The 72,089-nt window shown below is 43.2% G+C and overlaps 4 long non-coding RNA genes across 5 annotated transcripts; 1 reads left to right on the forward strand and 3 right to left on the reverse strand.

Moving 5' to 3' along the window:
* Positions 1-12,750: 12,750 nt before the first annotated feature.
* LOC128767779 (uncharacterized) lies at positions 12,751-14,262 on the forward strand. The gene is made up of 3 exons (XR_008416153.1): positions 12,751-13,058; positions 13,246-13,316; positions 13,413-14,262. It is a non-coding gene; the product is annotated as an uncharacterized LOC128767779 (long non-coding RNA).
* Positions 14,263-22,802: 8,540 nt separating this feature from the next.
* LOC128767515 (uncharacterized) lies at positions 22,803-23,283 on the reverse strand. The gene is made up of 3 exons (XR_008416125.1): positions 23,258-23,283; positions 23,012-23,173; positions 22,803-22,937 (listed from the first exon to the last, which is right to left on the reverse strand). It is a non-coding gene; the product is annotated as an uncharacterized LOC128767515 (long non-coding RNA).
* Positions 23,284-23,458: 175 nt separating this feature from the next.
* LOC128767514 (uncharacterized) lies at positions 23,459-23,905 on the reverse strand. The gene is made up of 3 exons (XR_008416124.1): positions 23,811-23,905; positions 23,625-23,716; positions 23,459-23,546 (listed from the first exon to the last, which is right to left on the reverse strand). It is a non-coding gene; the product is annotated as an uncharacterized LOC128767514 (long non-coding RNA).
* Positions 23,906-24,665: 760 nt separating this feature from the next.
* On the reverse strand, positions 24,666-27,805 carry LOC128767512 (uncharacterized). 2 transcript variants are annotated; one of them, XR_008416123.1, is made up of 6 exons: positions 27,742-27,805; positions 26,893-27,031; positions 25,336-25,871; positions 25,099-25,194; positions 24,835-25,029; positions 24,666-24,768 (listed from the first exon to the last, which is right to left on the reverse strand). It is a non-coding gene; the product is annotated as an uncharacterized LOC128767512 (long non-coding RNA). The 2 variants fall into 2 exon arrangements; XR_008416122.1 differs by having other exon boundaries at positions 24,673-25,029.
* Between the last annotated feature and the right edge of the window lie 44,284 nt (positions 27,806-72,089).

Raw genomic sequence — 72,089 nt, forward strand, 5'->3', positions numbered from 1 at the left:
TCTCAATGGCTTTGTGAATGGCCTCTGGTCACGTGACTGATAGAACACAAAAACATGGCGGACACCTGTTCTAGTTTTGCTTTAAATTGTGAGATTTTAAAACAATTAAAAGCTATTGTTGCGTTTTGATCACATTTCTAGCGACAAATGTATGCCTTACTTTCATTTTTTCCGCTCGTTTCATGTATATGACGCTTCGTTTTTTTCGTTTTGACCCAGATTATCTCGTAGGTCTCAATTCAATGTATTATTGTACAGCTGGCCAGTAATTCCGCAGCCAATTGCGGGGTTTTGTTGAGTTGTAATCACATGTAATGTACCTTTAATTTTTAAATATTATGTCATGAAAATGATATAATATTTATTATCCGACTGGGGAAGGAAGTGGATGGCAGGAACTGACGTCACGGACCAAATACGTTTATTATTTATCATTGGTATCGAATACATTTCTACGCCAAATAGTATTATCGGATATTTAAAATCGTATCAACTGCATATAAAGTCTTTTGACAAGAAAGGAAGTTCCATGATTTATTCGTTTTGCTGAATCACGATTCGTTCTCCGTCACTGACGTCAGCGGAAGCGCAAGCGGACCATTTCAAACCTCCCAAGCCGTAGTTTCTATTTTTATTCTGTTTAAATATGTACACGTGATGTGGACGCCGACGTCTCTTTGGAGATGTGAATTTATGCTTTGGATGAATAATTCAATTATACGAACACGTTGGACTTTGACGTCATCAGTGGTCGACCAGAACAAAAACATGGCGGAAAGTCATTCGGCTTGACTTCGGTAAAAACTCCTCTTCTTTTTTGTTTATCATCCCTTCGTCTATTTAGAGTCTGTCAGAGATTTTGTAGAATTGCAATACTGCGTTCGCTGTTGGTACTGTAGAAGCTTATTTTGTTCTCCGGGAGTTGCCATAGTTGGCAGGGGGGTGTTATGTTGGACTGCGCGGGTTTTTGGGTCGTGTCTAACGGAGACTGAAGGCACGAATAATGTTGTTATCTTGCTGCACCAACGAACTTGGACCTTATTGACAGCTGTCCCCGCGGATTTACCAAATATAACCCTCGGCTACAATACTGCGGACACCAAAGACACGGAGCTGAATGATTTTGACGTGAGTTATGTATTTATTCTATTTCTTAATATTTGAATTTATTTAGTTTGTTTTTTGATAACCTTTCTCCGTGTCGATGGTTGTTAATATGGGGGTAACTTATCCGGTTTCCATTTCTTTTCTTTTCTTCTTGCTGATTTGCATAGTCACGCCCACTGTGTTTAAAATCAAGTGGCCACTGATAAATTGGTATTCAGGCTGTACTCACTCAACTGAGGAGCATCATGGATGACGATGATGCCTTATTTCTTGCTGATTTGCTGTTGGAGGAATGCAAGGTCGGCATTTAATGCTCTCATGATCTGTCCTGAGACTTTCTAACAATATGTAATATTGTGTATTAGGTGACGCTAACATTTTCCATTATCTTTATTTTAAGAATACTCAACCTAAAGAATCCTCAGAAGTGTCTGGACCGGACAAATTTACTTTTTTTTGGGTTGAGGAGGACGAGGAAGGGAGTCCTATCCCAAAGAGGAGGAGAACAGGGAAGAAGCGGGCAAAGAGTTCATCCTCAGGTGATTTTTGTTCACTAACTTTATGGTCTCTATTGCCTGTCTTTGGCTGACTACATTGGTTATGTATTATTATAGAACTAATGTCAGTCAACTGCTTCAGTATTTGATTGATTTGTCATGGTTGTGGGGCTAACTATTTGACACGACACTGTCCTAGTGAGGACATTTCGCTGAATATAGGACATAATGTTTACATGGTGGAGTAGTTAGTATAAGTGGTTTACTGTAATGCGGTTAACTGGTTTATTTAATTTCAGAGTCCTGCTTAATGTTAGTAATTTGTTTTGGATGTTTGTTGTTGTTGTTGTTGTTTAAGGTGAGAGACAATGGTCAATTGTCAATTGGGTCAATGAGTCCTCACAAAGTCCTCACAAAACACAATTATGTGTGTGAGTTACAAAACTCTACTGAAAACAATGGTGTCAAAATATTGGCTAAAGGGAGACGTGTCTTGAAATAGTTAAAGAAGCCACTTTGACCAGAGGGGAAATCCTTCTTTCAACATGAGGTCTTGACTTGGACCCTATCTTTCAGCTTCATACAATGATGTCCTGAACACCCCCCTCAGGTACATCAACATGTGAATAGAGCCTTTGTCTTTCATAACTAGCTGATGTTGATGGGCCATTATGATTAACAACAATTGCTCCCTTGGACAGGGACTTATGGCATTCAAGTACACACACATTACCATATTGCACCCACCCAGTGAATACATCCTACTGGGTGGATCCTCTACTACACTTGGACGGGTGACTATTACAAATGAATACATCAGCAGTAACCATCAAGCAATCCATTGTTAGAAATGTGCATGTAACCCAGGAGTACCGGTTCTTGACAGTTGGAATGTTTGATTTGACTAGTACCTGCTCTGACTTTCTTCTTAGCCTCAGTAGTTTAATGTCGAACTGTCAACAGATCTATGGATTTATTTTCAACATACTACTATTTTCCTGCTTTTTATTGTGACGTTTCTAGTCCATTTGTCCATTTAAACAAATCTCCCTACTCTCAACAGTGACTTCTGGGAGCATGCACTCATTGCCATGTGCTCCATCTACAAGTGGACATCAGCACGTGACTGAGACCGTTCAAGATATATATTTTAGCAGCAGTTTATTTACCCTCTTCTTTCCATGTTTGTCTTATTGCTGCTACATTTGGTTACCTTACCCTGTTTTCTAGGATCCCTCATTCAAGAGGTGCAGGACCTTTTGGGACCTGCCATAGACCCAGCACCTTCACACTGGAAAGACAGGAAAGCTTCAACTCTGGAAAAGTGGACTGTGTTAAGGCCGTATATGGTTAATCAGATGTTACAGTCTGAGAAGCCTATAGAGGGAACTTGTCACCACTGCAGATCTAAGACTGCTGTTGTGAAATGTCAGGATTGTTTGCCTAGACCACTTCACTGTGCAGCCTGTGATGTTTCCATCCACAATTCCATGGTTTTCCATAATAGATCATCCATGATAGAGGGATTCTACAGGCCACTGCCACCAACCACTCACATCAGGGAAGAGAAGGGAGGAAAATTCTCCTTCCATGAAAGAGGTCTGTACTGAGATAATATATGCCACCAATATTGTGTATATATATATATATATATATATATATATATATATATATATATATATATATATATATATATATATATATATATATATACATATATATATATATATATATATATATATATATATATATATATATATATATATATATATATACACACAACCTCTTTTAAATTATGTTCGTTTCCTATCTTCCCAGAGTGCATTTTGCCAGTAATGCATCCATGCTATGACTGCTGCTCTGGGCAAACAACCTTTTCTGCAGGAAAGCAAGTAATTCTGATTGGAATGAATGGTCAGTTCCTTGTGTATGAATTATATTTTCTATTTTCTGTTCGAAAATTTTGTTATGTACATATTTTAGGTCGATACAATGTGTCCCTCCCAACTGTCAGCTGCTCCTGTGGGAAAGCTTTGGATGTCGGTATTAGTGAGCTGATTGAAAGTGGCTACTGGCCAGCTACAGTCCATTTTGAGACGCTGTACACAGTGGATTTGTTCGCTACATACGAAGAGCTCAAGATTACTGCACCAGGAATGTAACGACAAGCTTTCGTTGGTATGCTTGAGCAGCGCACAAAACTCTTTGGTCGGGTTAGTACATCATTGGACTAATTGCCTGCAGAATTGAAAGAGTTTATGTGGCGACACCATACAAAAATCATTCCTGGAATGGTCGTACGCAAAATTTGAAGTTGAGAGGCTGTCTGAAGTCGATCAGTTTCGGTGCCCAGCCTGCACACCCTCAATGTTAGCTGTCTCAGTGGATGGGAACCGCAAGCTTTATCGCTTTAAGAGCCATTCAGGGTATGTATAAGTTGTTTCTACGGCATGCAATACATGGAACCTTGATAAAGGTCACCCCTGCTTTATGTCTTTTAGACCAAATGGCTTTTTCGAAGGTGTCTTCTTGGCCAACGACACCGAGGTGACCTCCTTCGTCAACCACATCAGGGCATCAACAGGACATGTAAAGTTTATTTAAATTTCACTGCACGCTTTGCTCTGTCTACATCTGTTTTTCTTCATCTTGAACAGAATCCTGGGAAAGGCAGGTGTGGTGGAAGCGAATGGGTGGCTGCACGAGAGTCCTCCAACAAGTCTGCGAGTAAAGTAGATGAGGAACGGGTCGAGGTTGCAGTGTGTCGTCATGGCATTTTGCTGAAGGGACTGAACATGTTCTGTGGGGAGATATTTGCCTATCCTTTATATCTCCAGAAACAGCTTGTTTCACACAATGTTCAGTTTTTTTGCTCTGATGTGGTATGCAAATATTGGCCATATTTGCAGAGGGTTGTTGGCCACTGTCCTGAGTTACAGGTCCTGTTGAACATGCAGCCCTTTCTCTCCATCATGCACGCTAAAGCACATTCATGGATGTGTGAGGTAATGATTGTCAGGGGCTTTAATTTCACATTATTTCTCTCCGTCCTCGTCCAAATGGTAACATGCATATTTCTTTCACTTGGAATGGGGTGGACGGAACCAAGAGGGAGCAGGAACAACAATAGGGGAGGAAGTTGAACAGGTGAACAGTTTCCTTTCTTGAGCAGCCCTATGTTCCAAGTACATGTCAAAAGCTGGTAAGTACATTTTTTTTTTTTTGTGTGAAAAAAAAGTTACAGCTAAAGTTGTACAAATCAACTAGTAACATAAACGTGTGTCCATTGTGCATTCAGCCCGCACAGACATCCTTACCATCCAGGCCATTGGCTGGAACAAGCGGAAGACAGAAAATCTTGACCGGACTTTGGCCAAACGACACATCAAGGTAAAGACCACACTTGTGTGTTTCATGGTGCATTAGACTAGTTGCAATTGTTTGTTAATCCAACACGGGTTTTCACAGACTGTGCAGAGGATTGCTGAAGCGTCTGAGGAGCTCAAGAAATTGGCTGGAGAGTTGTCTATTCAGGAAGACACTGTTCAGCAATGGGTGTCTGATGTTCAACAGTGGACTGCAGGTGAATACCTCAGTGTTTTATGTACAATTCTGACGTAAAATAAATATAAATTATTTTTTCTATATTCAATCAGAAGGACCATGCAGTCAAAATGAACTTGAAAAAACCATTGAAGGACTGTATCTCAGCATTAAGCAGCGGAAATATCAGCTGTATCGTCAGGCTGGTAAGAACAGAACGAAAGAAAACAACTTTTTGATAATAATGTGTGACTGAGCACATATTCAGTATTTTCTGTTTAATATTCTAGATGGCAACAAGAGAAGACATCTGCTTAGAAAAAAGATTTCAGTGGAAAAGAGATCCTTAGAAGATGCCATCACAAAATACAATGCTGTTGTGCCAGAAACTGGCAAACTCCCTTCTCCCAACAAGCTCCTGGCTGAGGAAAACTATTCCTGGCCTTGGGAATGTAAGTACATCTAGGATGTGTTCAGTTGTCTTCATATCTATAGGCTATTTTTAATTACATTGTAAAGGCTTTAGATGAAGCAATTACAGGTTTGACCGAGGTTGCTGTGATTGGATCAGACAAGCTCCAGAGACAACTTCCTTTTTACTTTTGAAAACTGAAAGAGACACTCTTCTATATAATTCTGTCCCATGGGAGAAATTGCCTGGTGTCATTAGGAGGAGATGAGTATGCAGTGTAATAGAACCCACCTCTGAAAGTACACAGACACTGTGGGAAGTAGTTCACCACTATAAAAAATGTATATGATGATTTGCAGGTCATGGTGATATGTTTAAGAAAAAAAAGGTCTTCGACAAGGTAATGCTGCTGAACCGCCTGAAGGAAGAGGAGGCCATTGTTGTCCGTGAAGTCAAGCAGCACTGGGAGTACATGAGGAATATGGCTGGAAATATTGAAGAGATTTCCTCCCAGCTTTCAGAAGGGATCACTCAGCAAAGTACAGTTCTATTTGCTACTTGTACTGATATACTAGGTGAGTAGTCTAACTTATTGTAATGTCACTGTCAGGCGGCACAGATGCATTGACTGGGAGAGGACGTGAGGGGCTACTCTTGTCTGCTGAAGAGAAGACTGTCAGCAATTCAAGCTCAGCAGGGTGCAGCTCGCTCAACGTACCAACGTGTTTTTGGATCGCAAGCCTTGTCTCTCGATGATTCGTCCACTGGTGATGAAGAACCCCATGATAGCAGCTCCTCCACCGAAGATGAAGAACACTACGATTGTAGCTCCTCTTCTGAACTTTGACCTCCCTCATTAAAAAATTAGGAAAACTGTTGTAATTACCTGGCCTGCAGTATGAATGTGAAATGTTAAAATAAACTGTCCTGCAATTGACTCTTTTTCTGAGTTATGTACTATTACTATTTTGAAGTAGATGCTGATGCTTTTTATGTAAATTATGAATTATTAATTTGAGATTTGTTGGTAGGGCAGTGAAATACGGCTTTTCATGCAGCCTCAATAAAGTCAATTAACAGGCTATGTTCACTCACTTCACTGACTTTCTTTTGCCACTAAAATTGTCTGTACAATGCTTATGTATGTTATTCAATCATGTGCAAGTACACATAGGAACACACAGACTTGGTAAACCAAAGCAGTACGATGAATGAGACTGCTGTTTTGTTGCAGGAATAATGAGTCAAATGGTATGAGCAGGTGTTGCAATGCATTACCTTACTTATTTCTGAATGTTATTAGGGTTAGAATTAGGGGTTTCCATGGCCCCTGGCCACCTAAATGGGTAAGGTCATCAGTAAATGCTTCTCATCGAAGTTAGCTTAGAACAGGTAGAAATATCATAACCTGGATTACATCCTGAATACTGCTGACAAAGGCACTAAGAGTGCACAAGTCACAGATCCTACTTTTGAGTTAAAGGAAGAGTTCAATAATTTTAACCCGAGAAGACATCTTATTATTTATCATCTGGATGTGCCACCGTATCTTTCTGACTACTTCTGGATAGGAAGGGAAGTCATCTCATTTATCTCTGAGTTCATGTCTGAATGAAAAGGGCCAACAGGCTTCATGTATTTGTTAGGCCTCACTATGTTTGTTGAGCTTGTTGGCGCCCTTTTGATGGGAGGATCTGACAATTGCTGAGATGGGAATTCTCTTCTACTCTCCCCGACTTGGGAAGGCAACTGGGCATGGAGGGAAGGGGCAAAAAAAACAATTAAACAATGAAAGACACAGTAGCAAGTTTGGTGACAAATTGACATGAAACAATGGTCTATCAGTGTTACCAATGTTGGCTGGTTTGGAAACGGTGGCACAGAGGAAAAGACAGGAGGCAGAGCTGGAGGTAGCAGAGATGAAGATGCTGAGCTTCTCTCTGGGAGTGAGCAGGATGGATAGGATCAGAGGGACAGCACATGTGCTCAGGTGTTTAGGAGACCAAGTCAGAGAGGCTAGATGGAGATGGTTTGGACATGTACAGAGGAGAGAGAGAGCCAGTACATTGGTAGGAAGATGTTGAGGTTGGAACTGCCAGGCAGAAGGTGGAGAGAAAGGCCACAGAGGAGATTGATGAAGGTGGTGAAGGAGGAGGTTTGTAGGTTTGAGAGAAGAGGAAGCAGAGGACAGGGGGAGATGGAGGAAGATGATCCACCAGTGAAGGGAGAAAACCAAAGAGAAAGAAGAAGAAGACGTAATCGCATATTGTATCTCTCTAATTTGGTTATATTTGTTAAGCTTTAAAACAACAGAAAGCCACACCAAAGAAGATAGCTGGAATATCTCCTTTGCATAGCACATACACAATTGACACACAAATTCCTTTCTCACCTATCTTTGAAATATGGTCCTTGATAACACTGGCACCTTCTCACTAAATGTAATTTTCACAAGTCTGACAATTTATCTATTGATCTTCCAGTCTTGAGGTTTTCAACCAATATAGAAGACAACATTTGCATCTTTCATAGGATGTGCCAAGGGTCAGGGCATTGGCTGTATCAGCCCATCAGACTCATTTGAAGATGATTATTGTATGAATGAATATTAAGACATTCATGTTTCAAGCTTAGTGTCAAATTATACTCATAATATTTAATATATTTGAAAAGACATAATACTTCATTTGCTCATGTGCAAAAAAACGCATGAGAACGAGCTATTGATGACAGAGAACCTATACAACGAGATTTAAAGCAAACATTCATTTGAGTGTGATTCCCTCGTTTAAGGTGTTGACACTATGCATTTTGAAAATGTAAAGGTATGTTACGTTTTAAGTTGATATGTTTTTTTTTTTTTTTTTTTTTAATTTTACATTTCGAACAGTAGAAATGAAGGAATTGTGGGTAAAAGCCCATCGTGTGCGCGCGTAGACTGCTGGGAGGAAGAAGTTTCAAGCGACGAACTTGCTCTAAATATTGAAAGGTAAGAAATTATCACGCAAGGGGTCATATATGGCGAAATATATGAAGTGTTTGCCATCATTTCGGGCAACCATCGCTTCCATGTTTGTAACTGTCAAATTCGCGGTTTACAGTGGATGCTGTAACCGCAATACTCCGCGGTAACATAAAGAAGAATAAACGTTATCATTGCAGTACTCTGCAAGTGATTGCTTACAGTACATTATGGCTAAAAAACTTCATTTTCACCTGAAAGGGATTAGGTCTAATATATGTACGTGTGTGTGGCGAAAATGATATGTGGATCATACATGGTACAAATGTTTTGTTTTTTTCCAGTTCGAGATGCCACGGTGATCCACTAATAAGCACTGCAATAACTGCAATGTAGTTATTGCAGTAGCTTGCAAGACCTGCAAAATTTGCCAAGCAGAGCAACCCAGGCGACAGAGGCTGGCAAAACGATTTAAAACTTAAAAAAAAAAAAAAAGAGGTATGGTTGAAAAACCAAAAAAAAAACCAACACCGCCTCACGTGTGATGGACGAGTCACAAATGCTGGTATGTCAGACATCAGTAATTGCATTTTTCAAATTTATGGCATAACATGGCGATTTCATTTTTTTTCTGCTGGAAAAACTGCACACTTTGGGCCACAGAGCTGTGGTGTTTCTAGCTCGGCCAGGCAAGAAACCTGGCACTTGGTCCAGTCAGGTGGTCCGCTCCAAGTGGCATCTGACTGACCATGCCAGCAAGTGCCTGGACCGGATGAAGGACCTATGTCTGGCGGTTATTAGAGGTAAGCTTGTTAATGTATTTGTATCTTCAGGCACATGTAATAATGGGCCGGATTCAGATCAGGCCATCATTCATTATTAGCCCTTTTTTTGACTTCATTAGTCACCAGCAACCTCTTTCCCTCATATAACTGCATATAAATGTTTTTATATATAGTGGAACAATACACCACATTAGCATCTGCTCCACAGTCTAACCACAGTTCTGTGGTGGGAGGATTGTTGGTCCCTGCAAAGCTTTCTGACCATTTTACATTGTTGTCTCACTGTTATTTCCCTGCTCAGCCACATCTTTTCCACAGTGCCAGTAGCTGTAGAATGTTCCTCAGGGTAGACAAAAACAGCTGAAAGCAGCAAGATCATTTCTTATAACCTTCTCCAAAGTTGTGCTTTAGAATTATACACAATTTTAATTTATCTGAGAGCTTTTTTGATGTTGAACTCCGGAAAATAATTTTAACGTTTATGTGGTGTAAATCAGTCTTTTAAGGCTGAGTATCTCTGGAAGATTAGAAATTTCTGTGTACGTCCACAACTTCTGCTAGCCAGCCGTCAACCTCCTCCAAAAGAGCCTCCACAGGCCCTCTGAGTATGTAGTAATTAGATCTTTGAGACATGTCTGCAATCCAATTACCAGAATATCTGTTTTGGTTCATAAATTATTTGTAGACATTATAATATTTAGGTGAAAGATTTTTTATAGTTCAGGTTGCTATGACAAAGTCTGACATGTCAGAGATTAGCATGTTATGACATGGTTTATTTGCATGAGATGCGTCATTGGTTTTTGATCGTTAGTCTATTGGATTGTGGGAATTATTCTGTACAAACAGTTATATTTATCCTCAACAGGCTTACCTCCAAGAAAAAGCACCAGAAGGAAGACAGAAGATGGATCGAAAGGTTCTTCCATATTATACATCATACATTGCCTGGCAAAGATGTAAAAAGTGATGTTATAAAACCATAAGACTTGAAATACAAATATGAAATTAGACACAAAACAAAGAAATTAGAATTATGACCACACAAACTAAAAATTATTTTAATATCCCTACATCAAAGTGTTGCCATTCTTAAAGCCAATGCACACAGTCCACTGTTGCTGACATAAGTCTAGTGACTGCCTCTAAACATCAGAATCGGAATCAGAATCTAATTTATTGCCATGGTCAGTGGGGAGCCCACTGACTAGGAAAGTGCCTTGGAATAAAGTGCAACAAAGAACAAATAAAATAAAATAAATAGAATAACATTACAACAAGGCTGTTCATGAATTTAACAGTCTGACGGCCGAGGGAAAGAAGCTGTTCCTGTGACGGGAGGTTCTGGTCTGGATGGACCGTAGCCTCCTGCCAGAGTGAAGAGGAACAAACAGACTATGTCCAGGGTGAGAAGGGTCGGCTCTGATCCGACCTGCACGTCTCTGGGTCTTGGATACATACAGGTCATGAAGAGGTGGCAGGCTGCAACCGATCACCTTCTCAGCAGAACGTACGATGCGCTGCAGTCTGCTCTTGTCCCTGGAGGTGGCACTGTTGTACGAGACGGCGATAGAGGAGGTGAGGATGGACTGGATGATGGCCGTGTAGAACTCCACCAGCAACTTCGTCGGCAGTCGTAGTTTTCGTAGCTGCCTCAGAAAGAACATTCTCTGCTGGGCCTTCCTGATGAGGGACCTGATGGTTGGCTCCCATTTGAGGTCCTCAGTGATGGTGGTTCCCAGGAAGCAGAAGGAGTCCACAATAGGAATAGGTAAACCAGCCAACATGGGAGGGGACAGAGGAGCTGTTACTCTCCTGAAGTCTATGACCATCTCCACTGTCTTCTGAGCGTTGAGCTCCAGGTTGTTGTGGCTGCACCAGGACACCAGCCGCTCCACCTCCCTCCTGTAAGCCGACTCATCTCCATCTGAGATGAGCCCGATGATGGTGGTGTCGTCCGCAAACTTGATCAGCTTCACGGACTGGTGACTGGAGGTGCAGCAGTTAGTGTACAGGGAGAAGAGCCATGGAGAGAGAACACAGCCCTGAGGAGACCCAATGTTGTGGGTCCGAGTGTCAGAGACAGTCGTCCCCAGCCGCACACGCTGACTTCGACTGGTCAGGAAGTCTGTAATCCATCTGCAGAGGGAGTCAGGCACGTCCAGCTGGCGAAGCTTGTCTTCAAGCAGAGCTGGAAGAATTGTATTAAAGGCAGAGCTGAAGTCCACAAACAGGATCCTGGCATAGGTTCCTGGGCAGTCCAGATGCTCCAGAACAAAATGAAGGGCCTGGTTCACTGCATCGTCCACAGATCTGTTGGCTCTGTAGGCAAACTGCAATGAGTCCAGGTGAGAAGCAGTGATGGACTTCAGATGAGAGAGAACCAGGCGCTCAAAGGACTTCATGACCACAGACGTCAGTGCCACCGGTCTGTAGTCATTCAGTCCTGTGATCCTGGCCTTCTTGGGAACAGGGATGATAGTGGAGGACTTAAAGCAGGCAGGTACATGACAGGACACCAAGGAAGCATTGAAGATGTCAGTGAACACTGGAGCCAGCTCAGCAGCACAATGATTCAGGATGGCAGGGGAAACTCTGTCCGGACCTGCCGCCTTCCGAAGGTTCAGCCTCCTGAACTGAGTGCGCACGTCTTGCTCCATGATGTCAAGAGGAAGAGGGGGGAGGTGAGGGGGTGGCTCATCAAAAGTGGCTGTGATCTTTGCTGTCTCAGTGACATCATTGGTCTTAGTTGTGTCACTAAGAGACAGCATAGTCCTTTGTTGTAAAGTGTAGCATGGGGCTGGAGAGACCACAGAGGTGTTGGTGCAAAATGGCTGCTCAAAGCGACAATAGAAGTTGTTCAGATCCTGTGCAAGAGCGAGGTTGTCCAGACTGTGGGGGGCACGTGGCTTGTAGTTAGTGACCACCTTGAGCCCTCTCCACACCGCAGCCGAGTCATTGGCTGAGAACTGCTGCGTGAGTTTGTCAGAGTATGCGGCCTTAGCTTTCTTCAGCTCCCTCTGAAACCGATACTTCATCTCTTTGTAGCAGCTCCTGTCCCCACTCTTGCGAGCTGCCTCCTTCTCCCGTCTAATCCGGCTGAGTTTAGTTGTGAACCAAGGTTTGTCATTTGCATAACTCACCTTGGTGCGTGTTGGAACTATGCACTCTTCACAGTAGCTGATCCATGAAGTCACAGTGTCTGTATACTCATCCAGATTATTGGTCGCAGCCCTGAACACCTCCCAGTCTGTGGTCTCCATGCAAGACTGCAGCTCCTCTTTAGCTTCACTTGTCCAGATCTTCATGCTCCTCACAACAGGCTTTGCCAGCTTCAGCTTCTGCTTGTATGTAGGAACAAGATGAACCATCAAGTGGTCAGAGAGTCCCAGTGCAGCTCGAGGGAGGGTTGTATAAGAGTTGCGGAGCGATGAGTAACAGTGATCCAGCACGCTCTGCTCTCTGGTGGGACATTTTACAACCTGCCTGTACCTGGGAAGCTCCTCACTCAGATTTGCCTTGTTGAAGTCTCCAAGCACAATCACAGGAGATTGTGATCTCATAAAGATCACAAAGATCATAAAGATCTCATAAAGGCAATACAATGCAAGATTGTTCAGTGCCTTAAAACTATTACATACAGAAATATCACATGCAGCTGTAAATGATTTTATTTGTACTTTCTTAATATTTTAGTGAATGTTCATTGCAGTATGTATTTTTGCCTGAAGACGTAGTGGGCACATCTGATGGTAATTTTTCACCCCAAACACCACACCTTGCTCACTTGTGCAGAACCTATGTATAATCTGGAAAAGCAAGAAGAAACCATATATAGTATCTATTTTGAATGATGAATTTGTCAGTGCACTGTATATGCCTTGATGTTTTTTCACTCAACGCTTAAACAATTTAAACGTACACTTTTTGCTCTTTCAGAATGCAGCCATATGGTTGGCGATGACGGGTATTACCCAGTGAAACGGCTAGTAAAAACAAAAAAACAAAAGGTTCTGTTTTGTCATTACTTGATGTAGATATGTAATGTAAATATACACATTAACTGTGGATGTGTTGTTAATTTCAATGGCATTTTTTTGTTTCAGGGGAAAATAATGGAACTAATCGAGTGGGAGCCCTGCTCCATGTGGTATGGACATTTTCGCTCTTCTTTGTGATGAAATTTGAGGTTTGACTCAGGCAGCCAGAGAAGGTATGAGTCACATTCCAACATAGAACATTCCAACTTCTGTCGAGAAGTTGAGATAGTCTGGGGTGCATGCACCTTTCGAACAGTGAATAGTGCTGGATGGTTACTGCAGATGTATTCATTTGTAATAGTCACCCATCCAAGTGTAGTAGAGGATCAACCCAATAGGATGCATTCACTGGGTGGGTGCAATATGGTAATGTGTGTGTACTTGAAGTCCCTGTCCAAGGGAGAAAGGTATTGATGGGCCATTATGTTAATGTATGAGTTAAAGAGATGACAGTGGGTGCTACAATTCAGGCTTATGACCACATCAGCTAGTTATGAAAGACAAAGGCTCTATTCACATGTTGATGTACCTGAGGGGGGTGTTCAGGACATCATTGTATGAAGCTGAAAGATAGGGTCCAAATCAAGACCTCATGTTGAAAGAAGGATTTCCCCTCTGGTCAAAGTGGCTTCTTTAACTCCTGTTTCAAAACATGTCTGCATTCTCCCTTTACATGCTGTTTTAGTGTTAACATTCTGGGCCTGATACTGCAAAGGTCTGAGATCAAGTTTGTGTTCCAATGGCAATGCCTCAGTCAAACATTCCTATAGACGAAAGATATACAAATGTACATGTTCATGTATGTGTTACAAACTGAAGACCACCAAGGATCATTGTTCTTTACCCTGCTGTGATTAAATCTTTTTTTTCTTTTTCTTGCAGTGGAAAGATATTCCAACTTGAGCGGGTACGGATGGAAGAAACCAAAAAAAAAACAATTTGTAAATAATAATAAATACATCTGCAAAAGTGTGATCTTGATGTTGTTGTTGCAATTCATGCATGCGTACAAGGAGATGAATATAATGAATAAATAATTTGACCCTGAAGTAGAATAAAATTGTCATAACAGAACTGAAATCCTTTATTTCAATTTCCTCTGACCCATTAAAATATTAAAAAAGAGATGTACATGCTGGATGTGACGCCATCATCCCGCGGCAGGCAGGACATCCCGCTATGTTTTCGTGCTGGTCGACCACTGATGATGACGTCAAAGTCCGACGTGTTTGTACAATTTAATTATTCATCCAAAGCTTAAATTCACGTCTCCGAAGAAACGTCGGCGTCCACAACACGTGTACATATTTAAACAGAATGAAAAATAGAAACTACGGCTTGGGAGGTTTGGAATGGTCCGCCTGCGTTTCAGCTGACGTCAGTGACGGAGAACGAAGCGTGATTCAGCAAAACGAATAAATCACGGAACTTCCTTTCTTGCCAAAAGACTTTATATGCAGTTGACACGATTTTAAATATCCGATAATACTATTATGCGTAGAAATGAATTCGATACAAATGATAAATAAATAACGTATTCGGTCCGTGACGCCACTCCCTTCCCCAGTCGGATAATAAATATTATATCATTTCATGACATAATATTTAAAAATTAAAGAGTACATTGCATGTGATTACAACTCTGCTTACAAAAGCTTTTAATTATTTTAAAATCCCGCAATTAGCTGTGGAATTACTGGCCAGCTGTACATTAATACATTGAATTGAGACCTACGAGAGAATCTGGGTCAAAACGAAAAAACGAAGCGTCAAATGCATGAAACGAGCGGAAAAAATGAAAGTAAGGCGTACATTTGTCGCTAGAAATGTGATCAAAACGCAACAATTGTTTTAAAATCTCAGAATTTAAAGCAAAACTAGAACGGGTGTCCGCCATGCTTTGTGTTCTATCAGTCACGTGACCAGAGGCCATTCACAAAGCCATTGAGAAATGACGCGTACGAGAGAAAGGATTTTTGAGGCAAAGTCGTCAAATATTACGGTATGCCAAGTGGACAAACGTAGTTATTGCACGTTTTTCAGTGCGCGCAGATAAAGTATCACAAAAAAACGTCCAATAACAACGTTTGTCTACTTCATGAAAACGTAATGTTTTGACGAATTTGCCTTAAAAAACGTATCCCAGGTACATTTAATTTCTCAATGGCATAGTGAAAGGCGTTCCTCTGGTCACGTGACTGACAGCGTTCTCTCCCGTCTGAACATAAAACATGGCGGACATCCGTTCTATTTTTGCTCTAAATTGCGAGATTTTAAAACAATTAAATGCTTTTGTTGAGTTTTGATCACATTTCTAGCTACAAATGTACACTTTATTTTCATATTTTCCGCTCGATGTATGTTTATGGCCCTTCGTTTTATCGTTTTGACCCAGGTTCTTTAGTGGTGCTCACTGAAATCGTAGTATTGTGACGTTTGCCCTGCTGGCCATAAATACGCTCCAAAATGCGGGGTTTTAAATGACTTAATTGGCTTTTGATCGCATTTCTAGACACAAATATATCCTACATTATAATATTATGTGCTCCTTTTATGTAAATAACGCTTATTTTCTTTCGTTTGGACCGAGATAGTTTTGTGATTCCCTGTTAAATCGTAGTATTGTAACGTTTACCCTGCTGGCCATAAATACGCTCCAAATTGCGGAGTTTTTAAATAACTTTATTGGCTTTTGATCGCATTTCTAGCAACAAATATATTCTATCTTGTAATATTATGTGCTCGTTTTATGTAAATGATGCTTAGTTTCTTTCGTTTGGACTGAGATTGTTTTGTGATTCCCCATTAAAATGAATTATTATGGTGGTTATCTGCTCGCACTGAAAAACGTGCAATAACGACGTTTGTCCACTTGGCATACCGTAATGATTTTACGAATTTGCCTCAAAAATTGTTTCACTCTTACGTTTCATTTGTCAATGGCTTTATGAATGGCGTGCCTCCGGTCACGTGACTGACAGACTGCTCTCCTGTCTGACCACAAAACATGGTGGACAACCGTTCTATTTCGCTCTAAATTGTGAGATTTTAAAACAAAAGCTTTTGTTGACTTTTGATCGCATTCCTAGCGACAAATATATTCTATATTGGGGTGGTTATCTGCTCGCACTAAAAAACGTGCAATAACTACGTTTGTCCACTTGGCATACCGTTACAATTTGACGACTTTGCCTCAAAAATCGTTCGTCTCGTACGACTCATTTCTCAATGGCTTTGTGAATGGCGTGCCTCTGGTCACGTGACTGATAGAACACAAAGCATGGTGGACATCCGTTCTAGTTTTGCTTTAAATTCTGAGATTTTAAAACAATTAAAAGCTTTTGTTGCGTTTTGATCACATTTCTAGCGACAAATGTACGACTTACTTTCATTTTTTCCGCTCGTTTCATGCATATGACGCTTCGTTTTTTTCGTTTTGACCCAGATTCTCTCGTAGGTCTCAATTCAATGTATTATTGTACAGCTGGCCAGCAATTCCACAGCTAATTGCGGGATTTTAAAATAATTAAAAGCTTTTGTTGAGTTGTAATCACATGCAATGTACTCTTTAATTTTTAAATATTATGTCATGAAATGATATAATCTTTATTATCCAACTGGGGAAGGGAGTGGCTTCACGGACCGAATACGTTATTTATTTATCATTTGTATTGAATACATTTTTACGCATAATAGTATTATCGGATATTTAAAATCGTGTCAACTGCATATAAAGTCTTTTGGCAAGAAAGGAAGTTCCGTGATTTATTCGTTTTGCTGACTCACGCTTCGTTCTCCGTCACTGACGTCAGCTCCTCCCAAGCCATAGTTTCTATTTTTCATTCTGTTTAAATATGTACACGTGTTGTGGACGCCAACGTTTCTTCGGAGACGTGAATTTAAGCTTTGGATGAATAATTAAATTGTACAAACACGTCGGACTTTGACGTCATCATCAGTGGTCGACCAGAACGAAAACATAGCGGGGATGCCTGGCGCGGGATGATGGCGTCACATCCGGCATGTACATCTCTTTTTTAATATTTTAATGGGTCAGAGGAAATTGAAATAAAGGATTTCAGTTGTGTTATGACAATTTTATTCTACTTCAGGGTCAAATTATTTATTCATTATATTCATCTCCTTGTACGCATGTACGAATTGCATGACAACATCGAGATCACACTTTTGCAGATGTATATAGTATTATGAACAAATTGTTATTTTTTGGTTTCTTCCATCCGTACCCACTCAAGTTGGAATATCTTTCCACTGCAAGAGAAAGAAAAAAAAGATTTAATCACAGCAGGGTAAAGAACAATGATCCTTGGTGGTCTTCAGTTTGTAACACATACATGAACATGTACATTTGTATTTGTTTTATTACATATAACATCCACTAGACTAATGATCAAAAATCAATGGCTCATCTGGTGCAAATAAACCATGTCATAACATGCAAATCTCTGACATGTCAGACTTTGTCATCGCAACCTGAACTATAAAAGGTCTTTCACCTAAATATTATAATGTCAACAAATAATTTATGAACCAAAACAGATATTCTGGTAATTGGATTGCAGACACATCTCAAAGATGTAGCTACTACATACTCAGAGGGCCTGTGGAGGCTCTTTTGGAGGTTGTGGACGGATGGATGGTGGAGGAGGTTGACGGCTGGCTGGCGGAGGTTGTGGACGGATGGATGGTGGAGGAGGTTGATGGCTGGCTGGCAGAGGTTGTGGACGGATGGATGGTGGAGGAGGTTGACGGCTGGCTGGCAGAGGTTGTGGACGGATGGATGGTGGAGGAAGTTGGCGGCTGGCTGGCAGAGGTTGTGGACGGATGGATGGTGGAGGAGGTTGATGGCTGGCTGGCAGAGGTTGTGGACGGATGGATGGTGGAGGAGGTTGATGGCTGGCTGGCAGAGGTTGTGGACGGATGGATGGTGGAGGAGGTTGGTGGTGGGTTGGCAGAGGTTGTGGACGGATGGATGGTGGAGGGGGTTGACGGCTGGCTGGCGGAGGTTGTGGACGGATGGATGGTGGAGGAGGTTGATGGCTGGCTGGCAGAGGTTGTGGACGGATGGATGGTGGAGGAGGTTGATGGCTGGCTGGCAGAGGTTGTGGACGGATGGATGGTGGAGGAGTTTTACGGCTGGCTGGCAGAGGTTGTGGACGGATGGATTGTGGAGGAGGTTGATGGCTGGCTGGCAGAGGTTGTGGACGGATGGATGGTGGAGGAGGTTGATGGCTGTATACCTGTCCAACCTTCGTGGAACACATAGACAATATGACAATAGAGTGAGATTTTTGTATATACACACACAGAACTTTCTAATCTTCCAGTGATACTCAGCCTTAAAAGACTGATTTACACCACATAAACTTTAAAATTACTTTCCTGAACTTTTCAGAGCAAATTCACAAACAACAACAGACTTAGAAGTTAAATTTGAGCAAGTGATGATCTATAATATGGATGGCAACATCAAAAAAGCTCTCAGAATAATTTAAATTGTGTATAATTCTAAAGCACAACTTTGGAGAAGGTTATAAGAAATGATCTTGCTGCTTTCAGCTGTTTTTGTCTACACTGAGGAACATTCTACAGCTACTGGCACTGTGGAAAAGATGTGTCAGAGCAGGGAAATAACAGTGAGACAACAATGTAAAATGGTCAGAAAGCTTTGCAGGGACCAACAATCCTCCACCACAGAACTGTGGTTAGACTTTGGAGCAGATGCTAATGTGGTGTATTGTTCCACTATTTATAAAAACATTTATATGCAGTTATATGAGGGAAAGAGGTTGCTGGTGACTAATGAAGTCAAAAAAAGGGCTAATAATGAATGATGGCCTGATCTGAATCCCATTATTACATGTGCCTGAAGATATAAATACAATAACAGGCTTACCTCAAACAACCGCCAGACATAGGTCCTTCATCCGGTCCAGGCACTTGCTGGCATGGTCAGTCAGATGCCACTTGGAGTGGACCACCTGACTGGACCAAGTGCCAGGTTTCTTGCCTGGCCAAGCTAGAAACACCACCCAAAGTGTGCAGTTTCTCCAGCTGAAAAAAAAAATGAAATCGCCATATGTTATGCCATAAATTTGAAAAATGCAATTACTGATGTCAAACATACCAGCATTTGTGCCTCGTCCATCACACGTGAGGCGGTGTTGTTTTTTCTTTGGTTTTTCAACCATTCCTCTTTTTTTTTCTCAAAATTTTTCAGTCGTTTTGCCAGCCTCTGTCGCCTGGGTTGCTCTGCTTGGCAAATTTTGCAGCTCTTGCAAGCTACTGCAATAACTGCAATGCAGTTATTGCAGTGCTTATTAGTGGATCCGTGTGGCATCTTGAACTGGAAAAAAAACAAAACATTTGTACCATGTATGATCCACATATCATTTTGCCACACACACACGTACATATATTAGACCTAATCCCTTTCAGGTGACATAATCAATTCATTTAATAATTTAAAATGAAGTTGTTTAGCCATAATGTAATGTAAGCAATCACTTGTAGAGTACTGCAATGACGACGTTTGTTCTTCTTTATGTTACCGCGGAGTATTGCGGTTACAGCATCCACTGTAAACCGCGAATTTGACAGTTACAAACATGGAAGCGATGGTTGCCCAAAATGATGGCAAACACTTCATATATTTCGCCATATATGACCCCTTGCGTGATAATTTCTTACCTTTCAATATTTAGAGCAAGTTCGTCGCTTGAAACTTCTTCCTCCCAGCAGTCTACGCGCGCACACGATGGGCTTTTACCCACAATTCCTTCATTTCTACTGTTCGAAATGTAAAATAAAAAAAAATAAAAAAAAAAGACATATCACCTTAAAACGTAACATACCTTTACATTTTCAAAATGCATAGTGTCAACACCTTAAACGAGGGAATCACACTCAAATGAATGTTTGCTTTAAATCTTGTTGTATAGGTTCTCTGTCATCAATAGCTCGTTCTCATGCGTTTTTTTGCACATGAGCAAATGAAGTATTATGTCTTTTCAAATATATTAAATATTATGAGTATAATTTGACACTAAGCTTGAAACATGAATGTCTTAATATTCATTCATACAATAATCATCTTCAAATGAGTCTGATGGGCTGATACAGCCAATGCCCTGACCCTTGGCACATCCTATGAAAGATGCAAATGTTGTCTTCTATATTGGTTGAAAACCTCAAGACTGGAAGATCAATGGATAAATTGTCAGACTTGTGAAAATTACATTTAGTGAGAAGGTGCCAGTGTTATCAAGGACCATATTTCAAAGATAGGTGAGAAAGGAATTTGTGTGTCAATTGTGTATGTGCTATGCAAAGGAGATATTCCAGCTATCTTCTTTGGTGTGGCTTTCTGTTGTTTTAAAGCTTAACAAATATAACCAAATTAGTGAGATACAATATGCGATTACGTCTTCTTCTTCTTTCTCTTTGGTTTTCTCCCTTCACTGGTGGATCATCTTCCTCCATCTCCCCCTGTCCTCTGCTTCCTCTTCTCTCAAACCTACAAACCTCCTCCTTCACCACCTTCATCAATCTCCTCTGTGGCCTTTCTCTCCACCTTCTGCCTGGCAGTTCCAACCTCAACATCTTCCTACCAATGTACTGGCTCTCTCTCTCCTCTGTACATGTCCAAACCATCTCCATCTAGCCTCTCTGACTTGGTCTCCTAAACACCTGAGCACATGTGCTGTCCCTCTGATCCTATCCATCCTGCTCACTCCCAGAGAGAAGCTCAGCATCTTCATCTCTGCTACCTCCAGCTCTGCCTCCTGTCTTTTCCTCTGTGCCACCGTTTCCAAACCAGCCAACATTGGTAACACTGATAGACCATTGTTTCATGTCAATTTGTCACCAAACTTGCTACTGTGTTTGTCTTTCATTGTTTAATTGTTTTTTTTGCCCCTTCCCTCCATGCCCAGTTGCCTTCCCAAGTCGGGGAGAGTAGAAGAGAATTCCCATCTCAGCAATTGTCAGATCCTCCCATCAAAAGGGCGCCAACAAGCTCAACAAACATAGTGAGGCCTAACAAATACATGAAGCCTGTTGGCCCTTTTCATTCAGACATGAACTCAGAGATAAATGAGATGACTTCCCTTCCTATCCAGAAGTAGTCAGAAAGATACGGTGGCACATCCAGATGATAAATAATAAGATGTCTTCTCGGGTTAAAATTATTGAACTCTTCCTTTAACTCAAAAGTAGGATCTGTGACTTGTGCACTCTTAGTGCCTTTGTCAGCAGTATTCAGGATGTAATCCAGGTTATGATATTTCTACCTGTTCTAAGCTAACTTCGATGAGAAGCATTTACTGATGACCTTACCCATTTAGGTGGCCAGGGGCCATGGAAACCCCTAATTCTAACCCTAATAACATTCAGAAATAAGTAAGGTAATGCATTGCAACACCTGCTCATACCATTTGACTCATTATTCCTGCAACAAAACAGCAGTCTCATTCATCGTACTGCTTTGGTTTACCAAGTCTGTGTGTTCCTATGTGTACTTGCACATGATTGAATAACATACATAAGCATTGTACAGACAATTTTAGTGGCAAAAGAAAGTCAGTGAAGTGAGTGAACATAGCCTGTTAATTGACTTTATTGAGGCTGCATGAAAAGCCGTATTTCACTGCCCTACCAACAAATCTCAAATTAATAATTCATAATTTACATAAAAAGCATCAGCATCTACTTCAAAATAGTAATAGTACATAACTCAGAAAAAGAGTCAATTGCAGGACAGTTTATTTTAACATTTCACATTCATACTGCAGGCCAGGTAATTACAACAGTTTTCCTAATTTTTTTAATGAGGGAGGTCAAAGTTCAGAAGAGGAGCTACAATCGTAGTGTTCTTCATCTTCGGTGGAGGAGCTGCTATCATGGGGTTCTTCATCACCAGTGGACGAATCATCGAGAGACAAGGCTTGCGATCCAAAAACACGTTGGTACGTTGAGCGAGCTGCACCCTGCTGAGCTTGAATTGCTGACAGTCTTCTCTTCAGCAGACAAGAGTAGCCCCTCACGTCCTCTCCCAGTCAATGCATCTGTGCCGCCTGACAGTGACATTACAATAAGTTAGACTACTAACCTAGTATATCAGTACAAGTAGCAAATAGAACTGTACTTTGCTGAGTGATCCCTTCTGAAAGCTGGGAGGAAATCTCTTCAATATTTCCAGCCATATTCCTCATGTACTCCCAGTGCTGCTTGACTTCACGGACAACAATGACCTCCTCTTCCTTCAGGCGGTTCAGCAGCATTACCTTGTCGAAGACTTTTTTTTTCTTAAACATATCACCATGACCTGCAAATCATCATATACATTTTTTATAGTGGTGAACTACTTCCCACAGTGTCTGTGTACTTTCAGAGGTGGGTTCTATTACACTGCATACTCATCTCCTCCTAATGACACCAGGCAATTTCTCCCATGGGACAGAATTATATAGAAGAGTGTCTCTTTCAGTTTTCAAAAGTAAAAAGGAAGTTGTCTCTGGAGCTTGTCTGATCCAATCACAGCAACCTCGGTCAAACCTGTAATTGCTTCATCTAAAGCCTTTACAATGTAATTAAAAATAGCCTATAGATATGAAGACAACTGAACACATCCTAGATGTACTTACATTCCCAAGGCCAGGAATAGTTTTCCTCAGCCAGGAGCTTGTTGGGAGAAGGGAGTTTGCCAGTTTCTGGCACAACAGCATTGTATTTTGTGATGGCATCTTCTAAGGATCTCTTTTCCACTGAAATCTTTTTTCTAAGCAGATGTCTTCTCTTGTTGCCATCTAGAATATTAAACAGAAAATACTGAATATGTGCTCAGTCACACATTACTATCAAAAACTTGTTTTCTTTCGTTCTGTTCTTACCAGCCTGACGATACAGCTGATATTTCCGCTTCTTAATGCTGAGATACAGTCCTTCAATGGTTTTTTCAAGTTCATTTTGACTGCATGGTCCTTCTGATTGAATATAGAAAAAATAATTTATATTTATTTTACGTCTGTAAATTGTAATTGTACATAAAACACTGAGGTATTCACCTGCAGTCCACTGTTGAACATCAGACACCCATTGCTGAACAGTGTCTTCCTGAATAGACAACTCTCCAGCCAATTTCTTGAGCTCCTCAGACGCTTCAGCAATCCTCTGCACAGTCTGTGAAAACCCGTGTTGGATTAACAAACAATTGCAACTAGTCTAATGCACCATGAAACACACAAGTGTGGTCTTTACCTTGATGTGTCGTTTGGCCAAAGTCCGGTCAAGATTTTCTGTCTTCCGCTTGTTCCAGCCAATGGCCTGGATGGTAAGGATGTCTGTGCGGGCTGAATGCACAATGGACACACGTTTATGTTACTAGTTGATTTGTACAACTTTAGCTGTAACTTTTTTTTCACACAAAAAAAAAAATGTACTTACCAGCTTTTGACATGTACTTGGAACATAGGGCTGCTCAAGAAAGGAAACTGTTCACCTGTTCAACTTCCTCCCCTATTGTTGTTCCTGCTCCCTCTTGGTTCCGTCCACCCCATTCCAAGTGAAAGAAATATGCATGTTACCATTTGGACGAGGACGGAGAGAAATAATGTGAAATTAAAGCCCCTGACAATCATTACCTCACACATCCATGAATGTGCTTTAGCGTGCATGATGGAGAGAAAGGGCTGCATGTTCAACAGGACCTGTAACTCAGGACAGTGGCCAACAACCCTCTGCAAATATGGCCAATATTTGCATACCACATCAGAGCAAAAAAACTGAACATTGTGTGAAACAAGCTGTTTCTGGAGATATAAAGGATAGGCAAATATCTCCCCACGGAACATGTTCAGTCCCTTCAGCAAAATGCCATGACGACACACTGCAACCTCGACCCGTTCCTCATCTACTTTACTCGCAGACTTGTTGGAGGACTCTCGTGCAGCCACCCATTCGCTTCCACCACACCTGCCTTTCCCAGGATTCTGTTCAAGATGAAGAAAAACAGATGTAGACAGAGCAAAGCGTGCAGTGAAATTTAAATAAACTTTACATGTCCTGTTGATGCCCTGATGTGGTTGACGAAGGAGGTCACCTCGGTGTCGTTGGCCAAGAAGACACCTTCGAAAAAGCCATTTGGTCTAAAAGACATAAAGCAGGGGTGACCTTTATCAGGGTTCCATGTATTGCATGCCGTAGAAACAACTTATACATACCCTGAATGGCTCTTAAAGCGATAAAGCTTGCGGTTCCCATCCACTGAGACAGCTAACATTGAGGGTGTGCAGGCTGGGCACCGAAACTGATCGACTTCAGACAGCCTCTCAACTTCAAATTTTGCGTACGACCATTCCAGGAATGATTTTTGTATGGTGTCGCCACATAAACTCTTTCAATTCTGCAGGCAATTAGTCCAATGATGTACTAACCCGACCAAAGAGTTTTGTGCGCTGCTCAAGCATACCAACGAAAGCTTGTCGTTACATTCCTGGTGCAGTAATCTTGAGCTCTTCGTATGTAGCGAACAAATCCACTGTGTACAGCGTCTCAAAATGGACTGTAGCTGGCCAGTAGCCACTTTCAATCAGCTCACTAATACCGACATCCAAAGCTTTCCCACAGGAGCAGCTGACAGTTGGGAGGGACACATTGTATCGACCTAAAATATGTACATAACAAAATTTTCGAACAGAAAATAGAAAATATAATTCATACACAAGGAACTGACCATTCATTCCAATCAGAATTACTTGCTTTCCTGCAGAAAAGGTTGTTTGCCCAGAGCAGCAGTCATAGCATGGATGCATTACTGGCAAAATGCACTCTGGGAAGATAGGAAACAAACATAATTTAAAAGAGGTTGTGTGTATATATATATATATATATATATATATATATATATATATATATATATATATATATATACACACACAATATTGGTGGCATATATTATCTCAGTACAGACCTCTTTCATGGAAGGAGAATTTTCCTCCCTTCTCTTCCCTGATGTGAGTGGTTGGTGGCAGTGGCCTGTAGAATCCCTCTATCATGGATGATCTATTATGGAAAACCATGGAATTGTGGATGGAAACATCACAGGCTGCACAGTGAAGTGGTCTAGGCAAACAATCCTGACATTTCACAACAGCAGTCTTAGATCTGCAGTGGTGACAAGTTCCCTCTATAGGCTTCTCAGACTGTAACATCTGATTAACCATATACGGCCTTAACACAGTCCACTTTTCCAGAGTTGAAGCTTTCCTGTCTTTCCAGTGTGAAGGTGCTGGGTCTATGGCAGGTCCCAAAAGGTCCTGCACCTCTTGAATGAGGGATCCTAGAAAACAGGGTAAGGTAACCAAATGTAGCAGCAATAAGACAAACATGGAAAGAAGAGGGTAAATAAACTGCTGCTAAAATATATATCTTGAACGGTCTCAGTCACGTGCTGATGTCCACTTGTAGATGGAGCACATGGCAATGAGTGCATGCTCCCAGAAGTCACTGTTGAGAGTAGGGAGATTTGTTTAAATGGACAAATGGACTAGAAACGTCACAATAAAAAGCAGGAAAATAGTAGTATGTTGAAAATAAATCCATAGATCTGTTGACAGTTCGACATTAAACTACTGAGGCTAAGAAGAAAGTCAGAGCAGGTACTAGTCAAATCAAACATTCCAACTGTCAAGAACCGGTACTCCTGGGTTACATGCACATTTCTAACAATGGATTGCTTGATGGTTACTGCTGATGTATTCATTTGTAATAGTCACCCGTCCAAGTGTAGTAGAGGATCCACCCAGTAGGATGTATTCACTGGGTGGGTGCAATATGGTAATGTGTGTGTACTTGAATGCCATAAGTCCCTGTCCAAGGGAGCAATTGTTGTTAATCATAATGGCCCATCAACATCAGCTAGTTATGAAAGACAAAGGCTCTATTCACATGTTGATGTACCTGAGGGGGGTGTTCAGGACATCATTGTATGAAGCTGAAAGATAGGGTCCAAGTCAAGACCTCATGTTGAAAGAAGGATTTCCCCTCTGGTCAAAGTGGCTTCTTTAACTATTTCAAGACACGTCTCCCTTTAGCCAATATTTTGACACCATTGTTTTCAGTAGAGTTTTGTAACTCACACACATAATTGTGTTTTGTGAGGACTTTGTGAGGACTCATTGACCCAATTGACAATTGACCAATTTCTCTCACCTTAAACAACAACAACAACAACAAACATCCAAAACAAATTACTAACATTAAGCAGGACTCTGAAATTAAATAAACCAGTTAACCGCATTACAGTAAACCACTTATACTAACTACTCCACCATGTAAACATTATGTCCTATATTCAGCGAAATGTCCTCACTAGGACAGTGTCGTGTCAAATAGTTAGCCCCACAACCATGACAAATCAATCAAATACTGAAGCAGTTGACTGACATTAGTTCTATAATAATACATAACCAATGTAGTCAGCCAAAGACAGGCAATAGAGACCATAAAGTTAGTGAACAAAAATCACCTGAGGATGAACTCTTTGCCCGCTTCTTCCCTGTTCTCCTCCTCTTTGGGATAGGACTCCCTTCCTCGTCCTCCTCAACCCAAAAAAAAGTAAATTTGTCCGGTCCAGACACTTCTGAGGATTCTTTAGGTTGAGTATTCTTAAAATAAAGATCATGGAAAATGTTAGCGTCACCTAATACACAATATTACATATTGTTAGAAAGTCTCAGGACAGATCATGAGAGCATTAAATGCCGACCTTGCATTCCTCCAACAGCAAATCAGCAAGAAATAAGGCATCATCGTCATCCATGATGCTCCTCAGTTGAGTGAGTACAGCCTGAATACCAATTTATCAGTGGCCACTTGATTTTAAACACAGTGGGCGTGACTATGCAAATCAGCAAGAAGAAAAGAAAAGAAATGGAAACCGGATAAGTTACCCCCATATTAACAACCATCGACACGGAGAAAGGTTATCAAAAAACAAACTAAATAAATTCAAATATTAAGAAATAGAATAAATACATAACTCACGTCCAAATCATTCAGCTCCGTGTCTTTGGTGTCGGCAGTATTGTAGCCGAGGGTTATATTTGGTAAATCCGCGGGGACAGCTGTCAATAAGGTCCAAGTTCGTTGGTGCAGCAAGATAACAACATTATTCGTGCCTTCAGTCTCCGTTAGACACGACCCAAAAACCCGCGCAGTCCAACATAACACCCCCCTGCCAACTATGGCAACTCCCGGAGAACAAAATAAGCTTCTACAGTACCAACAGCGAACGCAGTATTGCAATTCTACAAAATCTCTGACAGACTCTAAATAGATGAAGGGATGATAAACAAAAAAGAAGAGGAGTTTTTACCGAAGTCAAGCCGAATGACTTTCCGCCATGTTTTTGTTCTGGTCGACCACTGATGACGTCAAAGTCCAACATGTTTGTATAATTGAATTATTCATCCAAAGCATAAATTCACATCTCCAAAGAGACGTCGGCGTCCACATCACGTGTACATATTTAAACAGAATAAAAATAGAAACTACGGCTTGGGAGGTTTGAAATGGTCCGCTTGCGCTTCCGCTGACGTCAGTGACGGAGAACGAATCGTGATTCAGCAAAACGAATAAATCATGGAACTTCCTTTCTTGTCAAAAGACTTTATATGCAGTTGATACGATTTTAAATATCCGATAATACTATTTGGCGTAGAAATGTATTCGATACCAATGATAAATAATAAACGTATTTGGTCCGTGACGTCAGTTCCTGCCATCCACTTCCTTCCCCAGTCGGATAATAAATATTATATCATTTTCATGACATAATATTTAAAAATTAAAGGTACATTACATGTGATTACAACTCAACAAAACCCCGCAATTGGCTGCGGAATTACTGACCAGCTGTACAATAATACATTGAATTGAGACCTACGAGATAATCTGGGTCAAAACGAAAAAAACGAAGCGTCATATACATGAAACGAGCGGAAAAAATGAAAGTAAGGCATACATTTGTCGCTAGAAATGTGATCAAAACGCAACAATAGCTTTTAATTGTTTTAAAATCTCACAATTTAAAGCAAAACTAGAACGGGTGTCCGCCATGTTTTTGTGTTCTATCAGTCACGTGACCAGAGGCCATTCACAAAGCCATTGAGAAATGACGCGTACGAGAGAAAGGATTTTTGAGGCAAAGTATTCAAAGGATTACGGTATGCCAAGTGAACAAACGTAGTTATTGCACGTTTTTCAGTGCGCGCAGATAACCGACCCAAAATAGAATATATTTGTCGTAAACGGTAACGTCACAATACTACGATTTAACAGGGAATCACAAAACTATCTCGGTCCAAACGAAAGAAAATAAGCGTTATTTACATAAAACAAGCACATAATATTACAATGTGGGATATATTTGTCGCTAGAAATGTGATCAAAAGCCAATAAAGTCATTTAAAAAAACCCACAATTTGGAGTGGATTTATGGGCGGCAGGGCAAAATCTGCCGGAATGCTAATGTGATATTTCTCGAAAAAGAACTCGCCTCTACAGATAAACAGGCCTTTGTTTGTATCAGAGTCACTATTCACAGCTTGGTGATCCATTTCGTGATAAATGATAGGTGTTCGGCGAGAAAAACAACCGGCATTGATTTTCAGACGGCGATGTTTTTTTTCAGTTACTACCGGTTCTCTCTGTGCAGCGGCGAGCTGGAAGGATATCCGCGATGAAAGCAGGTCGGTGGGGAAGGAGGACACGGTGCCTCTCAGACTGCTCTACAGCAGACACAACCACAGCCAGATCGGCCAGGATGAGCTCAGCACCAGGGTGAAAGGAAGCGCAGCATCCACACAGGTAAACAAGGTGTGTTTCTGCACCAGCCATTGCCACGTTCCAACATTGTTAGTGTCTGCATTCATCCAAGGAATGTAAAGCTATTAAACAAGATCATTCTTCTTCTCCGGACGGACATGCCACTATTGCAGCATCACTGAGTGAAGTAATTCACAGAGAAGTTATACAACAAATAAACCATGACTAAACTATGGCAAAAATAACCTTTCACTTTCTTTGATCGTGTCTAACAAAGCAAAGTGTCTCACAAAGTTATCAGAGACTCAAATGGCTCTGCATCCGAATTAAGGGTTTGAATCTGTTTGAATCTGTCTTGAATCTGTCTCTTTTTGGGCCAGAATTCTGAGTAAATATTCCTGGGAAAATTAAGCAACTTCTTGGAATTGACTCATGGATATTTGGATGCCTGCCATTTGTTTTGCAACCGATCACGTTCATTTTTTAAGATTCCCTTTTTGCTCCTCAAATATATTGAATGAATCACATCGTCTTTTGCACCTGCACGTCACTAACATGCTGCTGCTTGACCTCGGCTTGCTTGCACCGTCACTTGAAATTACTGCATTTAATAAAAACAAGAGAAAAGAAACGCCCTTTAAACTTGACTGTAGCTTGCTGAATAAACGCATCCAACATCCGCACTGGTGGATGCATTTAGACAATCATCAGCAGGTCATTTGGTCGATGCTGAGCCAGGATAATTAATAATTTAGCGATAACTTCCGTGGAGAAACATCTCACCCGTCCAGCTGGAGTTGCTGTCCTGGCAGCTGCCTCACTGTCCAGCTCATATTTGATGTCACAGCAGTGTTTCTGTGAATGAAGATGTACTGCCAGTGTCCAGCTGAATCAGGTGTAACTGGATCACACGTCACCATCTTTGTATCTGCGGCCAATTTAAGCGCAGAAAAACAAGGCGTTTGACAAATTTTATTGATGGTAAAGGCATAAAGGGAAATTTTAGGCGTGTTTTCCTTCTCCCATAGCTATTAATAGTAATATTGAAATGTGTATTTTTATCTTTGCTGAAGGGGACCCCACATATGACCTTGAAATGAATAAGGATCGGGCATGCGCATGATGTAACTTACTGAAATTCAGTGACCGTTTTCTCCCACCAACTTTCATCTATTTGAAAACCTGATTCCCTGTTGTATGCTCCTCTCGTTTTTGACCTCAATCTCATTAATATATTTCAGAAACAATTCTCTTCTAGGGCTGAGTAGATTGTTGCTGAGTCAGGAGGTAGAGAAGGAAACCTGTGAAAGTTTTTATTTTTTTATTTATTTTAGACAAAATATATGATTTGATATTGTTTTGAGAGACTATTGTACGAGCGTGACAAGCATTTCTCCAAGTAAGAGGGAGGGCCAGAATTCTGAGTAAATATTCCTGAGAAAATTAAGCAAGTGGCTGAATTATATTTACAGCGCTTCTGAAATTGGGAGCAAACTTTAATAGCATGGAACGTAACCTTGGGATTCTTGACATTGGTAGGTCTTTTCATAGGCAGTGAGGAATATACCGGAGCATTAATAGAGGATGAGCATGAAAACATTTCCAGTTTGGACTACGGTAAACATCAGTAAGACAGCAGATTTTATGAATATAAGAGGCTCAATAATAAAACTGTTTTGAATTTACACTTATGGAGTAACGATCTGCTGACCCGAGGAGACTTCCCACTCCAAACAAAATCACTTGCTGTAGTTTATCAATGATTTTTTTTTTTTTTCTTTTTAAATTTCTCCACCTCTGAAGGTCAGATTTGACTAGAGTCATGCGTGAAGGTAAAGGTAGATTTATTGTCAATTCTGCCATATGCATTACATATCAAGGATTGAAATGTGCAGCCACATGAACGCAGAGAGATTTAAAACAAGATTCTTTAAATCAAAGTGCAGGTTCTTGAAGCCTACCCCTTTTAATTGGATGACATATGCTTTTCTCATTTTTGACCCTATATCCTGAAAACATGAATAATAATTCACTATTGTTATGCATGATGCCTTTAAACCCTAGAGATGAGCTCTGTGTGACTCTGCTAAAGACTTAATGCCCAAGTGGTTTCCATAATACCTCTTATGAAGACCCTCCAATATTTATAACGTACAGAACATTAAGAATCACCCGTTGTGTACTTAAATGTACTTAAAATTAAATAATGTATAATCAAAAAACATGTTTTATTAGTGCATAATTTACATTTTCCCTTTGGTTTCCTTGTTTATACATTCTGTTTATAATATGCTAATGATAATGCTAATAACAGACATATGTAGATCGTAGTTATGAGAACACAGAAGTGTAAGAGCTGTTGCCACGAAAGAGCAATACAAGGGTACTGTGCTATAAAACGGTTATTATTCATGATGCTAATGTCGAATCAGCGTAGCATTTTTGTGTGGTCATCTTTGCTAAGTATGGAAGTCAAAAGTCGTGGGACAACCTGGGAGTAAGTTCAGGTGGTCATGGAAAAGTGGACAGGAAGTTAATATACTGTAGGATTTCACAGCTTCTATTGACTGAATTGACTGATCTGCATCTTGTGACATTTATGAGACATTTATCTGAGAAGCTTAAGGGAAATCAAACATATGCAGTGGCAGGAAGTAGCAATGAAAGCAATCGTGAAGCTATTTAGTGAAATCTCGCAGAAAAGCATTTCCCCCTGTGCTGTTTTGTTGGTGTAATGTTGAGAAGAGGACAACATGTTCCTGGAGGCTTCAAAAGCTCCCAGAGGCTCTTTGACTGTGTGTGTGATTGCAATGGCAACGATCTTGAATCCACTTCGTGGGGACTGTCTTTCCTTATTTTATACTGAACAACAAGCACGGCTCTATTTACTGTTTCGTTCAAATGAAACACAACATACCAGGGCCCATCACTGTGTTCTGAAACCTCCTTTGAGTTGGGTCTGTTTCAAGCACTGAGTCAATAAGCGTCATGCAATCTTGAGCTGCGTTTTTAATGTGTGCAGTTTTGGCGCGTGTTGCTCGCTCGGTGCCCAGAGAGTACAGAGAGCTGCAGATGGTAACAGGCAGGGAGGTGGGAAACCTTTGTCTCTCTTGCACCTCAGACTGTGCTGAAACCTGATTTGTAAACATGCTCACAGGAACCATCTGCCGCTAAGTTCATGTTTTCCTCTGCATTTTTTGATTTGGGATTCTATAAATAGACAGAGAGATGAAGGCGACCACTATATGTCAAATCTGTATGATTGATGGTCTCCCAGGAGTAATAAAACCCTCCCCTTCCGGAAGTAATAAACCCCACCCCTTTTTATATCAAAAAGAAATTAAAATAATTACCCTCCCCATTTTTATATCAACAGGAAATTAAAATAATGAAGGTCCAAGGGGTAGCTTCACCCTTGTGTGATGCAGGGGGTGGGGGTCAGCTACATCCTCACAGACACAAGGGTCAGGCAGGGTCAGCGGGAGGGTGGGTGTGTGATGAGACACCGGGAGGATTACCTTAGGGGTGTGGGTAAAAAAAAAAGGGGTAAAACGAAAAGAAAGAAATACTTTTAGTTTTCAGCATGAGTCAATGTTTGAACTGTTTCTGCATTGCAGGCTAAATAATCAAAACACATTAGTAGCTACAATATTATTTCGGGTTTAAACATTTTAGAAGTTATTTAACATCTTATGAAGAAGTTTTTCATTCTTGAAATATTTCTTAAAGATAAAACAGTAGAAAGAAAACACTTTTTAGTCTTCACTAATAGTTCAAACGACGCAGCTACCCAACTCATGCACCATTTTTCAAAATGCGTTTAAACAGATAATTTGTACTTGTTTGAGAAATACTTTTAGTTTTCAGAATAGAACAAAAGAAAGAAATACTTTTACTTTTCAGAAAATAAGGTTGAGTGAACAAGGATAAAACAAAAGAAAGAAATACTTTTAGTTTTCAGAAAATAAGGTTGAGTCAACAAGGATAAAACAAAAGAAAGAAATACTTTAGTTTTCAGCATTAGTTCAAATGACACAGCTATTCAACTCATATGAGTTTCTGTTGAATCAGTCTATTTAATTTTACACCCTGTGTGAGTTTGAAACGATGCAATTTTACTGACTCAGGAAATACTTAAAAAAGGGGTAAACAGCGGTGTGACGACAGGCATTATGCCTGACTCTTTCTCAGACACCGAAACATACCACATTTTACATCAGTTCCGGGGTAACCTTCGCTGTTGACCAGACCTTCCAGAACTTCATCCTCCTTTCCAAAAGGACTCCAGACTACCCATGGATGCCTCTTCCTCTGCACGTCGTAGGTGAATATTTATCTGTCTATCTATCCATCTATCTATATCTATACAGTATACATATAAGTATATACATATATGTGTATCTATGTATTTACATTTACATATATAAGTATAATAAAAACGTTACGCCATGTTTATCACGTACCATGTCTCTTTTCATTGACAGACGTCGTCACTCATCTGTGTGACGTTCATTTAACGCAGAGTGATACTGGTAAAAATATTGAATTATTTTATAATTCGTTGTTAATATCTCTATTATGTGTTACAACAGCCGCACTTCTATTTTTCAGATATTATCGCCTCCGCGAATAACTTCCCGGAGACGCTGATCGGCGCTGAGGAGCTTGAGCGGTTAATGCGTGTAACTTTTGAAGACGGAGATGCCCGTGCGGATCTGTCGGCTGTGAATCTGAGAGCGAGTCTTCAAGACAGCGGCACCGAGGCTCAGAACACGCCATGTATTATAATAATCGACAGCGAGGACGAGTTCGTCCGGGGCCGAGTACAGGAAATCGAGCGAAGGGGAGTAACCAACGCTCTCTGAGCCGTAAGCGACGGTATAATTCGGCACGGAAGACAGGACAGGCGCGAGTCATTGGTGAGAAGGAGACAGCGATTCTAATCATAATTACGATAACTAGGTAAAGAATAGCGGTATTTATTAAGTGTATATACATGCGTATGTGTGTGTGTGTGTGTGTGTGTGTGTGTGTGTGTGTGTGTGTGTGTGTGCATGAAAAGATCACCCGGAACCCGGAAATCAGACACGACCGGGAAGTCATCCGGACCCTGTGGATGCTGATCATTCATTGAACGGGTCGCTCCAACTGTTCAACGGTGAGAGCAAAACATTCAGTTCAATAAAAAAAAAGTATTTTAACCACAGTCTGTCGATGTATTTTATATTTAACTACCTATGTTTTTTGTTTTATTCAACGCCTGTGCGTATGAAAACAGACGATCAGTCAGAGGTCGAAGGAGTAGGGCACCCGCTCGTTGATTCTTTAACTCACCAGACGCCTCAGCTGATAGGAGGTGGGAAAAAACATTTTGGAGTGATAGTTTACGTTTCACTGCTGTATTTATTTATTTATTTTTTCACATGAAAACAGATACAAAGACAACGAGCACGCCACACCTTCTACCTGTCGCTTCAACACCAACACCAACGTTTGGTAAGATACGAATCTCAATTTTTTTCAACACATCTCTACCGTTCAGTATCAGTTGAATGGTTGTATGTTCGCTATTGTGTGTGTGTGTGTGTGTGTGTGTGTGTGTGTGTGTGTGTGTGTGTGTGTGCGTGCGTGCGTGCGTGCGTGCGTGTGTGTGTGTGTGCGTGTGTGTGTGTTTTATCTGTAATGCGGTTTGTCTATGTTCCGGCTATGTGCTTTTAGACGGTGTCATTTTACTATTGAAGGTGTTTGAGTAATGTAGGAAATAGTTCGATGTCTTCGCAGTTAACTCTTCCTACCAATTGTGTCCGTTGTTCCAGGTGGTTGTCAATAAAGAAACTTCAACATAACAATAATCAATCTAGTTTATTCTCAGCGTAGCAAACAATCAGCCAAGGCAAAATACAGATCGATCCGGGCTCTTCTCTGGGTAGAGTCTGCAGCACAACGAGAGTCGTGACTTACAGGTCAGACACCAGTAGAAGCACACATCGAGATGACTACTTCTCCTTCTTATACTATTCAAGGTGTTGTCTTCAGCGACTTTCCACTTGGGTGTTGGCGGTTTCGAGGTGGCGGTTGCTGTTCTCCTTTTTGGTCTGGTCAGCGGGTCATCCTGAGTGCAGACGTCTGTTTTTCCATCGATTGATCAACTTCTGCAAATCTGTAAATAATTCTGCACATGCTGCAAATGTTTGATTAAGACATACTTACGTTGCAGAGACACACGCACCATGTGTCCCCTGTACTTCATTAGTATCACACAATATAATCAATCTATTCCCTTTATTCCCTCTCTTGGCCTCTGTAAACAGAGGCCACATAATCAATTCTCCCAGTGATTAAATTTCAACACATTTTCGAAGTCCCTCACCATACACCAAGGCAGGGTTAAAAAACCATTCAGCGTGATATGGAAAAACCTTCTCCCCAGGGCATGATGTTCACAATCTTCAACCCGTAAGTCACTTTAGCAACTTCCTCACAGGCCTTCTTCCAATGCAACATCATCTCCTGGAGGGTCCGGTTCCGGGTCGAGGGGTACGAGTGCATATTGTCCCCTTCGTCCTCCGGCTTGGTCAATCATGACTGAAGCCAACTTGGTAAGAATGGTTTTAAAACACGGGATACAACGGCAGGCAATGACAATCACTACACACAGGAAGATTCCCATAATGAAAGTAAATGAGATTTTCCTGATCCTTCTTCATGGTTACTTTGTCGTTGTAATATTTAGCTTCTTGGCTTTGTCCTGGAGACCAATATGCGCCATCTTGTGTTGTAATCAGAGAATTCCAACTAAGATCCAGTATATGTGCCGTTAAATACCACCAATACTGAGGATAGTTTCCTCCTGTGACCGGGTAAGTTTGTTTGAAGCCTTTCAGAGCTGTTATGGGTACTCTCACTTGTGCCGTACTGTTCCGGGGTACAGTGACACGTATTGAGTTGTAATAAGTCCAGTTAGCAATCCATGGTATGTGTGGAGGTGGGGTTGGTGTAGTTTCCAGTGTCTGTCTTTTGGGTCTGATCTGTGTGAGTTGAGTGGTAGTGGTCCTAACTGTGGAGTTATACAAATCCGTTTGTGGAGTGTGTGTGGGTTTGTTCGGAGTCGGTGTAGGTGCGTTAACACTATCTAACTATGCATGTGTACATATTATAGCAACAGGTATGGAAATCAAAAATGAACAAAAAAGAAGCATACATATCCTTCTCCCTCTCTTCGTCTTGATCCACGTCCGTGGAACAAGACGATTGAAGCCGTAGTCATCCAAGCCCGTCATGGCTCGTGAGGGCGGATCATCGAGAAGTGGAACCATTTCGTCCCTTTACCGTCCAGCCGGACGGCAGTGTGTGTGCGTGCAGTAACGCGAAATGGACCGAACCACCGTGGTTCGTGCCACCGGCGGGAGAAGCGCTTTACGTAGACGTGCGTCCACTCAGGTAGCGCAGCAGGTGGAGGGGTGGGACGACCAGAAGCGTCCTTGACCTGTGCACAATAAGCGGCAGACAAAGCATGCACCAATTTCCAATACTGGAGATTCGGAGCCGTCAGGACCTTTAGGAGACGAGTCTGACGCAATGAGGACATTGTGAAGGATTGTGAGGAGACATAAGCTGTCACTGAATGGTCCGTTGTGATGGTCAAAGGGTGACTCATGACTAAGTGTGCAGTCTTCTGGATGACTTTCGCCAGTCCTGCTGCAAAACGTGTACACAGGGGCTGGCGAGCCTCAATGGAGTCAAGCGGAACACTACAGTACATCAGTACACGGCGTTGGCCCTGTATAGTCTGGAAAAGGACAGCATTAGCTGTAGTTTGAGACATACTCGCGTCCAGCTTAAATGGTTGAGAGTAGTCAGGTGTTGCTAGTGCAGCAGCAGTGGCCAGGTCCCTGACCAAAGCGGTGTACAGCGCGTCTTCTTCCGGGGTCCAAGTTAATGACGCCGAAAGGTTGGAGAGCCCCACTGCCTTAGCCAAGGCTCGTAGGGGGGTGGTCCGGTCTGTAAAACAGGGAATGTAATTACGACTGTAACCACACAAACCCAGAAACTGCAGCATTTCGCGAACTGTTTCAGGTCGCTTGTGCTGAAGAATGGTGAGACGGTGTTCGGATGACATAGACAAACCCTGGGCGGACACCAATCGTCCCAGGAATGTGACCGCCTTTCGGCAACACTGTAGTTTCTGTCGAGAAACTTTGAAGCCCAGCTCGGCCAGCCGGCGGAGTACCAACTCAGTGGTCTGTAGACATGCTTCTGAGCTGGGGGCGGAGACAAGGAGATCATCCACATACATCATTAATGAACATGATTGAGGAAGAACTAAATCAGACAAAAGAGCTTTAAGAGCTTGGTTAAATATCCCTGGAGAATTTTTAAATCCTTGAGGGAGGCGGGTGTATTGCAAATTAACACCCTTATAGCGAAATGCAAAATATTTTCTACTTTCAGGATGTAGGAATGCAGAAAAAAGCATTAGCTAGGTCGATAGCCGAAAACCACTGGCAATGCGGGGAGATGGAAGCTAACATCCTGTGTGGGTCAGGAACGGGAAGCACAGGTGTGATGGTGACGTCATTAACGGCTCGGAGATCATGGGCCATACGGTAAGACTTACCGTCTGCCTTCAGGACCGGCCTTAGGGGAGTACACCAGTCAGAGTCCGAAAGCTCGAGGACTCCCGAGTGCCACAGTCCTGTCAAGGTATTCTCCATACCTTCATCTGCGTCGGGGGTCCATCTGTACTGGTGTCGACGCACATGTGAATCGGGGACCACCTTGATCTGTACAGCAGCCGTGGATGTACAATGTCCTACGTCAAAAGGACCAGCGGACCACAATGATTGTGGCAATGAGGTGAGCACGGAGGCAGCTTCCTCGTGGTCCGTATGTTCCCGTCCATGTTGTCTGTCTATGAAAACATGCTCAAGGATGGATGAGTTTGTTGTGGGTTCAAACATGATCTTATACATTTTTGTTGATGGTGAAAACATAACCTGTGGCAAGTCAGATTGTCGCCAGTCAGTTAATGTCGACGCTCGCTTCATCATGTGCCCTAGTTTTCTCGCTTCGTGACCTGGTGAAAGAGCAAGAGAGATGTGTGGAACTGCTGAGTGTGACATCCGATACCATAATAGTTGATCTGGGGTGAGGTCACAGGTCCCTGCGACGCCTTCAGGTCCAACAATGATGGAGGACGAAGACAGATTCCAGTGATTTCCCTCTATCGACCGGAACTGTTCGGCGTAAGTTATTTCTGTTCCATCTCGGTCATAGAGTAGGGTACAGTGGAGTGGGTCAGGTGGGGGTAGGTAGGGTTGGAGGGCGAGAATCCACGGCCGCCAGAGCTGAAACTCAGAAAACAGACCTGGCTCATCTGACGTTTCGGGATACAACAAGGCCCAATAAATATCCGCTGCCTGCGCCAGCGTCGTAAGTTCAGCCATTAGGAAATGTCCTTCATTGTGCAGAGAGTCACAACAGTTCAATGCTTGTCCATTCGGGAAGCGCACTTCAACTCCAGTTGGGGAGCAGAGGATGGTGGCTTGCATCTTTATAGATGAGCTTGTGGCCCCTGGTGGTTGATATGACCCGCCCTGTGGGAGACCTCGAGGTGTGCCACGCCCATCAGCTGCACCTCGACCCCTACCTCTGTACGCCGGTTGCGGTGGCGTATGGTTTTCGGGGCAGTCACGTGCCCAGTGTCCTGGGTCCCCACAGATGAAGCATCCCTGAGCCGGGCGTGGAGGTCCGCCCCCGCGCACCAGTCCACGACCGCGTCCTCTTCCTCCTCGTCCACCGTGACCCCACTGACCCTGATCCACAAAAGGAGCCATCAGTGCAGGTGCTAATTTCGACACTAACGCTGGAATAAAAGGCATTTGATTTTGCGGTGGATGGTTTTGTGCCCCCATCCCTAATGCATTCAGCAATAACATCTCAGGCTCCGGAGGTTTGTCTTTTTTGCTCTCCTTCTTTACGTCACCGGCGGCGCGCTGTGCTTCTGCCAACTGTAATTTAAGCAAACGTGTTTTTAATAGTTCAGTCTCATCTGTGTCTTTTGCTTTACGATCCATGTGTATTTTTAAGTGATGAAGCAAGTGTCGACGGAAGCGTGCAGAGTCAGAGGTCATAAGGTCAGGGTCGTTTTGCAGTATGATCTGTTCGTCGTCAGGGAGGCCCTTCATAACTGCAGTTCTGAACATTACTTGGTCTGCCAGGGCCGCGTCAGGGGTTCGTCCTGTGGCATCTATCCAGGAAGTCAAACAGTTCCCGTAGTAGACATCTGGGTCTCCCGCTTTAAAGGGGAAGACAGTAGGGGCAGATTGAATTGGTGGAGGATGCAGATCTCTTATGGCCGCAAAATAAATGCTAAAATAAATAATAATAATAATAATAAAATAAATAAATTCTGAGAGGCTCTGTGTTTGGTATCGCAGTAGTATTTGCCCTGGTTTCCACCATCGTGCACTCCAGAGAGGAGGCCGTGGCAGCTAGAATCGCCCTAAGATCCCCCATAGCTAACTCCATCCCCTTAAACAAAGTGAGCAGTGAAGTGATCCATCTGTCTCCGCCATTATTCAGTCGTGGCATTTTTGATGCCGCGGACTGTACATCTCCCATAACCGACTGCCTGATTTCCTACTGGCACTAACGGATACATGTGATCCAGGGGTGGGCCGGTCCCAGTGCGTGGTTTGACATCTGGGTGGGGTGGGGGCTGAAGTGGTGGTCTGTTCAATATGTCCAGACTCCAATAAGGATTTGGCTGTGGTTCCTCAGTTCCTTCATGACTTAATATATTACTGTGTGGGGTGCTAGTTAGTGGTGTGCTGCCCCCGGGATGCCCCTTTGACAATCTAACCTCCTTTTCTATTTTACTCAGCAGTGTGTTTAGTCTCTCAGTGGTTGATGATGTGTCCAGTGAACTCCGCGGAGGAGATGTGTGACTCCTCCGGGGTGGATCACGGGTGGTCCTCACCTTGACCCGCCCGGACCTCAAGTCATACTCCCTTTCGGTGTCTTCGTTGCCATCTGTCGGGTCGCCTCCACACGGTCCTTCCATGTCATCTTCGTTGTCCGGTCCGTCCTTTTTAGTTGGCGGTTTCATCATGTCTCTTTCCATTGTTTGCTCGGTCGAACGGAGAAAACTCTCCGTCTGCTCGGCCACCGGGGGATCCACCCCGGGAATGTGACATAAGACTCGGCCCGTCACATTCACCACAGGAGCCTGTACGACTGGTTGGAAATCGTTATAGGGTGGCGGGGCACTTACCTCCGACAGACACGGATATATACCTGTGAGTTGATTCGGTGGTTTTTCACACCCGTCGTCTTTCGGTTGATTTTCTTCTCGTACTTGCGCCAGTGCCGCCGCAGCCAGCGCCAAACGGTGAGCCTGCAGTCGCTGGTCCTCGATTTTGTCTTTACATCGCCGCTTCTCCAGCCAACTTCCTTTCTCAGCTTTCTCTCTCTCTTCCTCAATTTTCTTTTTTGCCTGTCACTCCTTCCGGGCCAGTTTCTCACTCAACTTACTGAAGGTCTTCACCTTCTTCATATTCAAATCTTTCCAGACCTTTTGTAACTTTTTCTTCGCCTTTTCCCTGTTTTTCTTCTCAATACCACTTACTATTTGTCTCTCCAATGTCACATACATCGACTGCCATTCAGTATCACCTTCATCTGAACTATTGTTCCTCTCCTCTTCTGCGTCCGACTCCCTTTTCCCCGCCGTCGCCATTTTCATGGAACAACAACACAAAATTTTAGACAAACTTGTCCTGACCTATTCTGTTTTTAGGTTCCAAACCTCTGGCCAAACAGCGCAAACCAGGTACGTTATTTGAGGGCTCCGATCTCCCCCTGGACAACGTCACTCAAAACCAAGCAGGTCAACTACACGTCTGCAGTATCGTCAGCCACGACAGGAAACACGCACTAGACTCCCAGAGTCTCAGGTTCCAAACCTGTAACACGCACTTAGACTCCCAGAGTCTCAGGTTCCAAACCTGTAACACACACTTAGACTCCCAGAGTCTCAGGTTCCAAACCTGTAACACACACTTAGACTCCCAGAGTCTCAGGTTCCAAACCTGTAACACACACTTAGACTCCCAGAGTCTCAGGTTCCAAACCTGTAACACATACTTAGACTCCCAGAGTCTCAGGTTCCAAACCTGTTTTCCAACACCGGTCCCAGACCGTTAGTTTTACTCTGAACACTCAGTGAGGACGTCCACTCATAACACCAACACACCCTTGTAATTTAGGATTGTCAATGCAGATTTGGTAGAAACCCTGGTTCTGCTTACCGTTTTCCGGGCCCGTAGGGTGTGTCCGCCTTATGTCGGACTCCTTTCTGTCCTGTTCTCAAGTCGCTTGTTCGTTTTCAGCATCCAACAACCTTTTTCCCTGGATCACGTCGGAAGGTCACCAAGAAAACTGTAGGAAATAGTTCGATGTCTTCGCAGTTAACTCTTCCTACCAATTGTGTCCGTTGTTCCAGGTGGTTGTCAATAAAGAAACTTCAACATAACAATAATCAATCTAGTTTATTCTCAGCGTAGCAAACAATCAGCCAAGGCAAAATACAGATCGATCCGGGCTCTTCTCTGGGTAGAGTCTGCAGCACAACGAGAGTCGTGACTTACAGGTCAGACACCAGTAGAAGCACACATCGAGATGACTACTTCTCCTTCTTATACTATTCAAGGTGTTGTCTTCAGCGACTTTCCACTTGGGTGTTGGCGGTTTCGAGGTGGCGGTTGCTGTTCTCCTTTTTGGTCTGGTCAGCGGGTCATCCTGAGTGCAGACGTCTGTTTTTCCATCGATTGATCAACTTCTGCAAATCTGTAAATAATTCTGCACATGCTGCAAATGTTTGATTAAGACATACTTACGTTGCAGAGACACACGCACCATGTGTCCCCTGTACTTCATTAGTATCACACAATATAATCAATCTATTCCCTTTAGTAACTGTTGCTGCTAAGCGTCATTGTGATTTTACTACTATGCTTTAACGACGACGGACACTAGAGGTCGCGATTACTATTTTACACTATGCTTTAACGACGGCGGCCACTAGAGGTCGTGATTTTACTAACTGTAATGTGCTTTAACGACGGCGGCCGCTAGAGGTAGTGATTTTACTAATTGTAATGTGCTTTAACGACGGCGGCCACTAGAGGTCGTGATTTTACTAACTGTAATGTGCTTTAACGATGGCGGCCACTAGAGATCGTGATTTTACAAACTGTAATGTGGTTTAAAGACGGCGGCCACTAGAGGTCGTGATTTTACAAACTCTAATGTGCTTTAACGACGGCGGCCACTAGAGATCGTGATTTTACTAACTGTAATGTGGTTTAAAGACGGCGGCCACTAGAGGTCGTGATTTTACAAACTCTAATGTGCTTTAACGACGGCGGCCACTAGAGATCGTGATTTTACAAACTGTAATGTGGTTTAAAGACGGCGGCCACTAGAGGTCGTGATTTTACAAACTCTAATGTGCTTTAACGACGGCGGCCACTAGAGGTCGTGATTTTACTAACTGTAATGTGCTTTAACGACGGCGGCCACTAGAGGTCGTGATTTTACTAACTGTAATGTGCTTTAACGACGGCGGCCACTAGAGGTCGTGATTTTACTAACTGTAATGTGGTTTAACGACGGCGACCACTAGAGGTCGTGATTTTACTAACTGTAATGTGCTTTAACGACGGCGGCCACTAGAGGTCGTGATTTTACTAACTGTAATGTGCTTTAACGACGGCGGCCACTAGAGGTCGTGATTTTACTAACTGTAATGTGCTTTAACGATGGCGGCCACTAGAGGTCGTGATTTTACTAACTGTAATGTGCTTTAACGACGGCGGCCACTAGAGGTCGTGATTTTACTAATTGTAATGTGCTTTAACGACGGCGGCCGCTAGAGGTCGTGATTTTACTAATTGTAATGTGCTTTAACGACGGCGGCCACTAGAGGTCGTGATTTTACTAACTGTAATGTGGTTTAACGACGGCGGCCACTAGAGGTCGTGATTTTACTAACTGTTATGTGGTTTAACGACGGCGGCCGCTAGAGGTCGTGATTTTACTAATTGTAATGTGCTTTAACGACGGCGGCCACTAGAGGTCGAGATTTTACTAACTGTAATGTGGTTAAACGACGGCGTCCACTAGAGGTCGTGATTTTACTAATTGTAATGTGCTTTAACGACAGTATACACCAGTGATTTACTATTTGTTTTTACGCTTTAAATGTTGATCCTTAGTAGATCCCTACATTTACACTCTGTTTATATTAATATCATATTAACTGCTATCCGAGGTCTTGCTTCTAGATTGTATTTACATTTGTATTGTTGTCGGTATTCTGTTTCAGCTCTGCCCTCTGGGTCTTGGCCTTTGTGGGAGACATCGACGCCGGTTTCCTCAGTACCTCTGGATCTACTATTCGGACCGTTCCCTGCTGAAGACTCGACGTCGGCATCTGGGCTATCCGCACCTCCACAGCCACCGTCGCCAACACCATCAGCACAGCCAGCAACCACAGACAAGCCGCGGACATCGCCCCGGATACCAAAACAAAAAGAAAGAAATACTTGTGTGTGTGTGTGTGTGTGTGTGTGCATGAAAAGATCACCCGGAACCCGGAAATCAGACACGACCGGGAAGTCATCCGGACCCTGTGGATGCTGATCATTCATTTAACGGGTCGCTCCAACTGTTAAACGGTGAGAGCAAAACATTCAGTTCAATAAAAAAAAAGTATTTTAACCACAGTCTGTCGATGTATTTTATATTTAACTACCTATGTTTTTTGTTTTATTCAACGCCTGTGCGTATGAAAACAGACGATCAGTCAGAGGTCGAAGGAGTAGGGCACCCGCTCGTTGATTCTTTAACTCACCAGACGCCTCAGCTGATAGGAGGTGGGAAAAAACATTTTGGAGTGATAGTTTACGTTTCACTGCTGTATTTATTTAATCATTTTTTCACATGAAAACAGATACAAAGACAACGAGCACGCCACACCTTCTACCTGTCGCTTCAACACCAACACCAACACCAACGTTTGGTAAGATACGAATCTCAATTTTTTTCAACACATCTCTACCGTTCAGTATCAGTTGAATGGTTGTATGTTCGCTATTGTGTGTGTGTGTGTGTGTGTGTGTGTGTGCGCGTACGTGCGTGCGTTCGTGTGTGTATGCGTGTGTGTGTGTTTTATCTGTAATGCGGTTTGTCTATGTTCCGGCTATGTGCTTTTAGACGGTGTCATTTTACTATTGAAGGTGTTTGAGTAACTGTTGCTGCTAAGCGTCATTGTGATTTTACTACTATGCTTTAACGACGACGGACACTAGAGGTCGCGATTACTATTTTACACTATGCTTTAACGACGGCGGCCACGTGAGGTCGAGATTACTATTTCACACTATGCTTTAACGATGGCGACCACTAGAGGTCGGGATTACTAATTTACACTATGTTCAACGGTGAGAGCAAAACATTCAGTTCAATAAAAAAAAAGTATTTTAACCACAGTCTGTCGATGTATTTTATATTTAACTACCTATGTTTTTTGTTTTATTCAACGCCTGTGCGTATGAAAACAGACGATCAGTCAGAGGTCGAAGGAGTAGGGCACCCGCTCGTTGATTCTTTAACTCACCAGACGCCTCAGCTGATAGGAGGTGGGAAAAAACATTTTGGAGTGATAGTTTACGTTTCACTGCTGTATTTATTTATTTATTTTTTCACATGAAAACAGACACAAAGACAACGAGCACGCCACACCTTCTACCTGTCGCTTCAACACCAACACCAACACCAACGTTTGGTAAGATACGAATCTCAATTTTTTTCAACACATCTCTACCGTTCAGTATCAGTTGAATGGTTGTATGTTCGCTATTGTGTGTGTGTGTGTGTGTGTGTGTGTGTGTGTGTGCGTGCGTGCGTGCGTGCGTGCGTGCGTGTGTGTGTGTGCGTGTGTGTGTGTTTTATCTGTAATGCGGTTTGTCTATGTTCCGGCTATGTGCTTTTAGACGGTGTCATTTTACTATTGAAGGTGTTTGAGTAACTGTTGCTGCTAAGCGTCATTGTGATTTTACTACTATGCTTTAACGACGGCGGCCACGTGAGGTCGTGATTACTATTTCACACTATGCTTTAACGACGGCGGCCACTAGAGGTCGTGATTTTACTAACAGTAATGTGGTTTAACGACGGCGGCCGCTAGAGGTCGTGATTTTACAACCTGTAATGTGGTTTAACGACGGCGGCCACTGGAGGTCGTGATTTTACAAACTGTAATGTGGTTTAACGACGGCGGCCACTAGAGGTCGTGATTTTACAAACTCTAATGTGCTTTAACGACGGCGGCCACTAGAGGTCGTGATTTTACTAACTGTAATGTGCTTTAACGACGGCGGCCACTAGAGGTCGTGATTTTACTAACTGTAATGTGCTTTAACGACGGCGGCCACTAGAGGTCGTGATTTTACTAATTGTAATGTGCTTTCAAGACGGCGGCCACTAGAGGTCGTGATTTTACTAAGTGTAATGTGCTTTAACGACGGCGGCCATTAGAGGTCGTGATTTTACTAATTGTAATGTGGTTTAACGACGGCGGCCACTAGAGGTCGTGATTTTACTAACTGTAATGTGGTTTAACGACGGCGGCCACTAGAGGTCGTGATTTTACTAACTGTTATGTGGTTTAACGACGGCGGCCGTTAGAGGTCGTGATTTTACTAATTGTAATGTGCTTTAACGACGGCGGCCACTAGAGGTCGTGATTTTACTAACTGTAATGTGCTTTAACGACGGCGTCCACTAGAGGTCGTGATTTTACTAACTGTAATGTGGTTAAACGACGGCGTCCACTAGAGGTCGTGATTTTACTAATTGTAATGTGGTTTAATGACAGTATACACCAGTGATTTACTATTTGTTTTTACGCTTTAAATGTTGATCCTTAGTAGATCCCTACATTTACACTCTGTTTATATTAATATCATATTAACTGCTATCCGAGGTCTTGCTTCTAGATTGTATTTACATTTGTATTGTTGTTGGTATTCTGTTTCAGCTCTCCCCTCTGAGTCTTGGCCTTTGTGGGAGACATCGACGCCGGTTTCCTCAGTACCTCTGGATCTACTATTCGGACCGTTCCCTGCTGAAGACTCGACGTCGGCATCTGGGCTATCCGCACCTCCACAGCCACCGTCGCCGACACCATCAGCACAGCCAGCAACCACAGACAAGCCGCGGACATCGCCCCGGATACCAAAACAAAAAGAAAGAAATACTTGTGTGTGTGTGTGTGTGTGTGCATGAAAAGATCACCCGGAACCCGGAAATCAGACACGACCGGGAAGTCATCCGGACCCTGTGGATGCTGATCATTCATTGAACGGGTCGCTCCAACTGTTCAACGGTGAGAGCAAAACATTCAGTTCAATAAAAAAAAAGTATTTTAACCACAGTCTGTCGATGTATTTTATATTTAACTACCTATGTTTTTTGTTTTATTCAACGCCTGTGCGTATGAAAACAGACGATCAGTCAGAGGTCGAAGGAGTAGGGCACCCGCTCGTTGATTCTTTAACTCACCAGACGCCTCAGCTGATAGGAGGTGGGAAAAAACATTTTGGAGTGATAGTTTACGTTTCACTGCTGTATTTATTTATTTATTTTTTCACATGAAAACAGACACAAAGACAACGAGCACGCCACACCTTCTACCTGTCGCTTCAACACCAACACCAACGTTTGGTAAGATACGAATCTCAATTTTTTTCAACACATCTCTACCGTTCAGTATCAGTTGAATGGTTGTATGTTCGCTATTGTGTGTGTGTGTGTGTGTGTGTGTGTGTGTGTGTGTGCGTGCGTGCGTGCGTGCGTGCGTGTGTGTGTGTGTGCGTGTGTGTGTGTTTTATCTGTAATGCGGTTTGTCTATGTTCCGGCTATGTGCTTTTAGACGGTGTCATTTTACTATTGAAGGTGTTTGAGTAACTGTTGCTGCTAAGCGTCATTGTGATTTTACTACTATGCTTTAACGACGACGGACACTAGAGGTCGCGATTACTATTTCACACTATGCTTTAACGACGGCGACCACTAGAGGTCGTGATTACTATTTTACTGTACGTACAGACCAAACGCGACTTCCGCGAGCGACACGACTGATTTGCATAGAAAGTCAATGGGGTTGGGCGACTGACGGCGACCAGCGGCGACCAACATGGCAGCGACACGACTGGGGTGTGCAACGCTACAAGATTTGAGCTACATACGGCGACTCCGGCTACTCAAGACGACACAACTGGGGTACAGCGACAGTCGCAGAAGTTCACCACCTGCGGAGCGTTGACCAATCAGAGACCAGATCCGCGAGTGACGTGTCCCGGCGGAGGAGAAGCAAATCGCTGCGGTTGTTTACAAGCAGACTTTCCGCCGTCCTGAGAGTGGCTCAAATCGTGCATTTTTTAATTTCCACCGGAACATAAATAGGAAGAATCTTGTCCGGAGGGAAAGTTCGCCACAACGGTGGCGTTCCTGGTGAGTTGAGACCTTTATTTACGTAAGTTTACTCAAGTTATGTTCGCCTAAACGCAATGTCCACCGAGTTTACGAGGCGAATGCACCGCTGCGACGGTAGAAACTACGTATGTATGGTGACGAGATAAATAAGTACTGTTTCTGATTTAATTTAATTCAGATGAGACGTCCTGAAGGGTCTGTTTATATGAGGGGAGGACGGTGACCGAGGAGCGGAGTGGTCAGCGGCATCTACTGTAGTGCCGTGAAGTGACCGTTCTTCACCGTCCTCTCTCTTCTGGAGCCCTTCATCTCCAAGAGAGACCTCGGCCAACATGACTGGAGAGGCAGCAGGTAGGTTTGCACGTTCATTTAGTGGTGACATTCTGAATACTAGATTAATATATAGATATAAAAATGTATGTAGCTTTCTGTATAGCTTTTTTCTGTATAGCTTGTACAATAATGTAATCACACTATGCTGTCATTAAGGAGAGGAGGAGGATGGATCCACTCATGATGTTGGTGATGATGATGAGGAGGAGGATGGACCTTCCTCCTGCCTGTATGTATGTATGTAGAAATAGCATTTTCTAGCATTATTCTATTTTTTTAATTAAATGTTATTGTTCTACATCATTCAAGCACTGTCATAGTGACATGACTTGCTTTAGGTTAACTATTGCTGTCCTATATTTGATGCTGTCCAGATTTTATTTATTAGTACTCATCACTATGGCATGTAATTGGACTCAACTTTCATTATGTGCAGGACACCGATGGAAGAGACCAACAGAGGAAGGGATCCCCCGATGCTGAAGCTGAGCTCAAACATCTACTCATGTACTCCCTCCACAAACCCAGCTCAGAAGAAGGGACAGTTTTCAAGGTCCTGGTTCCTTCCAGGTTCCACATAAATTTAAAATGTACATGTTACTTTACCAAGCAAAACAACAGCTGACTGAAACCATTTGGACCCTTCATTTATTTTCTTTGTAGCCACAGTTTCATTAAAGAACTGGATGCCGCCCCACTTCCTCCGCCTCTCTTGACCCTCGTCCCTCTGAGGAAGATCCTTCAAAACACACCTACGTAGTTCACTTCAAGTTTGACTGTGATTCTGTGTGTATTGAATGAGTATAAATGAATGGGGTTACTTTATTTTTGCAAATAAAGTGTTTGACAATGAACATTTCTTTTTGTGAAAAATGGATTCACAGAAAAAAATAAAATCAAAAGCACTTTGCAAAATATCAACAAATTGAGTTGAACACAGCTTTGTTTTATTGCAGAGATGAAATATATATGCAAGAACCTATGCTTTGTTAAAATAGGTGGCTCTTAAATGAGCAATTGTGTTGCACTGATAACTGTTTTTTTTCCAAAAAGGAGAAGCCTCATCTTCAACAAAAACATATGTGGTCGGTGGCCGTGGTCCTCTGGTCAGCTCCTGGAAGTAGACCGTCACACCAACACAGAAGCAGTTGTTGATGAGTCTCCTGTTACCGAAGACCTGCAAAATATAAACCATACATGGATATGTAAACATATATATGTTGGTGATAATTTAACAAAGTATATATCAACCATACAACAGTGCATCTAGGATAAATTGTTTCATCACAATGCATTTAACTGTTGCATTCATTGATTACCACAAAGTGGCGCTCACTGAAAAGACTTTAGTGTACAAATTATTGACGATGACAGATTATATATCTCCGAAAATTACTTCAAGCATACAGCAGATACGACCGCGGAGTTCATGAACTGATGACAGTTCAGAAAGACTTGGACACAAGTCGCCGTACATAACTACACATCGAGTTGCTTACCGAAGTCAGACGTTCGCCAGAGGACAGACCGCGGCACTTGGTGTCCTGTATTCGGCCACTGATCCGGACCAACAGGTCGTCCAACTCGCGGCGGTTCCGCCTGAAGTACCGCACGAAGCGGCCGTATCCCGGTGACGCTGCTGGAGCAGGAAGTTAAATTCACCAGTGTGAGCGGCTCTGGCGAATGCTACGAAACGAGAGACGTCTCTTTTTCCATGTTTTCAATTAATAAGTAGCGATAGTTTGAGCACCGGCTCCGCCATCTTCAATCCACCGTCCACAACAACTTGAGACCACGCCCTCCGGCGACTGACCTACTTTCGATCCGGACAGGTGGCGACTAATGACGACTTGAGCAAGCTACCTGCTGCTGACGACTGGCGCTACAGCGACAGAAATGTCGCGTTCGGTGTGTACGTACCTTTACACTATGCTTTAACGACGGCGGCCACTAGAGGTCGTGATTTTACTAACTGTAATGTGCTTTAACGACGGCGGCCGCTAGAGGTCGTGATTTTACTAATTGTAATGTGCTTTAACGACGGCGGCCACTAGAGGTCGTGATTTTACTAACTGTAATGTGCTTTAACGACGGCGGCCACTAGAGGTCGTGATTTTACAAACTGTAATGTGGTTTAACGACGGCGGCCACTAGAGGTCGTGATTTTACAAACTCTAATGTGGTTTAACGACGGCGGCCACTAGAGGTCGTGATTTTACTAACTGTAATGTGCTTTAACGACGGCGGCCACTAGAGGTCGTGATTTTACTAACTGTAATGTGGTTTAACGACGGCGACCACTAGAGGTCGTGATTTTACTAACTGTAATGTGCTTTAACGACGGCGGCCACTAGAGGTCGTGATTTTACTAACTGTAATGTGCTTTAACGATGGCGGCCACTAGAGGTCGTGATTTTACTAACTGTAATGTGCTTTAACGACGGCGGCCACTAGAGGTCGTGATTTTACTAATTGTAATGTGCTTTAACGACGGCGGCCGCTAGAGGTCGTGATTTTACTAATTGTAATGTGCTTTAACGACGGCGGCCACTAGAGGTCGTGATTTTACTAACTGTAATGTGGTTTAACGACGGCGGCCACTAGAGGTCGTGATTTTACTAACTGTTATGTGGTTTAACGACGGCGGCCGCTAGAGGTCGTGATTTTACTAATTGTAATGTGCTTTAACGACGGCGGCCACTAGAGGTCGAGATTTTACTAACTGTAATGTGGTTAAACGACGGCGTCCACTAGAGGTCGTGATTTTACTAATTGTAATGTGCTTTAACGACAGTATACACCAGTGATTTACTATTTGTTTTTACGCTTTAAATGTTGATCCTTAGTAGATCCCTACATTTACACTCTGTTTATATTAATATCATATTAACTGCTATCCGAGGTCTTGCTTCTAGATTGTATTTACATTTGTATTGTTGTCGGTATTCTGTTTCAGCTCTGCCCTCTGGGTCTTGGCCTTTGTGGGAGACATCGACGCCGGTTTCCTCAGTACCTCTGGATCTACTATTCGGACCGTTCCCTGCTGAAGACTCGACGTCGGCATCTGGGCTATCCGCACCTCCACAGCCACCGTCGCCAACACCATCAGCACAGCCAGCAACCACAGACAAGCCGCGGACATCGCCCCGGATACCAAAACAAAAAGAAAGAAATACTTGTGTGTGTGTGTGTGTGTGTGTGTGCATGAAAAGATCACCCGGAACCCGGAAATCAGACACGACCGGGAAGTCATCCGGACCCTGTGGATGCTGATCATTCATTGAACGGGTCGCTCCAACTGTTAAACGGTGAGAGCAAAACATTCAGTTCAATAAAAAAAAAGTATTTTAACCACAGTCTGTCGATGTATTTTATATTTAACTACCTATGTTTTTTGTTTTATTCAACGCCTGTGCGTATGAAAACAGACGATCAGTCAGAGGTCGAAGGAGTAGGGCACCCGCTCGTTGATTCTTTAACTCACCAGACGCCTCAGCTGATAGGAGGTGGGAAAAAACATTTTGGAGTGATAGTTTACGTTTCACTGCTGTATTTATTTAATCATTTTTTCACATGAAAACAGATACAAAGACAACGAGCACGCCACACCTTCTACCTGTCGCTTCAACACCAACACCAACACCAACGTTTGGTAAGATACGAATCTCAATTTTTTTCAACACATCTCTACCGTTCAGTATCAGTTGAATGGTTGTATGTTCGCTATTGTGTGTGTGTGTGTGTGTGTGTGTGTGTGTGTGTGTGTGTGCGTGCGTGCGTGCGTGTGTGTGTGTGTGCGTGTGTGTGTGTTTTATCTGTAATGCGGTTTGTCTATGTTCCGGCTATGTGCTTTTAGACGGTGTCATTTTACTATTGAAGGTGTTTGAGTAACTGTTGCTGCTAAGCGTCATTGTGATTTTACTACTATGCTTTAACGACGACGGACACTAGAGGTCGCGATTACTATTTTACACTGTGCTTTAACGACGGCGGCCACTAGAGGTCGTGATTTTACTAACTGTAATGTGCTTTAACGACGGCGGCCGCTAGAGGTAGTGATTTTACTAATTGTAATGTGCTTTAACGACGGCGGCCACTAGAGGTCGTGATTTTACTAACTGTAATGTGCTTTAACGATGGCGGCCACTAGAGATCGTGATTTTACAAACTGTAATGTGGTTTAAAGACGGCGGCCACTAGAGGTCGTGATTTTACAAACTCTAATGTGCTTTAACGACGGCGGCCACTAGAGGTCGTGATTTTACTAACTGTAATGTGGTTTAACGACGGCGACCACTAGAGGTCGTGATTTTACTAACTGTAATGTGCTTTAACGACGGCGGCCACTAGAGGTCGTGATTTTACTAACTGTAATGTGCTTTAACGACGGCGGCCACTAGAGGTCGTGATTTTACAAACTGTAATGTGGTTTAAAGACGGCGGCCACTAGAGGTCGTGATTTTACAAACTCTAATGTGCTTTAACGACGGCGGCCACTAGAGATCGTGATTTTACAAACTGTAATGTGGTTTAAAGACGGCAGCCACTAGAGGTCGTGATTTTACAAACTCTAATGTGCTTTAACGACGGCGGCCACTAGAGGTCGTGATTTTACTAACTGTAATGTGCTTTAACGACGGCGGCCACTAGAGGTCGTGATTTTACTAACTGTAATGTGCTTTAACGACGGCGGCCACTAGAGGTCGTGATTTTACAAACTCTAATGTGCTTTAACGACGGCGGCCACTAGAGGTCGTGATTTTACTAACTGATATGTGGTTTAACGACGGCGGCCGCTAGAGGTCGTGATTTTACTAACTGTAATGTGCTTTAACGACGGCGGCCACTAGAGGTCGTGGTTTTACTAATTGTAATGTGCTTTCAAGACGGCGGCCACTAGAGGTCGTGATTTTACTAAGTGTAATGTGCTTAAACGACGGCGTCCACTAGAGGTCGTGATTTTACTAATTGTAATGTGGTTTAATGACAGTATACACCAGTGATTTACTATTTGTTTTTACGCTTTAAATGTTGATCCTTAGTAGATCCCTACATTTACACTCTGTTTATATTAATATCATATTAACTGCTATCCGAGGTCTTGCTTCTAGATTGTATTTACATTTGTGTTGTTGTCGGTATTCTGTTTCAGCTCTCCCCTCTGGGTCTTGGCCTTTGTGGGAGACATCGACGCCGGTTTCCTCAGTACCTCTGGATCTACTATCCGGACCGTTCCCTGCTGAAGACTCGACGTCGGCATCTGGGCTATCCGCACCTCCACAGCCACCGTCGCCGACACCATCAGCACAGCCAGCAACCACAGACAAGCCGCGGACATCGCCCCGGATACCAAAACAAAAAGAAAGAAATACTTGTGTGTGTGTGTGTGTGTGTGTGCATGAAAAGATCACCCGGAACCCGGAAATCAGACACGACCGGGAAGTCATCCGGACCCTGTGGATGCTGATCATTCATTGAACGGGTCGCTCCAACTGTTCAACGGTGAGAGCAAAACATTCAGTTCAATAAAAAAAAAGTATTTTAACCACAGTCTGTCGATGTATTTTATATTTAACTACCTATGTTTTTTGTTTTATTCAACGCCTGTGCGTATGAAAACAGACGATCAGTCAGAGGTCGAAGGAGTAGGGCACCCGCTCGTTGATTCTTTAACTCACCAGACGCCTCAGCTGATAGGAGGTGGGAAAAAACATTTTGGAGTGATAGTTTACGTTTCACTGCTGTATTTATTTATTTATTTTTTCACATGAAAACAGATACAAAGACAACGAGCACGCCACACCTTCTACCTGTCGCTTCAACACCAACACCAACGTTTGGTAAGATACGAATCTCAATTTTTTTCAACACATCTCTACCGTTCAGTATCAGTTGAATGGTTGTATGTTCGCTATTGTGTGTGTGTGTGTGTGTGTGTGTGTGCGTGCGTACTGTAATGTGGTTTAACGACGGCGGCCATTAGAGGTCGTGATTTTACAAACTCTAATGTGCTTTAACGACGGCGGCCACTAGAGGTCGTGATTTTACTAACTGTAATGTGCTTTAACGACGGCGGCCACTAGAGGTCGTGATTTTACTAATTGTAATGTGCTTTAACGACGGCGGCCGCTAGAGGTCGTGATTTTACTAACTGTAATGTGGTTTAACGACGGCGTCCACTAGAGGTCGTGATTTTACTAATTGTAATGTGGTTTATTTGTGATTTGTTTTTACGCTTTAAATGTTGATCCTTAGTAGATCCCTACATTTATTTATTAATTAATTTATTATTTTATTTTATTATTATTATTTATTTATTTACTATTTTTTAATTTTTTTTTTTTTTTTTTTTTTTTTTACTGCTCTTCACTATTTGCTTCTGTTGTGATGATGGTTCTGCCCATGAGTATCGATATGGATGCTACACGTGTTGTTGTCTTATTATAGCCATCGCTAGAAAACAACACGGCTCTACACCGGTTATATGATTACGTAATTTTGTTTTTCCGCAGGTCGTATTTTTTCATATTGTACTAGGGTTATTTTCATACTACTCTGTTTATATTAATATCATATTAACTGCTATCCGAGGTCTTGCTTCTAGATTGTATTTACATTTGTATTGTTGTCGGTATTCTGTTTCAGCTCTCCCCTCTGGTTCTTGGCCTTTGTGGGAGACATCGACGTCGGTTTCCTCAGTACCTCTTGTAGTGATTCCTTCTCCAGAGATTCAAGCATGGACCTGGTGGACTTTTCTGGAATGTGTAACTTCAACTCGGAGACATCTCCTTGACATCTCCTTGGGTTTCCACTATGCCTGTTGCAGCTCAGAGGTTTCTGAACCCTCCGATAAGGACCATAAATCATTGGAATGGTCAAAGGGGGGAGAGACTTGAGCAACAGTCCAGGATGCTGTGGCGTAGGAGGAAAAACCCTGACCAACTCATGAACCCTGTTTGGTGGGGGACACACACAGCTCCCCCTTCTCCAGGTTCCAGATGAACAAAGACAGACTTGTATGTGAATGTGTCTTAATGTGTATTTCTTAAAAAGGACTTCGTTTCCCACTTAACCCATGGTTTCCACAGGATGTTCAAGCAAACCAGATGTCCTGAACATGTGATGTTAAACTTGACATGAATGGTTGATTGTTATGTTGATCATTATAATAAGACAATGTGCTAGAGTGGTCATGTTTGGTGTCGTTTGAATGCTTAAATTGAGATGGGAAAGTTTTGACAGATTGTGAGCAATTTTACAACTCAGGTAATGTTTTATTGTCAAATAAAACTCCGGTACTGGGGGGATCAAAATCTCCCATCTCAAGACTGGAATTTACGACCCCGTTGGAGGAGGAGGAGGAAGGCCAGGCTTGGAAATCCTCGTCCAATCTGCAATAGGTGATGGAACTCCTTCAACCAATCAAAACTGGACAATGAGACTCTTCATGAGAGTTTAAAAGACCCAGTTTACAGAGGTTCAGCCCTCTGTGCTCCTGTCCTACCCCGTTGCTTTTTCCCCTCTGTCCCCCTGTTGCCCTCGGTTGCGCTCTTTCCCCTCCTTCTACCGCTTCCTCTGGATACTTCACCTCTTACAACCAACTACAACCAACTTCCTCGACGGTTCCTGCTCAGGTTTCCTGCAAAGACTCTTGCTTCTCCTCCACCCTTGAAGCCGTGCCAGCGTTCCACTCGCTGCCCAACCAAGTGTGAGAGTGATTGAGAACTTCTCCAAAGTTGCACGTCGCCCTCGTCCTACAGCGGTCTGCCAAGCCAGAGCTTCCTTCAGGAACGGCCCAGTCACACCACGTGATCACAGCCGGCGGCCGTGACGAGCACGCGAGTCCAACTTCCAACAACCTTCCGCTGCCTGGAGTGTGTCATTAAGGCGACCACTCTAGAAGGTTGTTCAGACCGGTGAATCACCTGGCACGAGAGAAAGATATGCCTTCGGTCCTACGCCGCTCTCTGCCAGCTACGATCACCCCGTCTGCGACGAAAGATCCACGGCGGTCCGGAAGACGATCCGAGAGTGCCATCCACGCCTGAAGCCGCGGGTCCTCATCACCTCCAAGTCACCTCGCTGAGAACCAGGACGCCTCCCTCCAAAGCCGCCTGCCTCCTCCCTCATCTCCTGACCGACTTTCTGCATCTACTCATCACCCTCTCATCCATCCATCCATCCCATTCATCCCTCCATTCATCGCCAAAGTAAGCCGCTGCTTGTCATCTCTGCACAGATTGGTGTGTTGGGGTTTAGTAATATCATTACTTGCCTGAGGTTGACAGTTAGACTAGAACGTCTCAACTTTCCCATCAGTTACATACGCGTCTGATGCAGTATTGACATTGCTTCATAACTGGTTTGCGTTTCCATTGCGATATTGTCGGGATCATATTATTCTCCTTTGCACCTTTCCTGTTTCTTTCTGTTCTTTTATTCCTAAATAAATCTATAAAATTACGTTGGTCTTGATCACGTTACTTTGGAGTGTATTATAATCAATCTAAGAGCCTCTGATCAGTAAAGGACATTACATCACGAGTAGTGACTTCAGATAAATAGATTGATTACGCTAATAATTAATTAAGTTACCACAGTTAATTAATTAATTAAGTGTTAATCAAGAGAGCTAAATAGTCTCCTGGAAACTATATTTCAGGTGGTGCCCCAAACTTTCGAGGAGATATTATTTTTCATAATATCCACGTCACAGACGCAGGCGTCCGTGACCTGACAATCCGTCACTTTCACTACAGACTTATTGGTGCCCCGTGTGAGGCTGATTAATTGCTAAATTTTGATTGTAAACCATTCCATAAAGGTAGAGTGTTCCCTCCTGACCAAACGTAACTTAAACTTGCAGACAGGAGCGTCACAAACCCCCCCCCCTCGCTTCCCCTCGTCTTTTTTCCTCTCACTCGCTCCAAAGCGTGTGCCCAGCCTGCGCTGAGACTTTACTAACAAAAAAACCTTAAAAATAAAAATAAGAACAAAAGTTAATAACGCGTTTAAACCATTTCTTGCTTCAAAAGCACTGAAATTACTTTGATGGTACCTACTGCCTCGAAAAAAAAAAAGACTACAAGTCTTATCGAGAGAATATACATGTGTTTGCTCTAGTGACAAAACGCTGAGCATTAATTCATCAGGCCTGCGGACGGAAATCACGACCGAGTTACGAGCGTCTAACCAACAGTGAACCTTCACGTCCAACTCCAACTTTAATAATTGGCGTAGCTAACCAGTTATTAAAACGTTGTTCCAACACGACGGGAGTCTTACATTTGCCCGGCGCACGAGTTTCTGCCTACGGGAACAATAGTGATCAATTGACGTGAGCTTGTGTTGGGTGTGGTGAGCGTAATTGACCTATTCTTTTATTGCTGTGTGTAGAGCAGAGAGTTTGATCTCATAAGACTTTCGCGCATGCGTGGTCGCAGCTTCTTTTTCCCAGTGGAAGAAGCGCGCTCCTCTGGAGTCATTCCACATCACTGGAGGGCGGACAGAAAGTCCCGCCTCATTCACTTATTTATTGCTGTGTGTAGAGCCGAGATTTTGATCTCATAAGACTTTCGCGCATGCGTGGTCGCAGCTTCTTCTTCCCAGTGAAAGAAGCGCGCTCCTCTGGAGTCATTCCACCTCACTGGAGGGCGGACAGAAAGTCCCGCCTCATGAACTTATTTATTGCTGTGTGCAGAGCAGAGATTTTTATCTCATAAGGCTTTCGCACATGCGTGGTTGCAGCTTCTTTTTCCCAGTGAAAGAAGCGCACGTCTCTGTAGTAATTGTACCCCACTGGAGGGCGGACAGGAAGTCCCGCCTCATTAAAGGAAGTGACGTCAGCGTAGCAACTGTTGCTAGGCTAGCTGGCTAACAGCTAGCCTGCCATTGACAATAGGTTTAACACTGTTGAATGCTATTTGTTGTTGCTAATGCTAAGGCGTGTGATGCTCACTTCTACTGATAGCCTAACTGCGGTGAAAGCTATTGTTTAGTTACCACGTCAGATGCTAAGGTACTGAGGTTGTATAACTTTAGCCTTTGGCTTATTATGTTACAGTGCCAACTTGTTTAAGTTGACAGTTGGGGCCTCCGTGCCTTGTTTGTGCTGTGCTACTTGCTAGGCCACCACTAGCGGTGTTACAGTCTGCAGCTGCAATAGCTGGTAATGCTAATCTGCCACGATTAGCTTGTGTTTGTCTGTTTTGCTTTGCACACAAATTAGCTGTTTGCTTTCTTCCATCCTGCAAATTGCTGATGCTTGTGGTGCTGCTTGTTCATTGTGCAGTGTGTTTTTTTTTTAGAAAAAAAACTTTGTCTATTTGTGTTTTAGTGTTTGCAGGATCTTGCTCCACAGTCTTTCTCTACCTGTCCAGCTTACACGCTTCACCTGTTGTCACCAACCCAAAGTCAAACTACAGTCTGGATTTAAAATTACAAACCTAGTAATTCCAACCCCACTTGTGTATAAAAAAATAATAATTTTAATAAAGAATTAAGATTAGAAGTTTATACACAGATACACTTGAATATTTTTATTGAATAGCTGTCTCACTAATCGATTAGAAAACATCGACAATACAAACAAACCTTGCCTTTTTAATTAATAATTACTTATTAATTAAATAATTCAACCAAGTCCATAAACAGCACACACAATTAAATCTTGCATCCAAGTTGACAAACCAACTATTGAATTTGAAAAAAAAATACGTGTTCCTCACTTAAATAACTTAAAGATTTATTAGTAGAAACAATTAAACAATTTGAGATTTGATTCAAACAAATTTTAAATTAACATTGAAATTTTAGTAATCAAATCCGCTAAAAGTAACGCACCTAAAGTGATCCCCTGGTTAGCTCGACAACCTGAGTAATAACAATAGCAATTACTTAAACCGTTACTTTTAACATCCTAATAATTTAAGTTGGTTTTCAATAACTTAAGAACAATTCGCTGATAAGTTTTCCTTTAACATTTTAACTAGCTTACAAGCGTAAATTAAGGAATTCAGCAATAAAACAAAACAAACGATTAAATGGCTGAAAGCAGAGAATCCCCGGTCGACTACGAAAACCTGGATTCGTTAGAGCACCTGCTAGCCACAATCACTGATAAGATATGCCCAGGTTATAGCACAACCCTGGCAGCGGATCAACCTGACGCTATCAATGATAATATCGCCCAGCTCATGAGCCAATTGGAGTCCACGGACCCCAAAGATAAATCCCTGGTTAAAGCCCTAAGTTGCATGACCCTGAACTTGGTGGCACAATTAAAAATTAAAGACAAAGAAATTGAAAACAGGGAAAGACAATGGGAGCGTGGACAACAGGACCTAGCCGTGCTGAGACAAAGGGAGTCCCTCTTAACAGAGAGACTCGACATGGTTGAATCTCAGTCAAACACCACAGAACTTCGTAAGCTGAAACAAGACAACCTAGAGCTTACTCAAGAGGTGTCTCAACTGAGACAAGATCTAACTGACCATGAGGCCGTCAGAGATCAACAAACGCAAGACCTCCTAGATGCCCTGGCTGAGTCACTGACCTCTCAGAATGAACTCAAGCGGGTGGAGGCAAGATTATCCTTTTGTCAGAAAGAACTGTCTGATGCACTTGCAGAAGTTGAGACCTTGTCAGAAGCATTAAACAAGCACCTCGACAAACAGAGCTCTACCTTCGACTTCTGGATGAACGTGATAAAACCAGGCAATTGTTACAACAAGCCAATGAAAAGGTCCAGTACCTCCAAAGTCAGGTCGACTCAATTACAGCGGAAAAGGAGGAAGAAGTAGAAAAGGACTACCACCTCCTCCGCCACGTAAAGTCCTTAGAGGACCATGTAAGTCAGCTCCAAGAAGACCTTAGCAGGACAAAGAACGAGCTGCAAAACACAGTAGAGCAAACCCAAAGAGCTAGAGACGCGGCCCACAAGCCCCCATCTAAGCCAGGGTCTCTGCTCAGAGATTCTAAGGAACAACCAAGCACCTTTAAATCTCTCAATCCCTTCTCTCAGTGGACCGCTCACCCAGAAGGCAGCAGATCACAACCAAACTATGACTCTGCTTCCCTTCACTGGCCTAATAACCCTCCTCACCAGGGAGGTTATGCAGCCGCAGCCCCACCTGACAGAGCCCCAGCACAGGGCCTGACCACAAATGTACTAAACAAACTGGCTCGCAACATACCTCGGTTTGAGCCCAAACCTGGAGGTAATACAGAGACCAGGTCATATCTGAGGGACATCGAATATCACCTTCAGCGGTTCCCAGAGGCAACCACCCCAGACAAAATCTACCTCCTCAAAATCACATCCAGCAGGGAGGTAGGCAACTTCATTGACAGGCAGCCACCAGCTGTCCAAAATGATTTTGATACCCTCACCAAAATGATGCTGAGAGAATACTCCAGCCCCGAAACCTCACTAGGTCTGTTGTCAGCTATCGCTGTCAAACAAGGCAGAAATGAGCCACCAGCTCAATACTATCACCGACTCCGACAAGCATTCTTCGGTGACAAAAATGAGCAAAATATGGAAGAAGACCTCAACTTCAAAGCCCTGTTCCTCCGAAATCTTCATCCTGGCACAAGCCACCACCTTGGAGTGACAGCCTGCCCCCGCACTATGAATAGCTTTCAGTTGCGTGACCTAGCCGATAAAGGCTTCGCAAAACAGATGCTGGGCAACTGGAAAAATGGTGAACCACCTTCACTGCTGCCACTGGGTGTCCAAAGTTACCACATGGAACTTGAAGGGGATGCACCAGTATCCCCGCCAGAAGTAAAACCTTTGTCACAGACGCAGCGACAACCAGAGCGCAAAGCGAGTCCTCGTCAGGCCCGTAAGACATTCTTCTCACGGAATGCACGGTCAGACGACTCCACAGCGCCACCGTGTACCATGAAGGACCAAGCTGGTTTCCACAAACCCCCACACCCTGGAAACGCTTGGCGTCGTCACGCTAACCAGGGAGATGGCCACGTAAAACCGGTCCCCTCCACTCAAGCATACTCCCAGGCTAACTGTTGTCATAAGAAAAATGACAATCAGAAAAATCCCAGTCCTGAGGAGGAACAGATGTACAAGCTGTTCGCCCAGTGGTACAAGGAACAAAATCCAAAGAAGCCTCCCTCCAGACTAGGCCTGGAGGCAACTGAGAGTCAAGCCACACCACCGGCAGACAAGAACCTAACCTCAAACCCACCAAACCCAGCAGTCCTAGTCGTCAACTATGATCAGGACTCGCCACCCTTGGGTGAAAACTCATGGGTCAAACACCCAGCTCAACCCACACAACAGCTTTTGGGTGAGTTGACAGAAAGGGGGGTGGCTCGCAAGTTTTACCTTGCCACGACTCTCGAAGATCTGCTTCACTATGAAGCCCTCGTTGACACGGCAGCAGACATCACTACCATGTCGACACAGGTGTTTGACCAATTACAGCGAGCTGCCCACGCCCAAGATAAAACTCTCAAATTACAGAAATGTAAATTAGATGTCTGGGCGTTCTCCACCGTTGGCACACAGTTGAACACCTTAACGCTAATACACTGGACCATTGGACCCATGACTGTAGTCCACCCGGTCTATGTGTCACCACATAACAACATCCCTCTGCTTATCGGCAAAGATTTACTCAACAGGTTTGATCCGATTATAGATTTCCAACGTCTTAAAATCTGGGCCCAAGTTCGTCAACCTCTGCCGCTAGAGCATGACTCACACCCTTCTTACTATACAGTAGCAAAGGGGGGTGACTCGGCGAGACACGACCCGTGCAGCAACCCACGAACACCCTCAAACTCAAATGTTGACACCGTTCTCTACCACCTTCCAGGCCAGAAACGCAACCGTTTCCTCACGGCCAACCACAAGCCAGTGAAACACAAAGACTTGTTCACTGTCTGGGATCACCCAGTCAACACCCATGACATGCGAGTGCATTGGAAGAATGTACGGGGTCACTCACGCATTCCCGGCCGAGACAGAAAGTATAATCACCTCACAGATACTTTGGCCAAAGAAGGTGCTCTCCACGGGAAGCCATGGAGCGTTCGACCTGCTCGGATCCACACAGAGTCCATGTCAGCCATGTTGGCCGCAACTCGCCAACAATCCAGAAGTACTCCCACACAATGTAACACATCTTTACATTTGGCATGCGACCAGGTTTTTCAAAACTCAGATCTGGTAAATCGGCAGAACCAAGATCCCACCCTGTCATCTCTCATTCGCAGCGTCACGGCTGACCATGACAATGACGTCCCCAAACCCAATAGCGGCCCGCCGGACAGGGAACTGTCCCACTGGCTCACGGTCAAAAACAAACTGCGCATGGTTGATGGCTTGCTGGTTTATGTCTCAGATGAACATGCCATGCCAAGACTTGCAGTTCCACTGAGCCTAAGGGGGGTAATGCTAGCATATGCACATGTTGCACCATGCACAGGTCACAGGGGTGTCAAAGCAACCGTTGATGCACTACAGCAGGTAGCCTACTGGCCATGCATGCATCAAGATGTAGCTGACTACATAAAAGGGTGCTTAACATGCTGTCAGTTCCAGCCGACTCAACCTAATCAGAAACAGGGGAGTCACATCCCCATGGTCAGACCTGCAAACCGATTGGGTGGGACCCCTGGTCAAATCTACCAGAAGCAATGAATCTTCTTGCAACTGGGCTCACCGAAACCAAATTAAACGGCACCACACCCCAACATCTCCAAAAAAAAAAAAAAAAAAAAAAAAAAAAACACCGGATGATAACTAGGATAGGCTGATACGAAAACCTGCATCGAGCCTAACTACAGACTGTATAAAAATGATAAGTTGTTGAATTTACACCTGTGTCATATCCGTGTTGTTTGGTTGCTGTTTGGTTGCTGTTACTGTTAAGATAAAGTGGCCAATGTGTGATGAATGCATGAGAGTAAGCTTTACGGTTAAAATTAACGTCAAATCACTGTCTAGGGAGTTAAGACGGAAATATTCTAATGTTTCATTTCGTTCAACACACACAACATGAACAAACCATTTACCTGGCCCCTATCAATTCTGCCTTTCAAGACCTCGACACCACCATAAGAAACCTGGTTACCCCTTTAACTCGTGTTTGGTCGGGAGCCAATACCCTGCTAATTTCCATAGTAAGCGTCAGCTTCATTCTAACTTCCCGAACAATAAAAGATCTCAAGGAGTCGTTTAATCGCTGTTAGGTGTTCAAACCAAAACTAAAGAACACTCAAGAAGACTTAATGTAGAAGAAGTTCTCTTCAACCTAGAGGAGGACCCCATACAAATTCCAACACTCATGATGTAAGCGCTCCTCCAAAAGCAGAATATGGCTCCACCTTGATACAAGTTCAATGGTCAACTATTATCTCTCTCACCAAAAGAACATATCGAGTCTCTGTGATAGTTGTGTTCATAGGCGTGTCGATCTTGATTATTGCATGTTTCTTCTTCTTCTTCTTCTTTCTTCTCCTTCTCCTTCTTTTTAAAAAAAAACATTTTTCCTCATCAGTTAAGCCACACTTATTCCATTCACTATGAAGCTGTCTTATGCCTAGTTCAAGAAATTAAATAAAGTGAACTTGAGAAGGATAAATCTAACAATTTTCCTCACGTAGTCTCATCAGTTCCCTTATTCAAGTCCGAACTCCAAACTTCACCACAAACAATGTTAGGTGAACCGGGTTCACCTTCACCCACCTAACTACACTTCCCTCGCGAATCTAGTTTCCATCAACCTCGGTCTAGGTGATATTAGCTAAATGCATGCGACCCCCGGGGGTCATTCTACTGACTCACTCTCTCTCAGGTGACTAAGGGGGGTGGGGGATGTTAGAACACACCAGTCAGTGTATGAGTGACTCTCATCACCAGGAGCCATGCGCCATCTACGACCACCCGAAGGACTCAACTCATCTTGGCCCCGATGGAATACCTGCGACAATTCCACACGACGCCAAGAGGGGGGATATGTAGTGATTCCTTCTCCAGAGATTCAAGCATGTACCTGGTGGACTTTTCTGGAATGTGTAACTTCAACTCGGAGACATCTCCTTGGGTTTCCACTATGCCTGTTGCAGCTCAGAGGTTTCTGAACCCTCCGATAAGGACCATAAATCATTGGAATGGTCAAAGGGGGGAGAGACTTGAGCAACAGTCCAGGATGCTGTGGCGTAGGAGGAAAAACCCTGACCAACTCATGAACCCTGTTTGGTGGGGGACACACACAGCTCCCCCTTCTCCAGGTTCCAGATGAACAAAGACAGACTTGTATGTGAATGTGTCTTAATGTGTATTTCTTAAAAAGGACTTCGTTTCCCACTTAACCCATGGTTTCCACAGGATGTTCAAGCAAACCAGATGTCCTGAACATGTGATGTTAAACTTGACATGAATGGTTGATTGTTATGTTGATCATTATAATAAGACAATGTGCTAGAATGGTCATGTTTGGTGTCGTTTGAATGCTTAAATTGAGATGGGAAAGTTTTGACAGATTGTGAGCAATTTTACAACTCAGGTAATGTTTTATTGTCAAATAAAACTCCGGTACTGGGGGGATCAAAATCTCCCATCTCAAGACTGGAATTTACGACCCCGTTGGAGGAGGAGGAGGAAGGCCAGGCTTGGAAATCCTCGTCCAATCTGCAATAGGTGATGGAACTCCTTCAACCAATCAAAACTGGACAATGAGACTCTTCATGAGAGTTTAAAAGACCCAGTTTACAGAGGTTCAGCCCTCTGTGCTCCTGTCTTACCCCGTTGCTTTTTCCCCTCTGTCCCTCTGTTGCCCTCGGTTGCGCTCTTTCCCCTCCTTCTACCGCTTCCTCTGGATACTTCACCTCTTACAACCAACTACAACCAACTTCCTCGACGGTTCCTGCTCAGGTTTCCTGCAAAGACTCTTGCTTCTCCTCCACCCTTGAAGCCGTGCCAGCGTTCCACTCGCTGCCCAACCAAGTGTGAGAGTGATTGAGAACTTCTCCAAAGTTGCACGTCGCCCTCGTCCTACAGCGGTCTGCCAAGCCAGAGCTTCCTTCAGGAACGGCCCAGTCACACCACGTGATCACAGCCGGCGGCCGTGACGAGCACGCGAGTCCAACTTCCAACAACCTTCCGCTGCCTGGAGTGTGTCATTAAGGCGACCACTCTAGAAGGTTGTTCAGACCGGTGAATCACCTGGCACGAGAGAAAGATACGCCTTCGGTCCTACGCCGCTCTCTGCCAGCTACGATCACCCCGTCTGCGACGAAAGATCCACGGCGGTCCGGAAGACGATCCGAGAGTGCCATCCACGCCTGAAGCCGCGGGTCCTCATCACCTCCAAGTCACCTCGCTGAGAACCAGGACGCCTCCCTCCAAAGCCGCCTGCCTCCTCCCTCATCTCCTGACCGACTTTCTGCATCTACTCATCACCCTCTCATCCATCCATCCATCCCATTCATCCCTCCATTCATCGCCAAAGTAAGCCGCTGCTTGTCATCTCTGCACAGATTGGTGTGTTGGGGTTTAGTAATATCATTACTTGCCTGAGGTTGACAGTTAGACTAGAACGTCTCAACTTTCCCATCAGTTACATACGCGTCTGATGCAGTATTGACATTGCTTCATAACTGGTTTGCGTTTCCATTGCGATATTGTCGGGATCATATTATTCTCCTTTGCACCTTTCCTGTTTCTTTCTGTTCTTTTATTCCTAAATAAATCTATAAAATTAGAAATCTACGTGAAGGTAAGATTAACAACTATTTCAATGAGTAATCAGCTGGGGTGCATATGTCTTATATATTATTACCGTTGTTACAGAACTCATCGTTAAGGACGTCACAAATAAAGCTCTGGTGTCTGAAGTTCTGAGGCTCCTAAAGCGTCAAGGACCTGGTGGTAACAGACGTCGTGGACTGATCTGACTGAAGTTCAACCACAGTAAGGTCCATTTGGAGCCTCATTATTTAAAAGCAGTGCTGGGTGATTGGGGTTTGAGGTTGCTGTTGCACCGCGGGTGATTGTGTTTTGAGATTGTTGTTACACCACGGGGTTTGTGTTTTGAGGTTGCTGTTACACCGTGGGTGATTGTGTTTTGAGATTGTTGTTTTGTTTATTAAATTTTTTAAATTATTATTTTATAACCAGCACACTACACCACACCTCATTGACCAGAGTGCCTCGTCAACACGTATGTTTCTGTCTGACTTGTTTGACGACATGTCTGAGGAGGATGTAGTGCAGGTCTATGATCCGTGTATAAACGAAAACATGGAGTCAATTTTTTTCGGTGAGAGAGAGGGTAACCGAATTTTAAATATGGTTCCTGCATCATCCCGCGAGGGTAGAGCCGATACCTCTTTAGACAACGAGGATTGGTTAGAAAGGTTTGTTGATAATCTGCAGACGACTGATTCAGGGACACCTGCTCTTGACCCGCTGGTAGATGTGTCTGACTCTAACTGTAGCGATGACAATGTTGATGATGGCGGTGATTCGGTTCAGGAAGGAAGTTGTGTTGGAGGTACCGGTATTGAATCCGAAGTCATAGAGCCTTTTAACACCGATAGGATAAGAAGGGTGCTAACACGACCTGTTGTACCAGACACTCCTGATTTAGCTACTTTCTACAGAGGTTTGATGCAACAGGTCAGGGAGTTGGCTGATGAAGCGCAGAGACTGGCAGATCGAGAGGATGTGGTTCAGCTTGAAGTGGTAGGCGAAGATGTTCAAGAACACGTTAATGTTGTGGTTGAAGGCGACGGCGGGAATATCTTCCCTGCTTTTGAGGACCTCCTTAGCAACACAGTGCAATCTGACAGAGTCATCGCTATGGGTAAGAGAATTGAATTAACAGTCCAAATTGTACATAACCCTCGAGGAGGCGCTAAACGCAAGCTCGAGAAGATGCTGGATGCCGAAATTATTGGTAAAAAAAGACGACATCTCTATGTAGTTGGTGGTGACGGAACCGAGCAGCTTTGCTTCGCAATCAGCCTTTCTTGTCTCCTTAATCCTAACCGTGCGTATCAAGATTGTGTTGAGTTGGGGAGGAAATTACAAAACAAAGCTGGTTTAGATTCTCAAACACCTGTCACATTCACAGATATACCACTGTTTGAACGGATAGTCAGGCGTTGTGTTTCATAAAACGACAGCAAACCAGCCATTAGCGCATTATGCCACCGGTTTTGCTGATGGTTCGGAGCTCTTATACTTGTTTCTACTTCAGGGACACTATTATGGGGTGAAGAACCCAAAAGGTTTTTTAGGAACACATTACTTTTGTGTCAGCTGTCATAAAGGGTATGAAGATAAATCAAAACACATATGCAAAGGTCACTGTAGCGTTTGTCACGATCCTGTTTGCCCTACAGAGGTCCCAGACCCTGTAACTTGTGACGACTGTCGCAGGGTTTGTAGAACACCTTCCTGCGTTGCGAGACACAAAGAGATCAGCGCTAACGGCTCGAGTCTCTGCCAGAGATACAAAAAATGTGAAAAATGCGGAAGGTGCCGGTATATCCCATTGCTGCGTTGTGCTTAAATGTAACATCTGCGGTGTAAAATTGTCGTCGACTAACGAGGTCCATTAGTGCTACATTCAAACCGTCGCCAGGAAGACTGAGCATCCTGATCTGGTTTTTTATGATTTTGAAATGTTTACAGACGACCAAGGTAGACATGTCCCTTTTTTAGTGTGTGTAAAGACGCAGAGAGGTGAAGAACGGGTGTTTTATGGTCTCGACTGTGTTAGAGCGTTTCTTTTATATTTCAGAAAGAACCGGTTTAGAGGCTGTGTTTTTGTTGCGCATAACGCCAGGGGTTTTGACAGCGTCATTGTCTTGAGAGGTATGCTTGATGAAGGGTTAATACCTAAGAGGATAATCATGACTGGTAGTAAGATACTTTGTCTTGAGGATCCTCACTACAAGCTAAAATTCATCGACTCTCTCTCATTCCTAACCATGCGACTCAGCTCCATGCCTAAAGCTCTCGGTTTCACCGACCAATGCAAGGGTTTTTTTCCACACAAGTTTAGCTCAAAAGATCATCTGCATTACATAGGGACCTATCCTCCTCTCTCAGACTACGGCGTTGAGGACATGTCAGACCCTGAACAGAGAGATTTTTACAGCTGGTATGAATCTGTGTGTAGGAATTCTTTCAATTTCAGGAGTGAAGCTATTCACTATTGCAAAAACGATGTTGACATTCTGGCCAGAGGATGCATGATATTTAGAGAGGAGTTTTTTAAAGAAACAGGTGTTGATGCGCTCTCATCCGTAACAATCGCCTCTGCGTGTATGGCTGTTTTCAGGACCAACTTTTTAAAACCAGACACATTAGCCATACCCTGTCCCAACAATTATGTAACAAGCGGTAACAAGAGGTTCTCAGATGCTTCCATCCAGTGGTTGCAATGGGAATCACACAGACAGGGCATTTTCATACAACATGCCTTGAACCATGGGGAGATGGCGTTTGGCCAGTGTTTTGTTGACGGTTATGCTGAAGTTGACGGTGTTAAGCAGGTCTGGGAGTTTTACGGCTGTTTCTTCCACGGCTGTCCTTCATGTGTTGACCCTCAAGCCGTCTGCCCATTAAGAGGTAGACCATATGGCGAATTCTACTCTGCTATAATGGAGAGAGCGCAGACGTTAAAGTCTAATCACGAGGTGCGTCTTATTACCATCTGGGAACACGAATGGCGTTCTCTTCGATAATCGTGTGATGATCTCAGAGATTTTCTCTTAGATTTTGACACCCCTGAGCCTCTCAACCCTCGTAATGCCCTCTACGGAGGTAGAACCAGTGCTTTAAAGTTGCGTTACACGACAAAGCCTGGTGAAAAAGTTTTTTACGCCGATGTCACCTCTCTGTATCCTTACGTCAACAGCACGTGTTCGTACCCCCTAGGTCACCCCCGCATAATCCACAAGGACTTTGGCGATCCCAGACAGTACTTTGGTCTGATCAAGGCGGTTGTCTATCCTCCTAGAGGTTTATATGTACCTGTTTTACCCTATAGAGGACCAGGGGGTAAATTACACTTCACGTTATGCAGTATCTGTTCAAGTCGTAATGCTCAACACAGTGACTGTACACATAGCGATGACGAGCGTGCTTTGATGGGGGTCTGGGTCTCGGTTGAGTTCAACAAGGCTCTGGACAAGGGATACAAGGTGGCCAAGATTATCGAAGTATGGCATTTTGATAGATCTAGCGATTGTATTTTCGCAGGTTACATCCGTACATTCCTGAAGGGCAAGCAGGAGGCTTCTGGTTACCCTGCCGAGGCCGTTGATCAGGAAAGCCGCGACAAATACATTCGGGATTATCAAGCCCATCAGGGGATTTTGCTTTGTGCTGATAAGGTTTGTCACAACCCAGCAAAGAGACAGGTGGCTAAGGCTTGTCTTAACAGCCTGTGGGGCAAGTTCTGTCAGAGGGAGAACATGTCTCAGGTTTCTGTAGTGTCAGACCCCAACGAGTTTTTCAGTTTCTTGTTTTCAGGGAAATACGAGGTCAGCTACTTTAACGTGTTGGATGAGAAAAAAGTTGTGATCCAGTGGCGTTACAAGGGTCTCTACCCTCCTGGAAAAGCAGCAATGTTTTTATCGGAGCTTTCACCACTGCTTATGCTCGTCTGAAGTTGTACAGTTACATGGAGAAATTGCAGGAGAGTGTTCTCGATGTTGACACAGACAGCTTGATATATGTGGTGAAAGACGGCGAGACACCTTTAAAATTAGGTAACTATCTCGGTGATCTGACTGATGAACTCGATGGGGATAGCATCGAGGACTTTGTTTCGGCGGGTCCTAAGACGTATGCTTATTGGACCAAAGGACAGAAGAAGGTTGTGATGAAAGTTAAAGGTATCACGCAAACAAAAGAATCTTGTCAGCGGATAAACTTTGACTCCGTCAGAGATGTTGTAGAGGGCTATTTGCAGAATTCACCTGATGGGGTGCTTGAGACCCAGCAACGCAACATTGTCAGGGATAAAAAGAACATCACTTTAAAAAACAGATCAGTTACGAAAAAACTCCGGGTCGTGTACGATAAGAGGCGCTTGTTTTCGGACGGCACAACCAAACCTTTCGGGTTCTGAGTTTTGAGTGGATGAGGGGTCACTATGGAAGGAATTAATTTCGATCCGCGTTTGAAAACACCATTTTCATGTCTAGTGGTGGGACCGTCGGGGTCGGGAAAGACCCATTTTGTAAAATGTATACTTGAAAATTGTGAACATGTTATGGATGATGTCAATGTAAATATTGTATGGATTTATACTTCTTTTCAACCTATGTACAGTGAATTGCAAAAGATGAATAAAAATATCAAATTCATTGAAGGTTTACCTGAATCTTTTGAAAATGAAGATGCATTTCCTTCTGATAGAAAACATTTGATTATTCTTGACGACGTTATTTTTGAAGCTTCTGAAAACCCAGAGGTTGTTCGCATTTTTACGCAGTACAGGCATCATAAAAATATGAGTGTTATAATGCTGACGCAAAACTTATTTCATCGCGGTAAATATAGTCGTACTATTAGTCTGAACAGCAATTACTTTGTATTGTTTAAGAATCCTCGTGATAAAATGCAGATAAAAGTTCTTGCTCAACAGGTTTACCCGTCTCAAAGAGCTTTCTTTCTAGAAAGCTTTGAAGATGCTACAGCTGGCGTTCACGGGTACTTAATCGTTGATCTAACACCCTCCTGTCCAGAACGCTACAGACTAAGGACTGGGATACTACCTCATCAGCGTCACACTGTGTACACACCAAAAACGTCTGCTTGAGTTATGTCAGCACGTATAAAAAGAAACGCTGGTTTACTTAAGGAACTATACCAAGCTCCGTCAAAGAAACGTAAAGACATTTTGACACGTAGTTCCCGGGACTTTATTCAAGCTCTCGGTGAGATCGCCCTGAATGTTTTGAAGGGGAATGTACCATTCTCGCAGGCTCAGTTCAAAAAACTGAAAAAACAGAAGAAAAACATCAGACTCTTGGCTAATAAAAAAGCGTGCTTGAAGCGTAAACGAAGGATTCTTAAAAAGCAATCGGGTGGATTCCTGTTGCCGTTGCTAGCGGCTGCCGTTCCAATCATTGGAAATCTAATAGGGGGGCTTTTAAAGAAGTAAAACGCTATGAAGACTGTCCAGAAAATGTATCTCGTCTCTCCTCGGCAAATTAACCAGTTATCACGTCCAACCTCTGACATCCGTGAAACTGCCGAAGATGAATTGAATGAGAAGATGAGGACCATTCTAAATGATTCTCAGTTAAACTCGTATGAGAAGATTAAAAAGTAGGATGCTCTATTGCAGAGATATTTAACCTTTACTAAACAGGATCAGAGAGACCAAAAGAGAGTAACTCTGACTTTACAACGAGACGGGGTCAGCGATCATCCCCTCGACTCTGACAGACGTGTCGAAAGTGTTCTAAAAACACCCTCTGTAACAGATGACCTGGGTAAGGATATTCTAAATAGCCTTCTGTCAAAAGCTCGAAGAAATGCTGAATACATTATCCGGAGGATATCCAAAAACGGCGACGGTTGGAATACGAACGGCGAATTTATGTATGAAGGAAATGCTGTAAAAGGCTCTCATGTGATCGATATATTCAAGTACCTTTCTCTACCGGATAAGAAAACAAGTTCTTCATTACCTGAGGGATGGTCCGAGTTTCTCGTCACATTATTAAAGCTAAACATCCCTCTCACCCTGCTGTCCAATCCTGAAGCACGGGCTCAATATCAGAGACTTAAATCGAATTCTATCTCGTGAAAGAAAAGTATAGCTGAGAGCTGGTCTCCCGACCCAAAGGACACTAAAGTGACACCTCGACGACGCTTGACGCATGTAGTGACCAAAGGGAAGAAATTGTCTCTAACGCCTCGATGGGTTTCCTGAATAATTGTCTTGTACACAGTTATTGTCTTTTCATCAATAAAATGTTTTATTGAATTACTATGAGATT

The sequence above is a fragment of the Synchiropus splendidus genome, chromosome 11 (genome assembly GCF_027744825.2).
Source record: "Synchiropus splendidus isolate RoL2022-P1 chromosome 11, RoL_Sspl_1.0, whole genome shotgun sequence".
In the NCBI taxonomy this organism is placed as follows: domain Eukaryota; kingdom Metazoa; phylum Chordata; class Actinopteri; order Syngnathiformes; family Callionymidae; genus Synchiropus; species Synchiropus splendidus.